Source organism: Copadichromis virginalis, linkage group LG10 (assembly GCF_057382275.1).
Source record: "Copadichromis virginalis isolate Kocher_CV1m ecotype Utaka linkage group LG10, C_Virginalis_male_GT1.1, whole genome shotgun sequence".
Taxonomy (NCBI): domain Eukaryota; kingdom Metazoa; phylum Chordata; class Actinopteri; order Cichliformes; family Cichlidae; genus Copadichromis; species Copadichromis virginalis.
Window position 1 is genome coordinate 22,572,389 of NC_140627.1, and position 70,071 is coordinate 22,642,459.

The 70,071-nt window shown below is 39.6% G+C and overlaps 5 protein-coding genes and 2 long non-coding RNA genes across 16 annotated transcripts in view; 3 read left to right on the forward strand and 4 right to left on the reverse strand.

Annotated features, from left to right (window-relative positions):
* The first annotated feature begins 6,718 nt into the window (after window positions 1-6,718).
* On the forward strand, window positions 6,719-25,090 carry LOC146700474 (uncharacterized). Of its 3 annotated transcripts, XR_014922573.1 has the most exons (4): window positions 6,719-6,811; window positions 11,848-11,920; window positions 16,273-16,421; window positions 16,562-25,090. It is a non-coding gene; the product is annotated as an uncharacterized LOC146700474 (long non-coding RNA). The 3 variants fall into 3 exon arrangements; XR_014922572.1 differs by having other exon boundaries at window positions 11,818-11,920; window positions 16,273-25,090; XR_014922571.1 differs by having other exon boundaries at window positions 16,273-25,090.
* ndfip1l (Nedd4 family interacting protein 1, like) lies at window positions 25,047-33,907 on the reverse strand. Of its 2 annotated transcripts, XM_085470696.1 has the most exons (8): window positions 33,715-33,907; window positions 31,732-31,819; window positions 31,164-31,294; window positions 29,120-29,179; window positions 28,491-28,578; window positions 28,261-28,385; window positions 27,922-27,988; window positions 25,047-26,186 (listed from the first exon to the last, which is right to left on the reverse strand). In XM_085470696.1, exons 1-8 carry the CDS (start codon window positions 33,742-33,744, stop codon window positions 26,083-26,085), a joined length of 693 nt encoding a protein of 230 aa, XP_085326822.1. In that variant the 5' UTR covers window positions 33,745-33,907; the 3' UTR covers window positions 25,047-26,082. The 2 variants fall into 2 exon arrangements, with proteins under 2 accessions (XP_085326822.1, XP_085326823.1); XM_085470697.1 differs by lacking the exon at window positions 29,120-29,179 and having other exon boundaries at window positions 33,715-33,906.
* Window positions 33,908-36,030: 2,123 nt separating this feature from the next.
* endou2 (endonuclease, polyU-specific 2) lies at window positions 36,031-38,598 on the reverse strand. The gene is made up of 6 exons (XM_085470708.1): window positions 38,412-38,598; window positions 37,890-37,995; window positions 37,654-37,775; window positions 37,200-37,312; window positions 36,521-36,674; window positions 36,031-36,285 (listed from the first exon to the last, which is right to left on the reverse strand). The coding sequence occupies exons 1-6, from the start codon at window positions 38,511-38,513 to the stop codon at window positions 36,031-36,033; spliced, it is 852 nt and encodes a 283-aa protein (XP_085326834.1). The 5' UTR covers window positions 38,514-38,598.
* On the forward strand, window positions 36,843-41,747 carry LOC146700477 (uncharacterized). Its single transcript, XR_014922574.1, has 3 exons — window positions 36,843-36,999; window positions 37,106-37,297; window positions 41,220-41,747. It is a non-coding gene; the product is annotated as an uncharacterized LOC146700477 (long non-coding RNA).
* A 1,281-nt stretch (window positions 41,748-43,028) lies between these two features.
* On the reverse strand, window positions 43,029-49,260 carry rnf14 (ring finger protein 14). Of its 4 annotated transcripts, none has more exons than XM_085470704.1 (9): window positions 49,028-49,260; window positions 48,247-48,405; window positions 47,438-47,499; window positions 47,157-47,310; window positions 46,234-46,619; window positions 45,909-46,137; window positions 45,123-45,295; window positions 44,464-44,594; window positions 43,029-44,351 (listed from the first exon to the last, which is right to left on the reverse strand). In XM_085470704.1, exons 2-9 carry the CDS (start codon window positions 48,395-48,397, stop codon window positions 44,288-44,290), a joined length of 1,350 nt encoding a protein of 449 aa, XP_085326830.1. In that variant the 5' UTR covers window positions 48,398-48,405; window positions 49,028-49,260; the 3' UTR covers window positions 43,029-44,287. The 4 variants fall into 4 exon arrangements, with proteins under 4 accessions (XP_085326830.1, XP_085326827.1, XP_085326829.1 ...); XM_085470701.1 differs by having other exon boundaries at window positions 47,438-47,568; XM_085470703.1 differs by lacking the exon at window positions 49,028-49,260 and adding an exon at window positions 48,665-48,958 and having other exon boundaries at window positions 47,438-47,568.
* A 2,613-nt stretch (window positions 49,261-51,873) lies between these two features.
* hspa4a (heat shock protein family A (Hsp70) member 4a) lies at window positions 51,874-64,441 on the reverse strand. 2 transcript variants are annotated; one of them, XM_085470699.1, is made up of 20 exons: window positions 64,372-64,432; window positions 64,106-64,261; window positions 61,997-62,054; window positions 61,740-61,880; window positions 60,783-60,905; window positions 59,424-59,523; window positions 58,975-59,108; window positions 58,436-58,680; window positions 58,197-58,273; window positions 57,805-57,956; window positions 57,414-57,520; window positions 56,702-56,835; window positions 56,417-56,598; window positions 55,883-55,966; window positions 54,729-54,887; window positions 54,107-54,232; window positions 53,849-53,956; window positions 53,607-53,726; window positions 53,319-53,480; window positions 51,874-52,877 (listed from the first exon to the last, which is right to left on the reverse strand). In XM_085470699.1, the coding sequence occupies exons 2-20, from the start codon at window positions 64,210-64,212 to the stop codon at window positions 52,665-52,667; spliced, it is 2,532 nt and encodes an 843-aa protein (XP_085326825.1). In that variant the 5' UTR covers window positions 64,213-64,261; window positions 64,372-64,432; the 3' UTR covers window positions 51,874-52,664. The 2 variants fall into 2 exon arrangements, with proteins under 2 accessions (XP_085326825.1, XP_085326826.1); XM_085470700.1 differs by lacking the exon at window positions 55,883-55,966 and having other exon boundaries at window positions 64,106-64,441.
* The window catches only part of zcchc10 (zinc finger, CCHC domain containing 10), a 10,682-nt gene continuing 4,166 nt past the window's right edge, over window positions 63,556-70,071 (forward strand). For 2 of the 3 annotated variants that reach the window (XM_085470707.1, XM_085470706.1), the window contains exon 1: window positions 63,556-64,024. Coding sequence is in view for 1 of the 3 variants with exons in the window: in XM_085470705.1 (XP_085326831.1) it covers window positions 66,399-66,439 (41 nt within the window). In the remaining 2 variants the exon portion in view is untranslated. Of the gene's footprint in view, window positions 64,025-66,355; window positions 66,440-70,071 lie in introns of those variants that run through there. The other variant, XM_085470705.1, reaches the window with a different exon arrangement.

Below are 70,071 nucleotides of genomic sequence, written 5' to 3' on the forward strand. Positions count from 1 at the left end.
AAGTTCTTCATGTCTTTTTTTTTTCTTCTTTTTTTTTGGTAACATATTGGTTGCCTTGTCACAACATCCGCAAACCTCTGTTGGGTGCCAATAAAGCCCCTCCTGAAAAACACCAAGCAGAGGTTAAAGTCTGAAAAGACCCAGCAGCTTGTTTTCAACTGTCAGGGAGGCAGGATTCCTCAATGACATGTTGTATCCCATCCTAACAGTAACATCCTCCCCACAGGGTAAATAAAAGCTCAAAGTTAGTCCGTGTGTGTGTGTGTATGATCAGTAAGAGATATATGATCTGCTATCCTCAAAGACAAGAGCCTCCAGTGATGTACATGTGTAGATTATGTGCTCATAAGAAAGAAAGACCATATGCACAAATGCAAGTGTGAGCATGGATATTTATGTGTGTGTGTGTGTGTTTGTGTGTGTGTCTGTGCATGTGTGTGTGTGTGTGTGCATGCACAGCAGATAGCCTCTGTGTTTATTTAGTTTGAGGTGACAGCAGGAAGGAAGGCAGGTTAACGAGCTGCCGGCTCCAGGCACCCAGGCACATGGTGATTACGCAACCTCAGTCAACTCCTCTTTCACAAACACACACACAAACACATGAGTACACACTTAAACATGCAGATAATGGGCTCACCTGGGTGAGGAAACAGATGCACTTACAAGTATGCAGGCACATTCAATGGCTCTTACACTAGCTCACTGGGATTTGGTCTTTGCACAATACTTGCATAACAAAGCAGAATAGGTAATGGTTCATTTGGTGTGAAGTGGATCGTCACTTTAAAAGCTTCTGACTCACGAAAGCAAAATGTTGAGAACAGCATTACTAAAGCGCGTCGTAGTGCTCTAGCAGTAAAAACAGAGCATTACATACCTTTGTGACCTTTTAGTCAGCTAATGCTAATCTCCAACTTCAGAAACAGCTTCACAACTACAACTAAATATAGTTGTATGATGCGTGTAAAAGACTCCCGGTTAAAGCATTGTGGCCAAAAAAATCTAGATTTTTTAACACCAGATGTGGCCATATTTGTTCCAGATAGTATATCTGAGAAGTTTCAGCTAATGCAATGCACATCAATATTTCTATGTGATATCAAACGATGGGATAACTTTTGCAAACAGAACACAGAAAACAACCAAACGAGCTGTATCCACACACAAACAAAAGCTCGACATGGAACTAATCCTGTGTTTCTTAGACTTTACGGTAGGTCCCAATGTCGGGGTTTAAAGGCCACTGCAGGTGGGCTGCAGACAAACGGGTGTTCCTGGCCTCTCAACCTATAGCAGTTGGGATCCAATTCCTCCTGATCCAGCACCCTGCGAGTCCCATGAGGCCTGGACTCCAAGAAACAATTTATAAATACATAACTTCCAGCACCAGACCCTTCCGAATACATTGCTTGAAACAGAAATGTAAATAGTTTCAGATTCTTATGATCGTGCTTTATGGGACCTGAGTCCAAGTATTGCTGACGTAGCACAAATGCAGCATCGGTACATGTACACTCGCAGCATTGCACACGTGCACAAGCTCAGTAACACGTCTACCAGGTGCAGCGTCTGCAATTGTATTCTGTGCTGTGCTGAAACATCCAACCTGTGATTTACAGAGCCCAAGGCACAACACAGAGAGGGGACAGGAAAAAGACAGAGGTGACAGTGGAAAGGAAAGACAGACAAAGTCATTTTTTAATAAACATAGATGGTTGATTTTTGTTTGTTTTTTTCTCTCTGTTTGTGTGCCTGTGTGTATGTGTGTGGTAGTGATGGTCATTCAAGCAGAAAAGACCCCCCATGTCACCCATTAACACATTCTCGCCTTTGACCCCAAACTCCACTGAATGGCTCTCAAATGGAAGCCAGACTTTTGGGAGTGTGTCCATGTTTGTGTGCATTTTCATGTGGTCACAATCAGTTGCATCCTTCTGCATGAGATGGTGAAGGGCAGAGTGACAGAATGAGTTTGCGAGCACAAAGAAAAAGCGAGTGCAGAAATTGGAGGAAGTTTACACAGCCGACTCTGCAGAGCTCCAGGAGCTGCTCTATTTATAAAGGCGGCAAATCCCCACTTACATATGTGTGCGTATTTTAATTTAAGTACTTTTCAGCAACTCTGCATGTGTGTGTGTGTGTGTGTGTCTATGTCAGTGCGTGCGTTAAAATTAATAAATACGTGCAATTGAAGGCTTCCTGTTATTTAGCGGTGAGGCCAGAGGAAGTTATTTTGTGGTACACTGATAATTTTGGTCAGAACACTGGGCTATAAATACTGTCAGCGCTATGCACTCTATCCTGCCTTCCTCTCCTCGCTCCATCTCTCCATCACTTCCCAAAATGAAAAACTGGTGTGCTGCAGGAAAACAAGAACAAAATAAGCATGCAGGGAGTTTGTTTTTAGATCTTTTACAACAGCTCTCCTTCCAGTCAGCTCTGATGTTAGGTTCATTGTAAGGAGAAGGCTTTGTGTGGCAACAAGCATGCCCCGAAGAAGTCCTGCTTTGATGTAAAATGTAAACCTATATTAGCTTGGATAAGCTGAGTGATGCGAAATTTGCAGTTTAAGACAAAGTACTAATAATGCACACAAGCACAGATTCTGGGGGGAAAAATCACATTTACATTAAAGATTTATTTTTGTCTTATTCTCAACAAAACCCAAGAAAATATCAATACCTGCAATTCATTGATCCTCTTGAGTTTTTATCAGCCAAAAGCTAGCTCTTCCCTGTATGCCCCAGACCTCCATTGTTGTCCAGAAAACTATAAAAAACCACATCAATGAGCTACACAGTTGCACCAGGTCTTTGGTTTTATTCATTGTGATCACTGTAAATTGTTGTGACTCAAACCCACATGCATCATTTTGGTGGCATAAACGCTCACGAGTGCAGAAAATGTTTATTGATCAGCACCTATAAATAGTTCCCCACAAATGATGTGACGTTTATAGCAATCTAGTGTGCGGAGCTGTTTGCTAAACGTTTTTTTTTTAAATCAGAATTGTGTATGTGTTACCTTTCCTCCTGTTTTTTCCTCTTTTTTGAGATTTTGTGTGTTGCTATAGTAGAGATTTAGTAGAAATGCCCTTCAGGTCATAGACATGGCAGAGAAATGAACGACAGAATAGTGCAATGTTGGCTGGTTTGGGTCAATTCTGACAAAAAGACAGATGCTGACTTTGTCCTTGAAGGGAAAACTTGAAACAAATATACAACTCAAAAGAACAAGTAGTGGCAAAAATACAAACTTTAAATAGGTAGTAATCAAGTATACATACTCGCATTGACATGGCACTAAAATGTGCATGTGGTCACTGCATGAAGCGTGTCAGGAAATTCCTTCAAGGTCATGTTAATATTCCAGATGCTTTTGGACATAAACAAGAGTCCAAACCGTGGAGCGGAAATTCAATTTGAACGCAGCTCTGCATGACGATGCAGAGATGTTTATCTCTCTGTGCCTATCTTCGTAGCTGGACGGCTGAGTGGCCGCTTAGTGTTTACCTATGATAAGGCTTCTCTGTTTGACTACCAGTTAAGCTGTAGTCAACAAGGGGGCCACAATGGGTAACATAGTTTCTAGAACAACCTAATTGTTAGTGAGCTGTGTTGGGCTGCTATATGACAGCTAGGAAAGACTCCAGTCTTCCCCTTCTCCTTTAAACCTGATTTGAATAATTGGGGGAAAATGGATGACAGTCAAAAGCCCCGTCCTATTTATGAGTGATTCAACCATCGATACTATTGATATCAAAACTGGTATTGATATCAGATCGATACTACCATGACAGGATCAATACTTTGTTTTAATCCTCTATTTTCAGTATTTTACCCACTGAACTGTGTTTTTGTTTTTTTTGGAAATGAGAAAATATGCTTCAAACATACACTTTGAAAAATGTCTGAAGTGTTTTGGGTCTATTTTTATTTATTTTTTTAATTCTATATGTTTATATATCCCAACCTTTTTTACGACACGGACCGTTTTAATGTCAGACAATATTTTCACGAACCAGCCTTTAAGGTGTCGCAGATAAATACAACAAAATAAAATGATACAACCAAGACAAAAACTATGTTATTTTGTAAATATAATAATAAAAGTGAATTCACTCTGTAATTGTGTATCTTTATTAGCAGCGTCCTCCTGAAATGCACCAACAACATTAAGAGTAACGTCCTTCCCTCTGCCCCTTAATGCTCTCTGATCGCTATGGTAACGCATAAAATAAGACCCAGGGAAACCCAGTTAACAATTAAAAAACCCTGAAAACCATAAATTTCAGACTTGAGCCTCAACTTTTGCGGCCCGGCACCAAACGACTTACCGACCGGTACCGGTCCATGGCCCAGGGGTTGGGAGCCGCTGTTCTAAAGTACATTTATACAACAGATGTTTACCCAAAAAGCTTTAGACATTTACCAAAATACATGAAAGGTTAAAAGGTGTGTTTTGTTGCGTTAGCTAATTATTGTGGAAAGTAAAAATCGCAATGATTTGTTGGTCATTAAAATGTATTCAGAAATAGCAAATTGATAACGATTTATCTCACAAATCATGACACACTGCTCTCCACTACAGAAGCTGCTTTCATAAGTTCTGGTATTGATATTGGCACTACTGTTGCTGTAGTTTGCTTCGTATCGGATCAATACCAAAATTTGCAGTGAACAAGCAGAAAATGTTAAAAATTAATTGTCTTTGCTGTTTGGTTAGCCCTACAATCATGGTTTATGGTCACCATATTACATCACATGCCCTCTGTGACATCGCCACAGCCACATCACTGTTAATAGTGGTGCTTGAGGGCGTGCAGTCTTCTCCTAAAAGATAGGTGTCACCACTCAGGAAAAACCTCTGCATCAGCGCTTGTGTAGAAATTGTATCAATCAAAAAATTTGAAACAGGAACCAAATAAATCATTTTGGGGTTTTCTTATCCTGAAAATCTTATCCTTTAATTTGTTTCCATGAACATGAATGTATAGATAAATTTTTTTGACTGTCCCACTAATACCCTTTAATGAAATACTCACTGAAAAGGTCAAACACACTTAAGAACGTTTAAGACAACATAAGAAAACGCAGCAAATATACACGAAACCCAACGGAAGTTGAATGAAGCTGACAAACAGACAAATAAAGCTCACAAAACACAACGGAAGTGATTTTGGGGAGACGATAATGTGACAGCACAGCTGCAGAAGTGACAGAAACTAAAACATGAAGACTGCAGTCAGACTTTGGTATTGTTTGGTATTAGTTTACCGCAGCTGTTCCGTCGTGTTTCTGTCTACCGTAAAACACTTCCGTTGGGTTTTATGTGCTTTTTTCTACTTGCTGGTGTTTTCTTAAGTTGCAGTGCATTTGACCTCTCAGGGCCACCGTACTTTAGTATTGACACAATCTGTTTTCCATTTTAGTTAACAGGTAAAACTCTTGGAAAAGTTTAATGAAGAAACGCATTGTTCTATTCCTAGTATCTGAAGCAGTAATTACAACATAGCAGACACTATATGAGGTCATGTCATGTTACCGTTGGGGAAAACTGCTTTGCTGACAACAGCCTGACTCACAGCCTGAACCTTTACTTGTTTTCTGACATAGGCCATTTTGTCTGCAAAGACATTTTGGAAATCGACTCCTTCTGTAGATGCTGAGAATTAGATATATGCAATCAGGAATCCAGTCCGCGGTTCACACTCAGCAGGGTCGACATGCAGCTTTTTACTGCCAACATTTATGTACAGGTTAGTCTGAATGGCCTCCCGTCATTAAAGACAAAACAAGCACAGTCTAGATTTTATAGCAGGGCCACTCAAATCAGCAATCAACAGGAAGCTGTAGCTCTCCACAAACTGCTCTAGAAATCCCAAGGATAATTCAAGAGAATAATTACACACTCCCAGAGCTGTGTTTGAAGCCATATAATGCAATGATTTGACCACATCGAACTGAAGATGAAATCGTCAAAACCATTTATTATCACGTGAATACATTAATGCTTCTGAAGTCCTGAAAAGGTCTTCTTCTCCTCCTTAGACATCAACAGACGTTAGTTGCAACTGACAAGTGTTCACTGTGCGTTGTCAGTATCATTGCTCTCAATCAACCCTGGTTTATCCGGGGACTTTATCCCCCAGCAGCATCGGATCTCTCTGTTTACCCATCCCATAATAACGCTCATTCAGCTGAGGACATCTTGATTAGGTCTGCTGAACGTCTGGTTCTCATTTAGCATGGAGGATGGGACGGAGAAAGAGAAGGAGGGTTAGTGAGCGAGAGGACACACAAAGTGAGGTGAATAAAAAAAAGAGAGGGCACTGTCTGGTTTAACAAACAGAAAGGAGACTGTCTTGTGTTAAGATTGTTAAAGTTTGATAAAGCTGGTGTGAGCTTGATTTTATGCAATTGACATGAGGCCAGAAATACACAGGGAATTCTTGTTTTCCAAATTACTGGTGAGTCTGGGAGATATGGTACAGAATATGTAGGCTATCGATTGCATTTATTAGATTACAAAAAAAGAAGCCTGACCCAGTTTGTTATCCTATTATGTAGCAAACTCTTGCTGATAATCTGTCCTGGGAAAGGTTGACACAGTACTTTCAGCAAACATCTGATAAATTCTGGTGTATTTGGGTTCACTTTGGGATATCCTTGAAAGACCTGCATGTCATCACTTCCTGTTATATCACTAAGCAAACTGGGCAGCTGGTGCACAGTATATGGCTACATATCAGATATTAGACTTACGGTTATTTTGCAGGATACCAGGGTGTGTGATTTTTTGGAAAATAACAGTAAGTATACTTCACCTACACTGAAATCTGTCAGGTAGTTTTAAAGGAAATTTAAAGCATGTTTCATGATTTTATCACAACACGTGTCTAGTAAATTCGACACTACAGCCAAGACACGACTTACCTCAGCGTTACAAAAAACAGGACCCAACACCATGTCGTATCTGTTTTTTCTTCATATTTAAATGTGAAAAGTGATGTCGTTGGTGTTGAGAGTTAATTTTCTTTCAGTTCACAATATTTTTTATTTTGTCAGCCACTATAACAAAAAAAGTGAGTCAAATTATGACTGAAACTAAATTTAGCAAAAACTAAATCATACAGCTAGATGGGTAAACAAATGAACAAATTACTGTTTTATACAGTTTCAGTTATTGTACTACCCCTAGTTAGCATCTACGTCCTGATAACCCTACGTCGCTAGCTAAAAAAGTGTAATCTCTGACTGGTTGGTATGAGGTTCCTGGCGTTGTTAGCTGAAATTGGTTGCAAGGATGTGCTAGTTTTGGCCACTAGCAGATTGTCTGTGGTTTGTGGTGAGGACAGAATTGTCTGCAAACACTTGCCAACTACTCACCAAGCAGTAGTGAAACTGTAAAAAGTGCAAAGCAAAACAGAAAAGGATACTATTCATCTTGAAATTAAAATCTATTAGTTGCAGCGGTAAGGCCTAATTTTTACTTTAAAAGTAGGCATTCTTTGTTTCTGGTTTCCATCTCAGTTTCACATTCGGGAGGTATTTGGCGTATATCACCATCCTAGTATTATTAAACAAGGGCAGGTTTGCTCTGGGTAAGAAGCTAAGAACATTGCATGCAACATGTCTGTGAATCCTAAGGTACCTGCTGACTCAAGAATATCCAGGTTTGTAGCCAAAGTGTGACCATAAATCACCCCAAACAAAGTTATTAGAGGGACTAGAAACCAACATTTGTACCCCATAAACCATAGACATGTAAGCAGTGTTGGGGAGTAACAGAATACATGTACTGTCGTTATGTATTTAAAATACAAAATATGAGTAACTATATTCCGTTACAGTTACCATTACCGTATTTAGAATACAGTTACTTTTTTGAAATAAAGGGTCTTTTCCTGTTTTATATGTTAAGCTGTCCCCTCTCTATTTTTGGTAACAAAACACGCATTAAGAGGCTCTAATGCACGTGTCTTAATCTCGCGGCCAATGTCAGCCCTACTTGCTACTACTTTTATATGATCTAACCAGGATGGGTTGCTTCTCTTTATGGGAAAGAATAGCTGCCTGTGCAAATACTAATCCTGTCTGAACAGGACTGAGAGAGTGCAAGAGAGAAAGGTTCTGTAACACTCCAGAGCATATCAACATTAATCAAGGGAATACTTTAAATATATCTCGTGCTTAACCATATAAGTGCAATTCAGCTTCATAGGAAAAGTAATAGATATGAAAATGTGTTACACAAACACAGTGAATCCAGTCATGGTGTTGCATCAGAAAATGCTGGTGTCACATTCACTTGTCCTGCTGTTTCCTCTCGACCTCAGCAAAACACACACGCTCACAAACCCTCCCACTCTGAAAACCAAACACATACAAATACATACTGTCGCGCACATATTCAACTGTTAAACCAGATGGAAACACACGGGGTAACATATATACACTCTTATAGCATGTGAGTGTTTATCCAAATGTGGAACGCACACATACCTGGAGCATGTTTATATGAAAGTATAGAGTTCGTGTAATAGATAAGGGATAGTAGAGTCAACAGTACTGTAGATAACCTGCTGATAGAGTGTTCCCTGGCTTCCGCTGCCCTTTGTTTACCTAATGGTCAAGTGGCTCTATGTGTGTGTGTGTGTGTGTGTGTGTGTGTGTGTGTGTGTGTGTGTGTGTGTGTGTGCGTTATGTGTTATGTGGGTGGATTCCAGCTTTCATTGTGCCACAAACAGACCATATATTTTTTTAAGTTAATGTTTTTCCATTAATATACTATAGGAGAAAACACTTTCTTTTGTAAATTACATTGACATATGACTGATTTATTTTGCCAAATGCAAATATCCTATCCAAGATTAATATCCTAGCTGACTATTTAGCAGCAGTAAGAAGTGCAGCAAAGTTTTGCATTGCATGTTAGTGTTACGGATGTGGTGGACGAGCAGGAGCTCATGCCTCACCTAATCTGACTGTGTGAAAACAGGAACAGCTTGAGCAGAGAGAGACAGAGTTGGAAAGACAGGCAGTTGTCATTTTTTCCCCTTTACAGTCTCCCATTGAACAAACAGCAGAGGAGGCATGCATCAGCAGAGGAAATTGGGAATGTGAAACATGCCAGATTAGAGAAGAAATCTGAGGGCCTGCAGACAAGCTCAATGGTTTCAACCATGGGAAAAAAACACGCACTCAGGCACAAACCCATACACACAAAACTCACACATGTGCACACGCACGCACGCACGCACACACACACACACACACACACATAACCGCAAAACCCATTCAGATTTTGAGCCACCTGCTGCATTCCTGAGCCAATAAGTCAGCTACTTAAGGAGCCAGCTTATAACCATCCCAGTCAGTCAAAGAGTCACGCATTAAACTAACTATCCATTCCCTCAGTTAACCAGCAAGACAACAGCTCATATTTACTCATTTAATAATCTGCAAACAAGTATTCACAAGAAGCTTGAAGCAAAGTTTAAAAAAAAAAAACTACAGAGCAACACAAACAACTTGGTTGCTGCCTGATTGTTTGATTTACAGGATACACAGAACTTCATTAGGTTTGATCAGACCCTCCCTGTGTTCGGTTAGTGTAGTTATAATACTGCAGATGTGAACTGAACATTGGTCAGTTTGTTAGGTGGCCAGCCAGCCACCCACACATCCAGCAAGTCAGCCAGCGAGCCAGCCTGCCAGGCCAAGAGCAGAGGAAGCAGTCATTATCGAGGAAGCTAGGGCGTCTTAAAGCCATTATAAGCCCCTCAGAGAGAGCCAGTCAGAGGCAACACAGCTGACTGGAGTGCTTCAAAGCAGGAAGGAGCCCAGCCACCATCACTACCACCACCTCCAGCTGTCTGCATGTTCAATGGGAAGTGAGGAGTTTATAGGGTAAGATGGGGTTATAGGGCAGGGAGGATGACAAAAGATACAAAATACTTAGTAGCAGCTAAATCTGATTAAAAACAGAGTTTTGAGAATAAGCATTTCAGATGTGCAGGTGGTGTGAACTGAGTTAAACATGCACTGGTGTCGTAAAGGAAAACTGCAAAACAAAAAGTCGGGCGGATATAAAACGAGGTGAGGTTCAATTTTCAGTCACAAGAGATTGCCTCCTTTTAATTTGGTTCATGTTAGTTAAGTTTCAGTGGTTTTGGTTTGTGCACGCTTAGCTTCTGTTGCTTTTGCTGCAGTGAGTCCCCCTGAGAAACACTTAGTATTTAGAAAAGCAAGTAAAATTTTGGGGTCAGGTTTACACCGATGATTGTAACAAAGTGGTTTCAGACCAAATTATTCTACAGAAACTGTTTTGTTTGTTTGCTAGTTTGCTTTGTGGGAACAGTGTTCTTTGATCGGAAATAGACACTGTCAGCCATGACATACCTATACCTAAATAATCTAAAAGTACTCTCCACTTAAAAACATTTAATTCCTGAAGAATCAGGTCTTATCCCTCTATTTTTAATCAGTTTATACCCAGAGGATAGCTACCAGCTTTATGCACTCATATATGTACAGCTAAGCCCTCAGGCACACAAGCCTAGAAACCAGTTGGCAACCCACTGGCAACTGCCACTCGCAAGGGAAAAATGTGTTTTCTCCAACCAGCTGGTGTAAGGTTGCTGCCTGTTGCTGGTTGAAATCAGTTGCACATACATTCTCCATCAAGAACCTCCTTGTGATCACCCATTGTTTGTATAAAAGATGCCAAGCTTTTTCGAAAACACATGCTAACTGCAACCAAGAAATAGTAAAACTTGAAAAAATACATACTGGAAATGGAGACCTTCTGCCTTCAAAGCGCCGGTACCTTACTGCTGACACCAACTGATTTAAAAAATTGAACTTTTAATTTGAAGGCACATGATCTCCGTTTCTGGTTTGCGCTGCTCTCTTCACAGTTTCGCTAACACTTAACAAATAGCGAGTGTGCAGAGGATTCAGTGTTATCCATACAAACTACAGGCAACTACAGCAATAGCAAGGAGTTTTTATAGTGCAGCACCATATACCACTTTGCAACCATTTCAACCAGCAACAGCAAGCAGCTTCCCATGAGTACTTGCCAACTGGTTGCAGAATACCTATTTTTCCCTAGTGACTGGTGGTTACCAGGGGCTTGCTGACTTTGTCTCTAGCCTTGCTCTCTAGCCAATCAACTTCACAGCCACTGCCAGTAGCCACTCATAACATCCCATCCACTCGTTATTCCCTGGCCTGTTGCTTTTTTGTTTGTTCGTTTGTTTGGCAATGGGATCCTGTAAACCCTTATCTGTGTACTGTAGAAGTAAAAGCTCAACTAGGAGCAAGCTATAGCTAATTAAATAGCTAATCGCTAAATTAGCAACGCTAATACTAACAGCAAAAAGGGTTGACTCAATCTCTGAAGGCAGGGTTGTTGTTGTGGGATAAGCAGAAGGAGAAGATGTGATGGGGATGAGTTAGAAGTTTAGAAAGTTGGCAGTTACAGATGGAGAAGTTTAGAAATTGTTTTCTATCTTCACCACCATACCTTCTACAAGATTTGAAAGGTACTTCTGTCGTATTATAAAATACATGAAAATTTCAAAATACCTTTGGGTATTTTTTAAAGAAATAAAAGAGAGGCTTACATTAAACCTCTTAAGTGCACTTAACTTTCCTGTTGTGTCTTTTTTTCCTTCCAAATAATCTAATAAGAATCTATCTCCTCTGTCTTTGTTTTGTTGCTTGTCTGATTAATCCATCTGTCCTTCTCACCCTCCTCCCATCTCCCCCTTACGTTTCCTGCATCACCCCTTCCTTTACACTTTACCAGCCGCTTCTCACCACCTCCTCTTCTCTCCAGCACCTGTAACCCCTGCGGAGGGGAAGTTCCGGAGAAGAGGAAACCCCCGGGGCAACCAGGCACCTCACAAATGGTTAGCAAATTACACCTTCATTACCTCTATTCTCCTCTTCCTCGCTTCCTCTGGTCATTGCTTCACAATGACTTGCTGTTCCTGTGACCCTTCACATCTGTCAGCAGCTGACCTGTCAGCTCATAAAAGTAGCACCTACTTAGGAAAAGTAAGGAAATAAACGTTACTATTTTTCATATAAACTGAAGCAAAACGGTAGGTGAAACATGCTCGTCTCTACTGTTAATACTACAAAATGTTAATGGAGTACACCTTTTTTCCCCAGGGGACAACATATTTTTTTGGTTTTAGTAGCTAAATTGTGGTACAATTACGTACACAGGTGCAAAGCCGTAAAAACACCAGGAGAAGTTGCTGCTTGGGGTCAATCACAATGAGATCTCGTCAGTTTATGTTATTAAAAACAGAAATGCATCTTTAAAACCATATCAGACACGTGAAATTCAATTTTTTTTTTGGACCATGTTTGATGTAGTTTCCTTTTAATCATTAAATGCAAAAAAATTTAATGAAAGCAGAATAATCTTTCCATCCATCTGATACAAAGGATTAAAGCTGAAATTGCTTTCATGTTGAAACTTATTTAGTTTTGTTTTTTAACGGCACAGCATCATGCCCAGTAATAAATACCGCACTCAGGGACACAAAGCTAATTCTGTTGAGTATTCTTACAGACGTTTTAAGTAATAAATCACAGTCGTTAATAAGTCAGGTTTGGTGACTATTTCAACAACAGTCTACAAATACAGAGATGAGCTCATAAAAAACAAAGATTATCTTTAAGTGCTTTGTTTTGGTTCACTCTTAGTCACACCAGCTCCATTCCCAGCAAGATCTTCACACGTTGTGTCTCTTGGACTGGAAAGTGAATTTGTCAAAACTTCTCAGGAGGTAAAATAATAAAAACCGTCTGATAGAAAGCTCAAGGGAACTATAAAGTGGAGCACTAATCATGAATGAATTACTTCCTCATGATTTATGACACGAGATCATCCTGAGAAGTGTGTTTTTTATTTAGGTGTTGCTTTTCAAATGGAGTTTCTAAATCATTGCACAAGTTATGAAGACAGACCCGGTGTGATGTAATCTTCTGCATAGCTGGGGGATTTTTAAAATAACAGCAAGCGTATATTGGTAAATCGCTGTGTTGAGGTTTAGTTCCTGGATTTGTGTCCTTGAGCAGCTGACTAAAATATCAGGTTAGCAAAACGTGTGTATGTATGTGTGTTCACTGATCAGATTTGCGTAGTTTGCGTCATCTTTGCCATGAGCACACTTGAAATAAATACAGGTCTGAGCTGTTCCTAACAGGTCTCTTAAAAGGAGTTAAATCAAACTGGGGCTGCATGTAGGTGTTACCCATTACTGTGCAGGCAATATGATCACTTTAGAGGAACCTTGCATAATTTAAATCACTTTCCAGGTGTTTTATTTTGAAAAATGTATGTCCTGTTTTTTTCACGGAGCTCTTCCTCTGACAATAAAATAAGCTTTTGGCTGCAAAATCATCTCAAAGGGGTTATTTCTTTTATCTGTCTGCTTCTTTATCCATACTTGTCATCATTTGGGTTTCTCATCTCTTTGTGTCCTGCTGATTTTAAGGAAGAAGGTTTAAATTTTTAACTTTTCTATTTTTTCCATTACTCTATGACTGAATGGCTACATGACATGCTGTTTATGTTCTGCAAACAAACTAATGAGATCCGCATTTCTCAGAGATTTTGGTCCATATTGACACGATAGCGTCATGCAGTTCTTGCAGATTTGTCAGCTGCACACTCATGAGCATGTCAGTTTTGACCAATCTGGTTAAAGCGAGACCACTGCACAGCTCAATAGCTGAGCTTGATGCACAAAATGACAATGAGTAACCCACCAAACGTCATTATGAAGACGATGTTGTGTCCCTTTTCTGACAGCAAAAAACATTTCACGATTAAGAGGTGGATGACTTTTTCCACCTCAACAGCAGTCCAGGGAAACCTTTTCTTTCAAGCTGGATGTTATTGGACGAGAGAGGCATACAACATCTATAGAATTACCGGATACGTGTTTTTTGTGGTGGTGGTGGTGGCGATGATTTTTTTTTAGATATAAAAATCAAGGTTATCTGTTAGATTCATAGGATAAGACGTAGGGTTAAAAAGAATACGGTGAGTTTTCGTGAAGGACATTCATCAGATGGCAGATTATCTTTAACAGCCGTACCACATCAAACTGCAGAGATTGCTGGAAAGTATGTGGTATTCCGTAAAGTCTTGTGTATATTTTATGTAGTGAGTAAACAAGGGGGGATTTGGGGCACAGCCAAAGCCAGTTAAACAGCAAACTGCGCCAGCAGTGGTTGCTACTAGCAACAAATCATTGAACTGAAACTAACTGCTGGTGGTAAAACAGTGGCTGAAAACTAGCCACGCCTACCACCTGAACAAAAAAAACCAGCAGCATCTCCTGGACAGTTTGCTGCTGCCGCGACATGTTCAGGTATGGGAAACTTATGTGATTAACACAGTTTGAGCATGCTGTGTTTTCCACATCAGCTCATTCCCATTCTTTATTAAAGCTGAATGTGGTTCACACTGAGAAAAATATTTATATATCACTGCAGACGTGGTTTTATGTTTGCACAGGTGAGCAAATGTATTCATTCTTGAAGCCTTATGCACCACAAATGTATTTAACCATGAATTCATACCAAAATTAATGTTTAGTTTCCCGACTGGAAAAAGTTCAGTGGGTTGTGACAAGTTTTGGCTGCACAGTATGCATTTATGAAACGCTGACCCACCATCAGAGCCAATGCATTTGTGAGGTACGGATCGCCTTCGTTACCTGTGTCAAAGCAGAATGAGATGTGCAGTTCTTATAAAAATGTGCAAATTGACAAAAGTGAAAATGCAGTATTGAAGAAGCTGTGGATCCAGCTGAGAGGCAGAGGGAGAGCCCACAGCAGTCCAGAAGTTCTACAGTCCTACTGCAGTGGAGTGACAATGAGAAAAGTGAGAGTATGAGTCATACACAAACCCCTCCCTCTCTCCTTCACCCCCCCTCCCGGCCCATCCTACCCCCACCCCTGCCCATGTAGCCGGGTTACGTCGATCCTGACTCATTCATTCACAGCCGAGTCTCAAGCCTGCCTTTGTTATACAGATGAAATTGTGCTACTTAAGAGACCATCCCAGCTCTCATTATAGTGCTGTGACATACTTTATCGCACTGGCTGCTGGAGCCCCATTCATAAAAATGCTCCAGTCTCTGAGTATGTGCCGAGGAAGGCTCATGCACACACACGCGCGCGCGCCCATGCACACATCTTCAATCCCACATTTGGATGCCTTGTACATCTGAATGAGTTGAGAATGATTGTTAGGGTTTGGCGTTTAATCCCTGCTGGGGCCACCCACACTCAGAGTGTGCAGCCATAGTTCTGTAACAGATTTGGGATGATGTCCTTTGAGGGTGCTCCAGCTATCTGCTATCATAGGTGGCTCTCAATTTATGAAGTTTCACCTCTAACTGGTTACATTCCCTTTATTTTTTATTTTTTGTCTCTCCTCCTCTTCCTCCTCACTCAGTGAAACAGCATCTACCTACATGTGGTTAGCTCATCTCCTTTTCTTCCTCTCCTTCTCTCTCTGGTTAGCTCATCTCATCTCTAGGCAGTCAGCGTTGCAGGCAGCTAATTATAGGCCACACTGTGGAGCGCAGGGCCGGATGTGACAGCATGCTGTGTATGTGTCTATACGTGTGCGCACTGTATGTCTCCTTATCTGTGTTAAATGCAGACATATATGTCGCTGCTGCTCTCTGTATGTCTTTCTGCATACGTGTGGAAGTTTTTCATGTGTTGTGTTGTTCTTGAACGTTTCACTTTATGAGGAACTGCTGGCGTTTTTGACACTCAAAGTGGATATTTTGCTGGTCCTCACTTCTGAAGGTTTGGGAATGTATTGTTGGCGGTACTCACATGAATAATAATACAAAAGTGTGTGTCTGTGTGTGTGCAAGTGTGTGGACGAGCCACCAGCAGGATATCCAATCCCCGCCTCTCCCACACTGTACTGCAGCTCTGACTCATACAAGGTGGAGGCTGAGACAGCCAGGGTCTGATGGCTGGCAATGAGCATGTGCACACACACAGGCACACATACATGCGTACAAACTCCTACATATGTAGCCTATATGGCAAAGTAAGCAGGTATGGATTTATAATCCCTTCTTTTGGGGGAAGGCTTTAGTCATGTGCAAGGGAACAGACTGTATTTTACTGAAATGTAGTCTCAAAATTTTTAGCATTTGTGTGTAGCTGATTTAGCTTCTTATAAGATTTTTCTGTTTGTCTGCATTTGTAGGAAATTACAGAAGACAAAGACCTGCTGTTTACAATGTTGCCCCCAGAGGCTACAGCTGGTTTTACACTTTACACGTACGCGTCCACGACAAACATCCATGGACCCAGGCAGTCGGGTCTCCAGCAGTTTGAGCTTCAAGTCCATTAAAAGTAAGTATTTTATTAGATAAACTGTTTCATCTGGGAAAATTTGGTGCAGCTACTTTTATCCAACATTAAACTGATTTTTTGGGATCTGTTTATGGTAGCAGTGGATTTACTATTAAAGTAATCTGATTCTGGTGATTTAGCTCACTGTGTTCCTCACATCTGAACTGTCAGCAGATTACCATGTGGTAAGTTATCACTTTTTTTTTTTTTAACTTTTTCCTCTTGATAGGGCTAGGTGACATGTGGAAGTTGTCACAGTGTAAAGTTCGATAACAAATACAGGTTTTTAGCCTTCAGCTGTGAAAGGGCGATGGGGTACTGTGGACACCCAAGTTTGTGAATATGATAACTCGAGAATGAGGCATTGTAGGATTTTCAAAATAATACCATAGGTGCATGTACAAAAAACCTTGGACGACGATCTCAGTGGCCTCGGCCTCGAGGTCAGAGGTCAAGTTTTCAATAATCTTGTGAATGCATAACTCAAGAATGAGGTGACGTAGGATTTTGAAACTGATACCATAGGTGCATCTACTTAAAATCTTGGACAAGCTCTAATCCCAGCGACCTCAAAGGTCAAGAAGTCACCTAAGAGTTTCACATTTATAGAGGTAGCATTGTTTCTAATCTTTATCTAGAACTGCTACATACACTTTAAATTGTGTGATGCATTGCTGTGTGTACAAATTCTGATTCACTGGTGCACTTTAGAAAAGCCGGCAGATATAAGAAGTTTCCAAGTCAGACAGAGTTCTCAGAAAACATACATGTATTTCTCAGTGAATTGAGCTGCATCCATTTGTGTCTTACGCACATAGGGTACGGCTAGACAGACAATAGTGACGGCTTCGCACGTAAAGGATGAGATCAGCAGTCGATATGTATCAGACGCCATGGGAACTCTCTCTCCTCCCTCTCTTCCTTATCACTCTTTCTTTCCTCTTCTCCTGCTCTGGTCTGCCTCACAGCTTCCTGTGTCACCCCTCCCCCCACCTCGTTAAAAGGAGAGCGAGAGAGAGACCTGTTCATTCATGCATTCAGTCAGTCAGCTGAGCAAGGAGTGAGGGAGGAGAGAAAGAGAGAGAGAGAAAATGAGAGCGGGGATAGAGGAGGAGAGGCGAGGAAGGCTTCCTCCCAGCGATGAATAGGTCACCTGTATTACATCACTGATGGGGGATGGAGCAGTGGAAAAGAAAAAAACTAAAGGTAGGACAAAAAAAGACCAGACCCCTCCTTTCCTGCTCTCTTTTCCTCATCCTCTTCATCTCTGTCTCCTCCTCCCTCTGCCCTTCTCTCTCTCGCGCTCTCTCTCTCCCTCGCCATCCCCAACCCCCTTCCCCCCCATCCTGACAGTATGAGTCACAGACAGACTAGTTCCCTTGATGCACTGCGGAAACGTAATATGACGTAGCCTCCACCTCTCCCTATCTCGCCACACACATCCCTCCATCGCTCTCATTCATTCGTCCGCCGCTCCCTCCCATTCATCCATCCTACCGTCAGAGCACAGCAAGCCTCCATTCACAAAAAGCCCTGCAAGCCGAGGAAGAGACGGCAGGTGGACTTACGACGCCAGGACACACAAACTGTCATGCAGTACGATGACATACATTTCATTAAAACACTGTAACAGTAGCAGATTTTTTTTTTTTAATTGAATAGTATAGATTCATATCACGTGATTCAGGGCATCTATTTGAAATTCATCGCCACAGAGAGCAGGCAAGAAAAAAAAAGTCTTGCCAGATGTAATGACTGTTTTTAGCTCAGATGTGAGCTCGTTTCACAATTACTTTTTAGAGCATGTTGTGGAAGATTTACTGTTGCCATGGTTACAGCATGTGCTGTCAAATATGAGTGAGACTGCCAAGAGCAGTGATTTGTTACAGTAATTAGGCTGTTGTCAGAAAGTGTGTTTGAGGTGTCCCATTGTGAAGGAAAAAAATTGACTTGCAGCGTAAAACTGTGGCTGAGGAGAGAAATTAGATGCTGTGTTAAGCACATTCTCCAGTTCAGCAACTACAATTTAAAAAATGGGAATAAAATATAACAGAAACTATATGGCACCTCACATCTTAAGGATAGATGTAGCAATCTACCGCCTTGTCGAGCATCCATATGTAGTTTGAGACGACAGGCGGAGCAGATACATACAGTAGTTTGAAGACAAAGAAGTCAGGTGACTTCACGCTCTCGTCTCTGACGTCACTGAATCGCTTCGTCTCTGCGGGTCTGATTTGGCCGCGTGTTATTAACCCACGGCATTCACAGGCACGACACAACGCAGACAACACAGCAAGTTCGCCCTTTGTGACGGAAAATTTAGAAACATCTGGAGAACGTAAACTGTCAGCAGTCTGTGGAAGAAACCAGGGTCGGTTATTCCACCAGAGGAGGAGATGTGATGACAATACATTATTGTTAACAACTGAAAGAAATCTGAATATGATACTTTTATGGACAAATGGCTGAGATTGGGTGGGTTAGACACATAGACAGCACTTTTTTAGTGTACTGGCCTTTTTTATATACAGGCACATTGTATTCATTACTGATTGAGTGACAGGAGAACAATGGTGCATTTCCTGTAAAACGTATAACCAATCAATATATAAGAGTCACAGTCACAGCAGCCATGAAAAATGCCTAGGTAGTGTTGAAACATGAGCTTCATTTTACCACTGTACTCATATCAATGTGGAAAAGAGGCAACATATTCTGGCTCCCACCTAAGATAACTTAAATGATAAAGAATTCTCAGTTAAGAGACTACTCTTAATCTTAATGTGTACTTTTAACCCAGAGAGACATTTCTCCAAAACTGAACAAGCTTTCAAACAAGCTGATGATTACTTGAGGGGGGGGAGTGGCATTTCAAGCGCGTTCGCATGGGCGTCCGAAGCAGAGCATATTTCCCCGAACATAATCAGAGGGTCATTTTATTCCATTACAGTATAAATGTTAAAATGGATGACGTCACTCAAGCAACAAACATGAGGAGTCAGCCGTCAAGAGACGAACGCTTCAGCGACTTTAGGAGGATTTTATGAATGAACGGGTAACATTTGGGTCTATCCTGCTGGCTGGCTGAGGAGCCGAGCGGAGAAAATCTCGACGTACAGTATGATTCACCACAACAAAGTGTTTGGGAGGGGGTGATGATGTCATCGGTGGCGGTGGTGGGGAGTCATCTGTGAGTCAGAGAGGAAAAAGAAGAGGAGGAGATGGAGGAGGAAGAGGATAAGGAAGAGAGGTGAGTAAAAAAAAAAAACACATGGAGAGGTGGGGTACCTGCTGTGCGTGACCCATGGTAACAAGCGATGCTGGCCTGTGGATGACTCACCTCAGCTTTATCAACCTTGCACGCTCACATCACGCAGGGATGCTCACGCCATCCGCCATGATACACATGGACGGAATAATAAATCATACACACTATCATAGCCTCCTTTGATGCATTCAAAGCATCCCCGTTTAACATAAATGCACCTCCCTCACACACACACACGCCACATAAAGTGCAGGGAGAGGAGGGGAGGGTCAGGATGACTCACACTTCAATGATAACACTCCTCCCCCCATGGCCCAGTCGCTCTCTCTCTCTCACACACACACACAGACATGAGGAAGACGAAGAAGAGGAAGAAGAAGGACATATCATTTGGATGCAACCCACATCCTCCCCACATCCTGGGAACCTCCCATCTGAAACTCAGACTGACAGCAGGAGGCTCCGGCTGAGTGCAGTTTGTCTAAGGTGATGGGGAATCTCTGGCAGGATATTGTGGCTTTAAATAAATGAGGATGTTAAAAGTTTGTAGCAGCGTGTCAGTTTGTTGTGATCAAATCAATGCAGGAGCCATCAACTTATCTTAATCGTGTTTTCTCCTGGTGTCTCGTCTGCTAAAGATAATATATCAAATTTACCCATTCCAGTTAACAGAAGAGAGCATATTTGTCCAGGTAGTGTAAAGCTGTTGGGCCTATCAGTGAGCTTTTCGTTGGCCTTCCAACCTCTAAGTGCACATCAGCGTTTGTATTTTTGTCTGCACTAAGTTAAATCTGCCTACTGTTTACCACTGCATTGTGTCATGCTGTTTTGCTGTGGACTGTGTGTGATTTATCGGTTTTGGTTTTATTTGTTTGCTATTTTGTTTTGTTTTTTTCATTCTGTGCCCACACTGCAAATGAATTTGCATTTGCGGCAATGTAATGAATCAGTCGGTTAATTAATTTATCCAATTTGTGTGGAAAAGCAATTCCATATGACCCAGGGGTACAATTTCCTCCCATGTTTTTGACAGTAACACAAATGTTCTCATTATTCATTGATTGTATCATTTAAACTGGTGTTTCCGATTTTAGTGGGGGAATTTATTATTTTACCTTTATGTGGTAGTAATAGATTTGCACTTTGGCAACAGCTGTTGCAGTTTTAGTAGAGTGGTTGAAAGTGCCCTGCTCTAGGGCCCAAAGGTAGGATGAGAGTAAAAAAAAACCTAAAACTTTAATGTCTTCAACTTTATTTTGGTATAATAAAGGAAAACTGTAGGAAGCATTGGGCTGGCTTTGTCCAAGGTGTTATACACTCACCAGCCACTTTTTTAAGTACGCCTGTTCAACTGCTTTTTAATGCAAACGCCTAATCGGCCAATCACATGACTGGAGCTCAGTGCACTTGTAGATCATGTAGACCTGGTCAAGACAACTGAAGGATTCACAGAGTCCAAAAAAGAGAAAGTATCCTATAAGCACCAGGTCCCAAAACAAAAATGGTTTGTTGATGCCACAGGTGAGGGTAGAACGACCAATCTTTGCAACCAGTGTTGACCAAAATCTCTGAGGAATGCTTCCGGCACCTTGTTGAATCTATAGGATGAAGAATTAAGGCCATTTAGAAAGAAAAACACGGTTCTACCTACTACTAGTAAAGTGTCCAGTTAGTGTAAATTGATTTGTTCAAGCTCCTCATCATGTAAATGAAAACTTTTTTTTTTAAAAAGAAGAAAAAAATCAACCTTACAGAAACCAGATAAGTAAAGCATGTCCTTTTGGAAAGATGGCTCACTCCCACACACTCTCTGTAAATCATAAAGACTCCTCTTATCTTTTGATAGCTAAAACATGCAAGCAGCACAGCCACTTGGCTAGCACACATAATTCCCATCCATTACTCCAAGAAATACTTCCGTCTCTGTAAATCGACGGCAGCTGACAAGACACAGACAGGTTTTGGCACAATAGAGTTATTTTATGAATGACATCTGGATAACAAGAACACCTGCACTGGGTGACCCTGCTGGAGCAGAGGAGGAATGACATTACAGAGTGTTTTGAGTAGACTGAGTCACAATGTGGACGATAGGGAAGTCTTGCTGTTTGTGTGCTTTTGGGGATTTGCAGCTAAAACACTGTCAACAGTTAAACTATCTGCACCTGGCAAAGGGAAGTTTGTTTATCCAAGGTCATTTGGTGACGTGGGGATTCAGCGGACCAGTGCTGAAGGTCTGGTTTATGACCTTTGCCCTTTTGTCCACCCCTCCCCCCTTCCTTTTTTCCTCCTTAGAAAGAAACACAATATCTTGAATTACTTAAGTACTATGTTTTGTAAAGCTGATACAGTTTAAAGTTCTCATTTTCAGCACAGAGCCACAGAACGTCTGTATTTTCAGAGCGCCAGCTGTTTCTATTTAACAATGTGTACACTGCAAAAGAAAAAAAATGACTTCAGGAAATAAGATTTCCAAAAAGAACCAGTGGTGCGTCAAGACAGAGGTAAACAGCAGGGTAAATCAGATTTCAGAGGGAAGATAAACTTTTGCTGAAAAATGTCGACACCATTTAGCAGTAGGTGGTACACTTGTGTCAAATTCAAAACTTGGTGTCATTAAATCTGAAATTGTTTAACAATTACTCCTCAAAAATGGCATGAGGCAAAGCGCCCCCCGAAGGCCGTTAACTAAACTTCCATGTTCTACTCCTGGTGGCATATATTATTTGCATGCTGTAAAATAAAAAATAAAAGAAGATAAAGTGATATTTTCCTTTTGAGAGCTGTGAAAAGGATCTGAATGGAGCCAGTGTTGAGTCAGCTGAGACCCACTGGAGGCCAGTCAATATCCAGCCGTTGGGTGGGGTCGGGTTGGGGGGCGGCCTGAGAGATAATGTGACACTGTGCGACATTTACGGTTTCCAGTAAAAGCCAACGTCTGTTTCAGTTGATGTGACAAGTCTTCCAGGTGGGGTGACCTTCACTTCCTGTTCAGTTGCAAGGGAAAACACTGCTGACATGTATAATTAGCCACCGCCAGTAAATCATCTTGTTTCTTGTGCACACATGTCTCGTATGCTAAATTTAGCACAGCTAAAAGTACACCTCGTGTCAGTAACTAAACTTTGTGGCAAGCACGGTTTTCCTCTCTATGTGGCTGGATAAAAAGGTGTGAACTCCACAATAATGACTGGATTAAAAAAAAGTATCCAATGTAATTTAGTTTCAATATTTGTATCCAATAACAGCACAGACTCGTGTAAAAAAAGACACTGTACAGTTCTGTGAAAACTAATTCCACCCATGACTCAGCAGCTTGTAGAACCACTTTTAGCAGCAACAACTTGAAATAACTGTTTTCTGTCTGACTTTATCAGTTTCTCACATTGTCTGTCAGTGTTATTTGCGGCGTTGGTTCAGTTCATTGAGGTTCTCTCTTAAGGTTAAGGTCTTGACTTTGACTGGGCTATTGCAACGCCTTGATTTTTTCTTTTTCAGTCCTTCTGTTGTAGATTTGTTACTGTGCTTTGGACATTTGTCCTGTTGCATGATTTAGCTGACAGACGGATGGCCTTACATTTGACTAGAAAACTTTGGTATACAAAGGAGTTCATGGTGGACTCAGTGACTGCAAGATGACCAGGCCATGTTGCTCCAAAACAAGCCAAAATCATCACCGCTCCTCCACCATGCTGACATGCTGTGTTTGGCTTTCACAAAATGTGGCATTCATGATCAAATGTCTACACGTTGGTCTTATCAGTCCAAAGCACATTGTTCCAGATGTTTTGTGGTTCACTCTGATACAACTTTGCACCTAAGCTGTGCTGCCATTTTTTGAGAGAAGAGGCTTTCACTGCCAGCCGTTCCAAACAGACTGTGCTTGTTTGGATGTTTTCTTAATTGTACTGTAATGAACTTTTTCATCTCTAACTAAATTACCAGTGTGCACCCAGTGTCACAGTACTAGTAAAACAATGTATTTCTGTCATCCACACACAGGTAAACAGTTTCCAATAAGGAGTGTGATCACATGTGCAGCACATATAGGTAAAACCATTCGAAAATTGAACATAAAAGTGCAATTCACCGGCTTGATAGCGACTATTCAGTAGCAGCCCACTTTAATTATATGAAATATGATATAGCATCCTTTGACTTTGTGGTATTAAACACGGTTCAGCACCACCTAGAGGAGACCATGATTTATTATTGAAGAAAAGAAAGGCTTTCTAGATGTTTACTCTAGTGACAAAGTCTGCAGACTTTGTCACCCACAGGATTAAATGAACTTCTGAATGTAATGTTGCAGTTTCTCATATGATCCTATTTTGTAGGGATTATTGTACAAGACTAATAGATTTTGATGTCGTTTGCATTCTTATAGTATTGCACATGATCGACTGGATGAAAGAAAGCATTTCGCAATAGTAATAACTAATTTTTCGATGATGTTTTTAGAATGTTAAATGGACATTTTCCTTGGATCTGGATGTTACTGATAAATGTTACAAATGGGTGTCTGCTTTTCTTCTGGCTTTTAGAGAATCAATCACAAAAACTACTGTTGTTTTTGAGTCCAGTTTGTGTCTAGTCACTATTTCCTAATTGGTGGATTGCATTCTGCCTTTGTGAGTGGTAGTATATATTACTGTGTGTGATTGTGTGAACATTGTTTTACTGTACCTAACAAAGGTAGCTTGGACTGAAACATATTTCATTAAAAATAATGGCAAAACAGTGTAAGGTCATAATCTATATACATGTACATTTTCTTTTGTAATATTTCTTTCCTCCTGGCCACGTGTCATTGATTCAGGTGTGCAGAACGTATTAACTGGAGTTTTTCCTTCCCACTGTCGCCAAGTGCTTGCTTAAAGGAGGTTGTTTGATCAAGCCCTCTCTGTATTACTTTAACTTACAGTATAAAGCACCTTGAAGTGACTGTTGTTGTGATTAGTTTTTATATTTTAAAAAAAATGTAATTATACAAGCATTGCATAGTTTGACCCTAATGCACATCCAGCATTTGCTGGATGTGCACACTGAATGCACCAGACAAGCAAAATAGTTCAAACTTCTGCTTTCTACATTGGTGCTCAGACTTGCTGATGATCACGTAATCAAGTGCATTTTATTACCAACGCCTGGCTGCTACTTTCCCTCTTAACTCCTACGGAAGCTTTAAGCGTGTGTGTAGTTTTTCACAGAACTGCACTGTCTTGTAAAAAGACTTCTCTAATTCCACACTGAAAACACAAAATGTCCTAAAATTTTTAAGTAGCTGGCTCAATACAGTGAAAACAAAGTGCAGCAGTGAACCAAAGAATAAATAAAAATCACTTCCACATTAATGAAAAAAAAAAAAGTTTATTTCATTGTTACATCAAAGAAAAACTCTCGTTAATGAATATATTTCTCACTCCTAAGAGTAGAATTTGAAAATCACATCTGGCAATACATTTTCTCTCTCTCTCTGGACACCAACTGGGTGCCAGTGACTAAGACAGGGCATTGGCGTCATTTATTTGAACCGAAGTGTCCAATTGCACATCTAAATCCAGTGTCAGACTAGCAACATGTCCTTAAGCGAAGCAGTGATCCCTCAAGTTTGGTCATCCCTGCATATAGGGGTGATCAGGCCGATATACGTATAAAGCAAATGGGGAAACAACATTCCTAATTATAGTGAGGACATGGAGTGTTTATAAATACATGAGGAAAAATGCTCTGAAGTAAGCCTGGCACCTGATCTTCTATGGATATACACAAATATTCTTCCATATTTTCAGCCTCGAACCCACAGAAAGCTAATAATTGTCCCTTTACAGCCCTATATTACCTGAACTGTGTACCATTTGACAAAGAGCAAAACGCATTGGTCAAAAAGGTTAAAAGCATTAAATTGGTACTTGAAATATATTATTTTACATTACACAAATCAACCCATAACCCCAGAATTATCCATTGACCCCTGGGATGAGAAACACCTTTATCTATACAAATGACTTCATTAGAAGTCAATTGTGCCCCACTCCCCCACCAAAAAGAGAAGAACAAAAAGCAAGACTGCCCCCTGGTGGTTAAAGAGGGACCCAAGCATGCTGCAGATACCAATAGATGGTAAAATTGTAAATAAGGCATCATTTATACATTTACTACACACTTCATAATTGTAAAATAGCACTTGACAGTTCACCACTAACAGCTGAAGGGTTTTACAGATTTCTCAGCAGTCAAAGATTTACACCAAGAGGGAACAACAGACGTGGTATTGTCCAAATCATGTTAGGCCGAGGGAGGAAAAACACATATTTTCTCCCTATCTGATTGAATAACGCTTAACAGTGTGTCTCACTGTAGAAACAAGAAACAAAAGAATGAAGGGGTTTAGTAGATGAAGAGGACCCGGGTGCGGGGCAGGGTGGCGAAAGTGTCCGCCATCTTGCGGATTCTGGCATAGTTGATGAATCCTCGGAGGAAGAGCAAGAGGCCTGAAGAGGGGAAGAAATAGGCATGAGACTAGTCCAATAAACAACAATGCTACATCTCCATGTGACGACTTTCACTGCCCCTAGGTGCGGCTGCTCTTACTAGTAAAACAAAGACAAAGGGGTTTTCTTTGTATTACTGTAGGATCTTTATCTTACAACATAAATTGCCTTTAGTGACTATTGCGGTTTGGTGCTATATAAATAAGTGAATTGAAGTGATAGCAAACCAATTCCAATGAAGCTCGGGATGATTTGCAAATCTCATAAACCTACATTTTATTCCCAAGAGAATAAAGAAAACATTTAAACAGAGATTTTATTGGTTCAGGAGAAATAGTGGCTAATTTGGGATTTATTGTCTCCAGTAATTTGGGACGAAGATAACAAAAGGCTGGAAAAGTAAGTGGTACAAAAAAGAAACAACAGGTGGAAGATTTTACAGCTAATTAGGCTAGCTGTTGACGGACCAGTAAAATATTGGCAGCCGCCATTGACACCCCTCAGCCTCCTAGCGCGCCTTGTTATGAACTTTTCACATTTACAAACAACAATATACCATCAGCCTTTTATAAAAACTAATTAATTAAAAATGATTGCATATTTAAACAGCATTTGAGCGAGGCAGAGTTCCTCACTTGTAAAGATGGGCAGAACGGTACATAATATCATCAAAAGATTTGCAGAGAAATCTCTGTGTGTAAGGGACGAGGTTGAAAATCACAACTGGATGTATGAGATCGTGCTGCTCTGGATTAAAAACAGGAATGAGCGAAATCACTACATAGACTCATAAACAATCACGAGAAATCGCCGTCTGTGAAAACAGTTCAGAGCCGTCCATAAATGAAGGATAAGGATCTATCATGCAAAGAAGGAGCCACATGTGAATGTGATCCACAAATATCTTCATCCAGCCAAAGCTCATTTATAATGGACTGAGGAAAAGTGGAAAACTGCTCTGCGGTCAGAGGAAATGAAATTTGAAATTCCTTTAGGAAATGTCTTCTGGACTAAAGAGGACAAAGATGATCCAGCTGCCATCAAATTCAAAATTTCCATTTATTTATATTTTTTAAATGGCCCCCAACTTTTGGTGGGGGGGAAGTGATGTATACATATCAGAGTAATAAATAAAACATCAGAATAATAAAAATTAAGGAAAAATAAAAAACTTTTACATTTTTGTGCCAACCTGCTTCTATATTTGCTTTACAATGAAAGATATCACATGATTCATATTCATAGTTTCCCTCTCTCTCATCCTGTGAACAACTTGTGAAGTTACGTACTTGTCATTTCATTTCTGTAATTTTTTTAAGAGGTAGTTTTATCAAATGTTATTTTTTTCCCTTACACTCTGAAACACCCCAGACCTTCCAGTTTTACTCCCATCTTTAATTTCACTGTTGTTATTGTTTTCTATGGTATCAAGGGAGTCTGATAAAAAGAAAACCTTATCCTTAAAAACACATTTTCTTTTTGTGTTGTTTGTCTTGCCTGCTAACAGTGTTTGTGTTTATTTACAGAGGGGTGAAAGAGACTTAAATGTAAATTCTTTGACTCTAACATGCCTATGCAATTTACCTATTTCTTTACTGAAAATAAATTGGTAAATATAGATAAAGTGTTATTTATTGAATTTGATATCTAAACTTCCACCTTTTATAGGTAATGGTAACTATCCTGTTCAAGACAAAGCGTGCAATTCATTTAAATTCAGAGGTTCACTACTTACCCAACACCAGGAACACCCACCACAGCCAGTACTGTCCATCGAAATAATTTGAGAAGTATGCGGAGAACTAAAAACCCAATGAAACAACACAAACACGGGTTAGAATAAATTTGGCCCAGCTTTCACTCAAATGAGTCCTTCATTTTAAAAGCGAATTAAGGAAGCAGCACAGTTCTCAAACGGATCTTTGAGGAAACAGTTTGGTGCCAACAAGCCAGCCACTACAGAGACGGCATTAAAATACCACAGTGGTGTTTGGGGCTTTTGATTTGCTTGTGCGTACACCAAACCACAATTTATGTGTTTGTATGTGTGCTGCGTAATGTCTGCGTCTCGTACTCTGACTATGAGGATCCATTTGACGAGGGAAAGGCCAAAGCCTGAGATGGCCCCGTAGCGTCCGGCAGCAGAGGTGGTCAGACAGAAAGACAGGAAGAAACCAATCCAGTTGAACAGGAATGCCACTGAAAGGGCGAGAGAGAAGGTGGAAAAAGTCAGTCATCTCTGCACAAATCCAAGGAAGAGAGGAGCTGATGAATACAGAACATGTTTACGATTGGGAAACTAACTGAAGAAAGTGAGCATGAAGATGCCGTCGTTTCCTATTCTCAGCTGATCTGCATCTTCAAAGTCATCTCTGGTAACAAAGTCTTCATCCTGTGATGGAGTGAGTAACAGAAGAGCACAAAAACAGTGAGGCGTTTAATCAGCGAGAAAATGTCATCACAGCAACACACGACAGCAGCAGAGCTTCCCGGGCTTTCATTTAATCATTTCAAATTTTGACAATTTAAATTCAAACACATCACACTGCTATATTTTAATTTCTACAGTTAGAATGTAGACAAAGCCAATTGTGATTGAGCCTGGGTGAGCATCTCTTGGTAGAAACCAAGTCATCCTAACAAACAGAATGAACAAAACATGAACAACCAACACACTAATGGAAACTTTCACAAGACAGCAAGCCGACTTAATTACTATCACCGTGACTTTACCTAAAAGTCTGGCATGTGTCCGATTCAATGCAGGCCACCAGCAGAACTAGGTCTTGCATAACTTTCAGCTAACACTCTAAAGTCTACATACACAAACACACAGGAAGGTCTGGGGTTGAGGGTTTTAATACAAACACACTCTAACTACACAACCAGGACCAAACGCACTCCTTCTCATCGTACACTCTTCTTCGAGTTACCTCCAGTGAACTGCGAATTACATCGTCAAAAGTCTCCAGGCGGTCCCTGTGCTGAGGCTGCTGCTGAGCGCAAGGCAATGTGTGGCAGAGAAACACAACAGCAGCAATCAAACAGGGCAGCCCCACATGCAGTAAGATGCAGTGCATCACAGTGACCACTAGAGGTCATACATGAGCCACCATTTCACGGCTAAAAACATGCTCTTAGTTTTCGCGTGTGTGTGTGTGCGCGTGTGTGTGTGTGAGAGAGAGAGAGGTGTGATATGAATTCCTTGTAATAAACCAGCACCTGACTGTTTAAACTACTGAATCTTTTTAAAACTCCCTTTATTGCCGTACTGTGGAGGATGAAGAGTGATCTCCCCTTTTTTTAAAACTATATAAGACACCCCATACATAATGTTAACGATAAGATCCTCTTAGCCACTTTATTAGGTGCATCTGTTCAATTCCTTATTCATTTAAATATTAGCCGATCACAGCAACTTTATGCATTGAGGCATGTAGACATGGTCAAAGACAACCTGCTGCCGTGCAAACATCAGCACCAGAATGATAAAGAAAGGTGATTTAAGTGACTCTGCATGACTGTTGGTGTCAGGGATAATTTAAGTATTTCAGAAAATGCTAACCTGAGAATGACCAGACTGCTTCGAGCTCATAGTAAGGCAAGAGTGACTCCACAGTTACTGTGTTACTGTAACCACTCATTACAGATGCAGGAGAGCAAGATATTGAACCTTGAAGCAGATGGGCTGCAGTAGCAGAAGATCACATAGTGTGTCACTGCTGTCAGATAAGAACAGGAAACCAAGGCTAGAGTTAACACAGGCTCACCAAAATTACACAACAGAAGACTGGCTGCCTGGTCTGATGAGTCTTGCTCTCTCCTGCAGTATTCAGACGGTAGGGTCAGAATTTGGTGTAAAAGGCATGAAAGAACAAATCCATCCTGCCTTGTATCAACAGTTTGTTTAAATGCCACAAAGTACTGTTGTTGACCGTTTCAATCCCTGTATATACTGCACTTCCATCCCTTTAAAACCTGACAGCTGCTTCTAGCTGAATAATGTGCTGTGTCATAAACCCCGAATCATCAAGTTTATTGAACATCATGATGAGTTCACTGTACTCAAAGGACCTCCAGAATCACCAGATCACAATCCAATAGAGAACCTTTTGAATGTGGTGAAACAAGCAAGAGATTCGTCTTGTGGATGTTGAGCTGACAAATCTATATGGACCAAATAAGGACCGAAGACTCTGATGAATGATTCCATGAGCTTGTTAAATCTATGCCACAAATTACTAAGACAGTCCTGGAGGCCAACGGGGGCCCAAGCCAGTAGTAAAAGAAAAAAAAAAAAAAGTGCACCTAATAAAGTGGCCAGTGAGTATATTATCACATCTTTTAGTCTGTCTTCCTAACATTTTTAAAGTTTACACTGCTACTACACATCTCCATCACTAAGTAAAAAGTGATGTAAGGCACTGGGACTGATATAACAGCAGTACAAACACCAACCAGAAACATCGATTTATGTGGCTAGCTCTAGCTATGTCACACGTTAGTTACTGGTACAAAAATATAATCCAAACTTTGCATCATTACAGACTGTCCTAAGCTTGTCACACAGTAGAAAGGCTGCACCTATATTTACTCTGGTTTTGAGTAAACAATACGAACAACCAAGTGCACAAAGAGGAGATCAGAAAAGGCTGTGAGCACTACACTGCGGCTAGCTGAGGGCACTGAGTGCAAAGATATCAGCAAATGTCCTTTGATATGAACAAGAAGAAATGTTTTTCTTCATTTTTGAATCTGCATTTGTTCAATCCGGTAACAAAGACGAGCAGAAAAGATACAGTCGCATACATGAAGAAGACTAAAAAAAAATTCCACAGCTGAGCGATAAGACTTCGTGCCTTGCAGACAACACAGGAAGTGTTCAAGCACAAGCATCAGTGTACGAGTGTATATGTGTGAGAGAGCGTATGTACTGAATGTGACCGCAGGCAGAAAAAAAAAAAGTGAGACACTCACTCTTCCGGGTACCAGGGGAACATTAGTCTCAGCCTTGGTTCTTTCTGCTTCATCATAGGAAGGCAGCGTAGTTGCTACATTGTATGACGGAGGCTTGGGGAAAATCCCATCTTCCTTGCAGTCAAAGAACGCTAGCGAAGAAATAAAGCACAGTTTCAAACACACGCACACACAAAACTGAAAAAAAAAAAGTATTATTTAATTCTAAACAGGTCCAATCCTTTTGTTGACAAAGACAAAACTAAAGCTAACACTGAACACGTGTTCTCAAACATTCACATAAACCTTTAAGGGGGTTAGTCTGCAAGTGGTGGCTAAATGGAAACAGTGAAAGAGGAAATTTCCTGTATTTTTTCCCATGTGTCTTCTGGAGGATTCTAATATATCCACACAGTTTGCCCAATAACACATCAATTCTTTCTCAGCTACATGTTGCATTTAGCTCACTACTTTTCCAACAAAATGTACACTGCAGTTATTAATACATGACTTTTACTCAGGCACTCCTGTGTGGACCAAAATGCCACCACTACAGATGACCTCAGCTCCAAGGAAACATCATTTTTACCAGAATTGTCCGCTGTGACGCTGCTGTACGGCGGAGGAGCATCAGCCGCTACCTCTGGGCTCTCTTCTGAGTCCTCCTCATTGGTAAGCTGTGAGAGGAAGATAAATTAAGTTCACAGTTAAAGCTGTGAGGCATATATGCGTAAACCCTCCATATGCATATTTGCCTATCAAGTGGCCAAAAATAACTTCACGCTCGCCTAAGGCAGATTATGAGCCAGGAAAAAGCCTGCTAGTTTTAATGTTGAAACCTTTCTAAAGAAGTGAAACAAGACAGTTTAAGACAACTAAAGGTGTGAAGTCTGCTGTCAAGATGCACAGACAAGTCCTAGGACTGATCAGTTCTGCCCTTCAAGTCAAATAGCTTTTTAACAGCAGATTAAATATTGCATATTAAAAAAAAAATCCCACAACTAGTCAACTAAATTAAATAAAATCTAAACATGTCATAAGAAACTATACAGATGTCACTTCTTCATTGTTTAAGATTTTACAATATTAAGTATTAAGCAGACTTTTGATATTATTGAGAAATTCAGCCCAAATGAACTTTTAAACGCACTGGCCCCCATACAGATTTTTTTTAACTTCCATATTTGTCCCAGTAACAAGAAAAGACAGATTTCTGTTAAGTCCCATAACAAAGGTTTGGATATAAAACTGAAGACCAGTCAAGTGCACAGGCATTCCCCCAGTGTCCTATTCTGAGCCAGGGAAGAAGCCTGCATGTTTGAAAGTTGTGGCACAACACTGGACATCCTGACCTACTTAAAAGGAACTTAAAACTCAGCATTGATATAATCATCAGAAAAACAGAACTGGGAAAAAGAAAGAAAAAAAAGATGTTGAGTGATGTGTTTCTTATTTCTCCTTTTTTTTTGTTATTAGCAAGGAAACTGTTAGCAGGTAAGTCTGTGAAACCAGACCAACACAGTTATGACTTAGAAACAGTGAGACTTTATTTGCTCCTATTTCCCCAAAATAAGAGTTTAAAACTAAGACTGATTGTTCAATTGCCATAACTCAGTTTCCAGGAACACTAGGACTGCAGGAGTATTAATCATACATTATGTAGCTTAGACATTAAAGTGTAACTGTTAATTTATTGTCATGTGCACATTTGCTAAAATTCTCTTTGGCGCAATCCCAGTCTTATTTTTGTTTTCTTTAACTTCACTACAGGCCTATGGTACTTTTGACAGTTTTCTTTTTACTGTAGATTATAATATTTATATTTTTATTCTTTACACTGGCAGCTGTAACACAGTAATTTCCTTTTTTGAGATGCTTAAAGTATCTATCTATATAAATATGACTATAAATATAGTTCCCTTTACTGTCAATAGATCTTGAGTATTTTTCCCCCATAGTGAGAAATTCATAGACTCAAATTAGCCTCTATGCACCTGATCATTAGTTATTATATCAAACACCAACATGAACATGCATCTAATACGGCCTGTGTGCTCTAATAACAACAGTAAACACACCCATTGGTGCAGCTCAGGTGATAGCCACAGTTTAAATGCTCTCATATTTTTCAAAAGGTGATCGAGATATTGTTCAACGGTTGACCTTATTTACCAAACAATACTCAGTAGCTGGCAAGCTTTCGCGGTAGACTGTAATTCAATATGAAAAAGACGCCCACATATTATCACAGAACAAAAGAAAAACCCGGTTCAAAATTCACGTAACGCGTAATTAAAACCTTTAGCGTCTCGTTAGCGCGTTAGCTTCCCGTTAACACACCTAACCCTTTATACGATTAAAATAAGAACCCCCACAATTTAATCGGCTTAAATCCATCGACGACATCCATCTTTATTCGACGGGAAATTGTTGTCTTGTTTTCAAACACGAAGCGACACGCCTGGGCGACTTTATCTTCGAAGTTAACAGTTCGATGCTAACAGCATTTAGACGACGGTACCTACGACTGAAGCTTTAACGTCTTTTAGCTTGACTTTAAGCCTTCTCTTACCTGCTGATATCTGGGGCTCGATTCGGCCATTCCCGCTTGAACGGCTATCAATCAACGACAGAAAGGTATGCCAGCAAGACACCCAACGAGTAAGAAATTATATAACAGTACAAACGGTAAACTCTGTCCTCGCCACAATGGAAAGACTCCTCGTTCGGCTGTGCCTGTATGCTGTGAAGTTAAACTAGCGACCGACAAAATACAAAAGGTTTCCTGTTAGCATTTCAAAATAAAATCCATTGTGATGCCTAATTCGCAATACTTTGGGTTTTTAATAGTAATTAAAAATATGTTGTCATTGCAGTTTTACAACTTTGTATTCGTTCGCGTATTTTCAATTAAGAAACATGTTCTATTTTAATGCTAGATTGCAATTATTTTATTATGTAATTAATCAGTTTCCGCTACGTTCTCACTTACTTGACGAAGTTCTTGTACGTCAACTGATTGACGTCATTGGCCACAACAAACCCTGTACGGCTCTTTCGTCTCCAAACCGACTCTTCAGGTTGTTTTGTTGCTTTAATTAATTTATTATTAACAATAATATAAAATTATGCACAAAAGGAATTACTAATGTAAAAAAAAGTGGTTTTATTTATATATGTTTATATATAAATATATGCGGTGGCCCCTTGAGACAAAGCACGTACACATTTTTTTTATTTTTTTATTTTTTTTTTTTACTATTTAATTTGTAAAAATGTGTATACACACACACACACACACACACACACACGTAGGAAAATATTTAGTATACACATCCAGAAATGCATACACTATTATATATTGTACATATATTTATTAGTTTCAGGTTGGCCATTCTTGTATTTTGCTCGTTTGTGTTGTTGTGTTTGCACATCTCTGTTGCTTGTGGGGCTCGCACACAAGAATTTCACTCGCATGTGCTGTGCCAGTGTGCCTGCACATGTGATGTGACAATAAAAGTGATTTGATTTGATTTGATTTGAAACTCCAAAACACATTTCTAGAGTTAACTGAACTTCCAAAACAGAGCTACCTAGATCACTTAAATTACACAATTGAAAGCATATGTGTATTGTTTGTGTATTTATACACAAGCACTCATATATATTCAAATAATTTAAAAAAAAAGTGTTCATTTACCTGTTACTACCACACACCAAATCCGGTCGTTGGTACTTGCTGGCTTGTGTAGCAACTAGGTAACAAAAGCTCAACACTGCGCCTAGCATCCTGGAGCACTTCTGTTGTCTTTTGTACGTGTTTTGGAGTTTTTACGTTTAATATTAGGCAAAGATAACACAAGTAAATACAAATTTTTTTAATTTTATAATTAAAAATTAAAAATTTAATTTATGAAATCATGATTTAGCAGCGATTAACCATATTTTCTGGAAAGTTCAGATCAATTTCACTAGCCAAACCCAGGCCTGATTAGTGCCAGACCTGTTGAATCAAGAAAACACTTCATTTGAACCTGTTTGACAAAGTAAAGTCTGAAAGATCTATAAAAGCAAACATCATGCCACCATCAAAATAAACTCAAGAACAGATGATAAACAAAATCACTGATATCTATCAGTCTGGAAAGGACTCAGAACAACATCTAAAGAACTGCAGACCTCACTTTCCTCATTTAAGGTCAGAGTTCATGATTCAACAATAAGAACTGGACAAAAATGGCCTCCATGGGACGATCTTCAAGACTGGCTGATGTGATCTGAAACGCATCAGCCAGTCCACCTCTGAATGACTCAAAAAAATCCCCCACACACATAAAAATCAATAAAAGAAAAGACAAAAGAATATTTTGCAGAGTCCTACTCAAAGTCCAGCCTTAAATCAGACTGAGATGCTTTGGCATGACCTCAAACAGGCCATTCGTGTTCAAAAACTCTCCAGTGTTGCTGCCAGTTATTAGGTCTAGGGAGCAATTCATTTTTTAATAGGGTCAAGTATGTTTATGTTTTTTTCTCTTAATAAATTAAATCATCACTTAAAAATTACATGTTTTTATTTACTCTGGTTATCTTTGTCTAGTATTAAAATGTATTTAATGACCTAAAACGTTAAGAAAGATTAAGAAAAAATGTAAAATAGAGATAAAGATAGATCAGTATCCGGCTTCAGACTTCAGAGACTCATCAGTTATTTCCCATCACGTAATCCGTAGCACACTCTCAAAACAGAAACAAAGGCAATGCAGTTAGCTCTTGGAAGGTTTTATTGTATCTTTATGTAAAATAAAAAGACAACAACAATACCTATGACACTTTGTACCCAAGCTTAAGTGATGGGGAAGTTGTATGTCAGATGTATTTTCTAGTCGAGTTACCGAGGGTTCAGGTACCTGAGGAGCACAGGGTAGGTGGTACCTATATGCTTCTGGTTGTAGTGGTGGCAAACAATCTCCATGTCGTACAAACTGAACTGGACTTTGACGCGTTCATTAGGCGAGGTGAGGAAACAGAGAGTGTAGAGGGCGAACTCGAACTCGGGACTGACTCCGATGAAGATGCTGCCCTTGGGCTTTATACCGTTCTTCCAGCTAAACTGTAGCGCCAGGATGTGTTTGTTCTCATCGGGCTGCGGTAGGGGCAAAATGAAAAAGCCGGTTAGGCAGGGAGAAATGAGTCAGATTGTTTGACAGATATTTGCTGACAGTGGAGAAAAGGCAGGAAAGAAATTACTGATAAATATACAGGGAAAAAGTAACCTGAATACATTTTTGAATATCTGTCTAAATAGTTAAAAGTAAAGTACCAGAGAAAAGAACTTCTTTGCCTGAGTTTAATTAAAGAAAGTCTTAAGAATAGTATACCTGGGGTGAATGTGCAGTGACACTGTAGCCTTTGTAATCAATATGGCCCAGCTTCTCTTGTAAGTATAGCTGGATCCAGTTGTGAAAACCAATAACAGTCCTCCCCCCTCTTGTCTCTCCAACAAACACGTGTTCAAAGCCCGAAGAGTCTGGCCTGAAGAGAGACAAAAAGGGCAATGTCAGAAGTTTACAGCCACTCATCATGGGCGTGAATGCCACAGTAGTTTTCCTTGACAATTGCAGATTCCAAGATTGCGAGTTTAAACGATCATACATATGTACAAGTTATTTGGATGTGTCTTTGCTTTGCTTTACCAGGATCTGGAAGAAGACCCACTCAGATGAGATGAAATTGGTTATAATGTTCAGGAACAACCCAGGAACCACCAAGGCTCCAGACTGCCATGAACTGGAAACTGCTGGACCAGCAGTGTTGCTGTCCACAGTGAAGCCAGTTTTACATCAACATGGACTGAGAGGTTACCGGCCAAAAAAGAAGCTGCTCCAAAATCGATGCCTTAAATTTGCAGCTGCCCACATGGACAAGCCAATCCTGAACACTTTTTTTTTTCTTCCATTTGACAGCACTGACGCTGAATGTATCTGCCACACAGAGCCAGTTTGTCAGCCTGTATTTACCATCGCGGTGCTGAATTCCACTGACGCAGATTCCACCCACCTGCTGGATCCTCTCCTCGCATAAAGCTCAAACCAGATCCTGTACAGCTGCTTCTTGAATTCTGTCTCATCCTCAGGCGAAAGATGCTTCTTGACCAGGTATTTATGGGCTATCTAAAAAATAGAAGAACTTATTACAAAATGCTTATAGCTCAGTTAGCAGGGTGGCTCGAGATGAAAGCGCTAGTTGGTCCGATCAGGACTTAAATATCTCAAATACCTTTAACCCACAGAGGATAAATCCTAATTATTTAGTGATCCCATGAGTTTATCTCTTCCACCATTAGTAGGTGAAACTGGAACAAACCTCCACAGACAAATAAGTGCTACTAACATCCGTTTTTTTTTTTTTGTTCCTGTCATAGAAAGCCATTGATAATATTTCTTCATCCTCTGTATTTAATAATGACACTAACCTACGATGGCGAACATAGTCAAATGCCCCTCATAGGTACCTTCATGGTGGGAGTCTGAACGATGGAGTCCAGGAACTTGTGGTTCTCTGCCACTTCCTCAGGAGTTACAATTTCTGGCTTACCGGTGTCACTCTCATAGTTATCCAGCAGGGAGATAAAGGCTGCAAAGATCAACAGAGGCACATTTCAGTGGCACATTACGTCATTAAACAATGTTTAGGGCTGCTCAGTCCTATAAACATGGATGATAACAATACAGTGCCTAGTGCACTTACCTAAAAAAGTCTCCTTTTTGAAAATGTTCTCATCGACAAAGGTAAACAGTGGATATCCCGCCCCGTCATTGTTGTCATTGATGTTCATGCTGTCTCCAGCTTTTCCCTGAAACAGGAAGAACAGTGCTTTTCATAAAATGCTCCTCATGTATGCTTCCAGTGATATCTTTTCCTTTACTCTTACTTGTGCCTCCAAAATGTAAGTATTACTACTACGTGGTAAAAAATACAAGTAGAAAGTTTGTCCAAATTAGGAAGACCTACAATAAAAATTTCCATAAATATCGACGGTTTCTATCACAAAGATCTAACCTTTACCTTTACAGTAGGTCTCTAAGTTTCCGGGCTTTGACTTTTTTACTGAGTAAAGCTCATTCAGAGCTAAAAACTTGAGCTCTATTTGCAGGAGAAGAACAGTGCCTGTTTTGAGGTGTAATGCAGACTGTCAGATATCGTCATAAGTTTGCAATATATACTATTATCTACAACAGGTGTCTGTGTGTGTCTGAGTGCGTGATGCACCTGAAGGGAGATCCTGTAGTCTTTTCCAGGCTTTAGTCTGTTGATATCATTGTCCCATAGCTCCTGCACCATGGCTGACAGCTCTCTGTCACTCTCAATCATGATATGACCGCTTGCAGATGTGCTGTGGATGCTCTCTCTTTCCAGTATGTGCTTCTGACAGGAGAGGAACAGTTACTGAAGCCTCTGCTTAACTCGAGCTTTAAGCTTCAGAGGTGAACAACACCATAAAACTATTTTTCACATATAAAAAGTGTAAAGCACAGGTACGCTAATGCATGTAGGCATACAATAATGTATTTCTGCTCTTTTTGAACTTGTTTAAGTGACCCATCAGATTAAATATAATACTCACTTATGTGTAAAAAGCTTTTCAGAAATATTTAACTTTGAGGTGATGTGTGTGCAAACAGAGGTTATAAATCAGTTTATACAAATGGTTTTGGCTATTTGAGTACAGCATTTTAGCCCAACCATTTACATGTTGTTGTTTTTTTAAATAAAGAATGTATTTATTATATAAATAATTAGATATAATAAATAGCCATTTCCCACTGAGGAAAATGTCAGCTTTATCATAAATAACTAGATATTTCAAGCTACTTAAATAAGCACTGTTAATCATTTCTGTGTCACTATAAGGTCCTTTTTATGGTTAGTGGTTTATTATCTTTTGTAACTGAGTTGATGTTCTTAACTTTAGTATTTTATTTTATTTATTTGTACATTTCAACGTTTTAGATAGATACATGAAAGCGATTCACAAGGCTGTCCTAAGTGACTCGGCACTGTAAAAACATAATAGCTTCAACTGCTTAATCTAGCTTAAACACTATTGCATTCAACAAACGTGGCTGACATAGATTCACACATTGCATCCCATCAGCCACCACATCAAAATCCACTGACCTTCTCCTCTGTCTGTCCTCCTGCTTTAATAAATCAAATCAATGATTTGAGGGTTAGTGAAGTATCTCAGTGCTGGTCAGGTGCTGCTCGTGCTGGTTGCCGTGCAGGTGTGTTTAGAGGCATAGTAATAGTCCAGCCATGTAGTCAATCAGTGTGTATGGAGAAAGGCAGGCATGGGCTGGGGGAGTGAACAGAGACCACGAGGCAGGGGATGGGACAGGACAGGAGAGAGGGGCCGTTTTAAAGGGTTATCCCCTGTCAGCAACTCTGACCAAAGGGATCACACTATGTTGTCGTCTCTTTTCAGTCTCACACTAAAACGTGGGGTCTTTGTTTCTTTAGAATTTCATTGTTTCTCTGTCTGTCACAGCATAACCTCTGAATTACAGGGTAAATATGGGTCATATTTCAGGTAATAAGATTTTGTTAATGGTTAAAGTTCACTTAAACATCTACATAGAACCAAGGTCTTGTACGAAACACGATTGGGGGTTTTTTTTGTTGGGTTTTTTTACAAGTCATTGACCTCACCATTTCAGATTAAAAGCTTGATTAAAGCATTTTAAAACAAGATTTTAAAGTCTTCAACAAATTAAATTTAAGCAGGAGCTAATACAACTTTTTACTTTTATAATAATTTTATTTATTTAAAAAAATCCCGAAAATATTTATATATAATGTGGCCTTCGTGGAATTAGAATAGAAGAGTTTTATTTTGTGTTATCTTTTTGTAATATACAATTTCTTGTAGCCGTCTGAGTGTTTTAATTTTCAGAAAAATACAATCCCAGGCTTCTTTCTTTTTTTTAACCTTGTTTCTACTACTGAAAAAATGTCTGGCAGAATTAAGTCTAAGAGATGAGCAAAATTATCTTATGTCTAAATCTCAAAATTGCCATTTTGAAAGTTTAAGTTGCTTCTAAAGAAGCTAAAATTTTAAGATCCCTAATTCAATTTTTTAAGTCATTAAGTTGAAACTATCTAACCAGATTCTTACTCTGGATGGCATTACCTTGGCTTCCAGTAACACTGTGAGGAACCTTGGAGTCATTTTTGACCAGGATATGTTCTTCAATGTACATATATAGGTATCAACTATCTTAATTGCCCCTTGGGGGTGAATAAAGTTTTCGTGGCTTGACTTTGACTTGACTTGATATTAAACAAATATGTAGGACTGTTTTCTTCCATTTGTGCAATATCTCTAAAATTAGAAATATCCTGTCTCAGAGTGATGCTGAAAAACTAGTTCATGCATTCATTACTTCCAGGCTGGACTACTGTAATTCATTATTATCAGGAAGTCCTAAAAACTCGCTGAAAAGCCTTCAGCTAATCCAAAATGCTGCAGCAAGAGTACCGACAGGGACTAGAAAGAGAGAGCAGATTTCTCCTGTATTGGCTTCCATTCATTGGCTCCTTGTTAAATCCAGAATTGAATTCAAAATCCTGCTCCTCACATACAAGGTCTTAAACAATCAGTCTCCATCTTATCTTAATGATCTTATAGTAGCATATCACCATTAGTGCACTTTGCTCTCGCACTGCAGGCTTACTTGTTGTTCCCAGAGTATTTAAAAGTAGAATGGGAGGCAGAGCCTTCAGTTTTCAGGCCCCTCTTCTATGGAACCAGCTTCTAGCTTGGATTGGGGAGACAGACACTATCTGTACTTTCAAGATTAGGCTTAAAACTTTCTTTTTTGCTAAAGCATATAGTTAGGGCTGGATCAGGTGACTCTGAATTCTTCCTTAGTTACACTGCAATAGGTTTAGGCTGCTGGGGGGTTTCCATGATGCACTGAGTGTTTCTTCTTCAGTCACCTTTCTCACTCACTATATGTTAATACACCTCTCTACATTGAATTATATTTGTTATTAATCTCTGTCTCTCTTCCACAGCATGTCTTTCATCCTGTCTTCCTTCTCTCACCCCAACCGGTCGCAGCAGATGGCCCCGCCCCTCCCTGAGCCTGGTTCTGCCGGAGGTTTCTTCCTGTTAAAAGGGAGTTTTTCCTTCCCACTGTCGCCAAAGTGCTTGCTCAGAGGGGGTCATATGATTGTTGGATTTTTCTCTGTACGCATTATTGTAGGGTCTACCTTACAGTTTAAAGCGCCTTGAGGGGACTGTTTGTTGTGATTTGGCGCTGTATGAATAAAATTGAATTGAAAGTTTAGTTTTAACCATTACTGAGCATTATTAGCAGCATAACCAACATTATTTTGTGTCTCCCATTTTTAGGTGTCTTTTATATGATAAGAGCATAGATATGTTTTCATAGCATCTGTTTTGTAGAAACTACAAATAGAAGATTTAGTTTAGCAAAATTTGATTTCACTTTGCTAATCATCTCCTAACCAAGCTAGCTTAACCCTTTTACAAGCTTAGCAACCAACCAAAGCTTGTTTAAATTGCTTATGTAACATTAGTAGTGAGATTTTTATTAATTTAATTCATATGCATGAATATGACAATTTATTAACTACTATCAGTGAATATTTATATTGTAACATTTTATGTCCTCTGACATTAAACATGACATCATCTGATCATTTTAAAAAACCTATATAAAATGATTATTTATTGTTAGTTTCTTTGGAGCCTTGGCACAAGTGTAAGAAAGTAAACTTTTTTTCTTTCAAGGAAAGTTATTTAATCAGTTCACTTTTTTTTTTTTTTTTATAAACACAATTCAGTACCAGTGTGACATGTTTCTATTCAGGTGTTCAATCTGTGGGCCTTTGCTAACGTGACCTTAGTTAATCTAGAGCAAGTGTGGGCAATACTTTCTTTCCAAAGAGCTGCTTTAACCTAACCACTTTATGGTAAGAGTGTAGACTTTTACCACTCATCTGAACCAGAAACCTGAATTGTGTAATGCACGTGCAAAATAAGTTTTTTCGGACCTCTGCAGAAACAAGAAAAATATATACCCTACATTTAAATATGACACTGCTGGTCATGTGAAATCTCACATTCATTTTGTTGTAACCATGTAAGAGAAAAAGATTCTGTTGAAATAATAGCGATGATTTTTTTAAAAAAAAAAACTGAAGCCAACGCAGTCAAAACAGGGGTCACACCAAGACTTTCAATAAAACTTACCACTGTGGAAACAGCCCTCAGCCCTGACCTCAGTAAGCAGTGGACGGATGAGCTTGTGCGCTCCGTATCTTATTTCAGGTCATACTGAATAAAACATCAAGTTCATTTTGTAAATTGTTTTCAGGAACCTAAAGAAGTCCAGCGGCTTTCAAGCACAAGACTGTCAGAAAGCAGGACTAAGTCAGTAGCCAACAAACATGCAGTTTCATGGGTACATCAGGTTTCAAAAGACAGAGACGGTGTCAAAAATTCACCCTGAGGCTTCAATATAGGACTTCACAAACCTGAGTAATGTCACAGTACTTTCGTCCATCTGTTATACTGTATATCCACTTTGCCCACAGTAATGATGGCTCATAACATGTGGGCAAAGTGATACACTGCAAGACAATCATGACATTTACATTATGTTTAGTGCATCAGGAAGTTTTCACTAAATTACTGACAACAGAGGCAAGCATTTCAAATATTAATAACCCGTTAAACTGTTTACACTGTGCTGTTTTCAGTATTACTCTTAAGGTCAGCGTTCAAACCTCAACCTACAGTTGTGTCTATTCATGTGCAGTTTTATGCTGGCACCAAGACATGAAATGAAACAGACAAAATGTTAAGTAAGAATTTTTACTTTGAGGAACAGTTAATTGCAATGCAAATCAACATGCTTTGCAGGACAGACCAAATCATTCAGTGCTAAAAAAGAACAGATTTGCTGCAGGGTTCAATTCAGAACAGAACTGCTTGCATTAGAAATTTGCCCTTTCACTCTAATGTAAATGAAGTAATACAATACAAACTAATTTTTGTATCTGTGGATATAATTAAACTATTTGGCCTCACTTTGACACTAATTAGTGGCAACATTAAGGAGTAGATCTATTCGATTATATCATTTCTCACACCAATCCCTGAATGAAATTAAAGCAACACATACCCTAATGAGCAATCGTTAAACCATTGATTCTCAAAAGTATCTAAGCCACTTTCCTCTATTAGTTCTGTACAGAAATATAATAAAACCAATACCAACCAATCCAATGAAATAAATTTTAACCTGCTTTGACTTTGTGCAATGACTCAGCTAAACTTGTTTATGAAAGACTACGGAGTAGGCTCTGTAAATAGCACCCTGTGTCTTTGGGAGGCATGGGGGTTTTCCCATAATGCCTAGAACTAAAACAAAGCACAACTTCCAGTTTTGAAATTATGTGTGAGTAACACATCTCTGGGTTTGTCTCCATTTCTTTAAAGCTTTATCTTAATTGTATTTGTTATATCACGAAATTAAAAAAAACAAAGGTTTTCATGCCATACCTTTGATAAATGAAAAATCTGATTAGATTGTTAATGTGACGTGAATAATGACAAAGTGGGACAAAGACGGTTCCAGTTTTCCTCTTAACACTGGAAAGGCAGAAAAAGCACCTGAAATTGAGCAAACTGAGCTTAACTAGTGGTTCCATTATTAGTTCCTAAACTTTATAAACCTGCAGGACAGGAAGTGCATGTCTACTTGAAAAGAGAAAATCTAGACATGTACAACCAATATAATGTTGACCTGTATAAGTCTGAAATTCAAACAGCATTTCCAATGATTTAGCCCAGTGACCCAGTCAGGTGCAGAAAACTGTGCTGCCAATCAATAACCACATATCTAAATACCCATTATTGATGTACAAACCAAAACAGCAATTTTAATGTTACCATGTTAACAAAGACATAATAGTGACATGGTAGGGTTATGGTGGCTGTAGTTGCACTGTTTGGCCAATGCAGGCATATTGAAGTCACAGATGAAGTGGTGGCTATGTGAGAGATAAAGTGCGTTCAAATTGAGCATACAGCAGTGAAGCACTGCACAGTGTCAGTCCTCCTCATCACTCCAGAAGGCATCATCATCTTCATCAGGATCCACACCGAGAAAAAGCCTGCAACAAGAAAGAAAAGATGCATTCACAAACAATACGTAATGTAAATATAATATCAATAAGCCTAACTTGGGGGAGGGGGTTAAAAAAAGAAGGAAAAAAAATCTCTTACTGGTTGTAACAAGGTGAATGTGGGTTGTTAAAGTGACTGTATGGGTTGACTTTGCTGAGGACGCCCAGGCACAGCCAACAGAAGTACTGCTTACAAGAGGTGCAGGTCATCTTGTTACAGCCATCAACTTTCTGAAGAGACACAGAAACGATACATTAGCTACAACTGGGATAATCTGGAAGCGAACGCAAGATTTTTCACAGACAGAACAGAAAAAAATAACGACATATGACGCCTCAGTCACTGGCCTAAAGATCACTAGGCAACCCCTTGGCAACCTGGTTAGACAGTGGTTTCCAGGTAATAAAAAAAGTTGCTCTGCGATTGCCTTGGCTGCTGGCAGATTGCCAGAGTCTCTCGTCAAGGATTTCATAGACTTCAATGAAAGCTCTTAACAACTACTCACCGGGCATTAACGGAAATAAACATGTGACAAACGCAGACAATGATTCCAGGAGTAAACATTTCCCCCTAGCAAACATGAGTTGCTAGGATGTCTCTAGGCCAGTACGTTTTAAGGAGCAATTTTTGACTGGTGGCTGCAGTTCATTTTGGAGACCGTCTGATGACAATAAACATTCAATTTTACAAAAATCTGAACCATGATGCTCAAGTCAAAGCCAGTTCTACTTCACTGTTAACAACAGGGAAAGTCCAACCTGTATATTGGTTCCACAGCGCGGGCAGCATTTGCAGTTCTCACTGAGCCAGTCTCTGCTAAAGGACTCCTCAACTGCTTTCTGGATTACCCTTTTCCCATAGCGTTGCTCCATGAACTTTTGCCCTGAAGCAGTAGCAGACAGGTACTCATCTCTCAGGTTACGCAGTTCCTCTGTAGGGAAAAAAACAAAACAAAAACACTGGTTTGAACATGAAGATGTGTTGATGGCATGTCTTTAACCCTTGTGTGGTGTTCGTATTTTTGTTACTCAGCCAGTGTTCATGGGTCTGGTGGACCCGCTAGAGTTTTGGCTTTCCAAATTAACACTATCAAACAATTTTATGTTAAATTACTCAACAGATGTTTACTTCATCCCAATTACAAGACATATGAACAGCAAACATGGTTAATTTTTTCCCTTTACCTTTGTTAGATCACATTTATGAATTAATGTGCTTCTCGTTTTTCTTTTATATAAAATGTTATAAATAAATCAGTTATAATCAAGTGGAGTGAGTGGAAAGACACAACACATTTACACGTGAAAAAATAATTAATTGTTTAATTTTTCTTTTGAAAAAAACTGAACACGGGTCTCACAGACCCGAACACCATACAAGGGTTAAACAAAGAAATCTTCACACCAATGTACAGAATCTGGTGGACAAAGACAACATTTTGATATTGGAGACTTTCTGGTTTCTACTACAAAATTTGTAGGTCGAGTTAACTGACCAATCAGATTTGCTTCTAAAGAAAACTATTAAAGTTTCAGTGGCATTACCTGCACGAATTTTACAGTGGGAGACACCGTGATACCCCAGCTTGCACAGTGTGCAAAAAGCATACTGGCATGCTGAGCAAATGCCCATGGTTGTGTCTGGCTCCATCATTACAGCGGTACCACAGGACTGACGGGGACAGTAGACCACATCAGCCATAAGGTCCAAACTGGACTGAAGGAGCAAACGGTCATATCTGGCAAACAGCTCCTCGTCCACGAGCTGTTTCACCTGAAACATAAAGGCAGACAGGAAAGGAAAGCAGGGTAGGCGCTGACGGTAGGGTGAGTTGGACTTTAATTGAACGGACTCATAAATCACAAATACCTGTGACGGTGTGGCTAAAGAGGTACATTTGGGCTCCGGGCAGTTAAGGCACTGAACATTGCCATCCCTTATTTGGATCTGGAAGTATTCAGTCATGCAGGCCTTGCAGTATACATGTTGGCACTCCTTAAAGCAGAGACAGTTTGAGCCCAGCTTCTCTACAAAGCAGATTCCACAGCAGAACACTCTGCTGTCGAACACCCTCTGCCGCTGCGCCTCGTCAAAGTCTAGGAGCTGAGGTAAAAGGTCGGCACGCGGGTCCATCAAAAGGACAGTCCTCGGGTCCAGCTGAGAAGACGATGAAATCTTCTGTTCAGACTTGGAATTCATCAATTCTTTTTTCTTTTCTTCTGCTTTTTCAGGATGGCCCCCAAACTGCACCATAGCTAGGACAAAAAAGCAAAAGACAAATTTGCACCATTTATAAACATAAAATGCAATCTGTACATATGAATTACAAACAGAAAAAAATGCCTGAGATGTGAACAATGTGTACAAGTGTGTGTACCAATGCACATGACAGGGAAACAATTAATAGCGTTCAACCTTCCATCTTTCCAGTTCAACTTTCAGGGGAAAAAAGTGGATACCACCAATGAGATGTTAGGTAGCCATCAGCAAAACAATGAGAAAACTGAGATCCTCACACCCAGGATGCCTACGTGTGCATCAAGTATTCTGCAACTGAGAAGCATCCAAAATGTTCATTTTAGGCTCAGTGCAGCTAAAGCACTGACAGTGTCCATGTTATGCTATTTTGGAATGTGGATAATTTCAACTAACGGCTAAGAAGACATGGCGAGGTTAAATAACATTAACAAATCTAATGTTTTGAGCCAGTTTGTCCCAGTGTGCATAGTGTGTGGTGTGAAGTATCTATGCTCTAATTTTCACTGCACGGTCGGGTTTTCTTCACTCATTACCTGCCTTACTTCCTCCCCTTATGATTTCAAGAGGTGACTGGATACCCAGAAAGCCCAGAGCCTCTTCTTTGAGGAACTGGATCCATGTGAAAAGAATCACACAACCCTGATTCTCCTCCCACAGCTCATCCAGTCGTCGGCATAGAGAGCTCATCTGAGGTGACATTGAGAAAGGTTTTGATATTTACGATGTACTGTTGACTCACAATTTGAATATCCCAACATGTCCAGTACTTCTTGTGGCACAATAAAGGATTATCTGAGTTGTTATGAGTCCGTACCTGTGCTCTGGTCATCCATTTACAGCTGAGAGTGAAGAGCGGTGGGGCTGTAGAGGGATAGTCTGCAGGAATCTCAAAGTTGACCACCAAAGGAGGTAGGAAGGAGACATTATATTCAGTTTTATTCTCTCCTGTGATAGACAGAAGAGACTTCATTACATTTCTTATTAGTGCATGATTAGGAGGGAATAACTGAATTAACCCTCTGCACCCCATATTAGCTGTGGATGGCCAAACTCGCATACGATATGAAAAGGTAATCATATTTATATAAGGAAAAGTTGAATTTTTAGGACACTTGAGTCCAACATGTTGTTGTTTAGCGAGCTTGTTGTCAGCTACATGGAGACCGGGAAGGATTGCATGTCTAACCTGCTGACACTAACTGTGACAATATCGGTAATAAATAAGTATGTTTATGCAAGTTTTCCTATGTTAAAGTCCTGACTTCAGCACAGATGAGGCTTGAGGTGAGGAGGGGGATGAGATGGAGGCAGGAAGGAGAGAGTAATGCTGTAGGATGTAAACATCTTAAATGGCCACATGCAGTTTGAAAAAGCTATCTCTAATCTTTGAATAAAACAAACTAATAATTACTTAAGCTTTAATCATGTTTATCACCATATACCCATTGCCATTTCTTTCAGGAATCTGGAAGATCTTAATAAAATTATATTAAGGTACAGAGGGTTAGGGTTAGCCCATCTTCTCCAACGCATCCTGAAAAGCGCTTTATTATTATGAAACCTGTCAGATTTTTCCCCACAGCTTGCTTTTCTTTCTTTGCAAAGCCTACCGGACAGCTGTACCTTTGACTACCACTTTGAAATCTGGAGGGAGCTCCAGACAGAGCTGGATCTCTCCCCCCTGTGCAGACTCTGCCCGATGAAATTCCTCTTCATCGTAGATACTTGCTAAAGCAAGCAGCTCATCCTCCTGGGCTTCCTTGTCCTCAGACATTTACATTCCTGCATTAACGGTGTGTGACAAACATTTATTATTAGAAATATCATGACAAATCCTGACAAACCGCTAGCACACGTTAATACTGACAGAAAGCTAAAAACAAAAGCAGCAACTTGCATTTTGTCCTCAGAAACATAACGTTTTCCTGCATTCACAGTTTGCAGCTTGGTTAACCGTGGTTTTCCCGGAACTCTTTTTATATAACAATGACTAATCACCTGAGAGCAAAGTACAGTTTCCTGTGATATAACGTCAGCTTACCGTAGCTAACGTCATGCTACAGTGTGGCCCAAAAGTTAGCAAGCTAGCTAGAAAAAGTTTACTTATCTATGTCAGACGTATTCCTAACTCCATCCTAATTTAACAGCAAGTAAATCTGAACCGTGAGTCAGCTTCAAACTAGAGGACAGCTCCGTAACTACCAAAGTAACTAGGGGAAACCCATCCAGGCTAGCTTGTTGTGCTAGCTCAAACAGTGGCTTCTTGGGGATCTCGGCCGTCCTCTAACTTTTCTTCTGTAGCAGCAACACAGCACTTTAGCTCGTCTACGCAACTAAGAACCCCTGCATAAGATCCCTAAGCCTCTAAGTACTAATTAACTATGGAAAAGTCAATGTTTCTTACCTTGTGCGGCCAAAGCACTAATGACTCCTGCCCTGACTTCTTTCTGTCATGGCGCGTCACCTTCAGGCTTGTGAGTGTATGACATCTTTACTTGCAATTTTGTTACGCTAAGAAGCAGCGACCTCATGGTATTTAAATAAATATTGTACCTCTGTAAGACTGTACGAATCTTAGTAAACATACACCACTTCATTAGGTACACCTGTTCATCAGAGGTGTGGACTCGAGTCACATGACTTGGACTCAAGTCAGACTCGAGTCATTAATTTTATGACTTTAGACTTGACTTGAAAAAATGTTCTAAGACTTGTGACTTGACTTGGACTTTTACACCAATGACTTGGGACTTGAATTGGACTTGAACCGGTTTACTTGAAAAGACTTGATATTTTACCCCAAATATAAAATTTAACATGCATATTATATAGAGATTGAAAATGTGACGTCATTCACGGGTAGAACCGCAAAGGATTCTGGGAACTCGTGGCAAGCGGTACTAGCGCACGCAGGCTTTCAATTGAAATCAGTCACACAGCCATAAAAAGAAACACAAAAATGTCAAGAAGCTGTTGTATTATTAACTGCAATAGCCGGTCGCATGACAGCCACGGGAAGCCGACGGGTAAAGAGATCGGTTGTTATCGGATTACGTCGTTGAAGAGAAATTGTTCGAGCCATGTTTCTGAAGTAACAAAGACAAGACGGATGGTCTGGATTGCAGCCATTCAAAGATCAAATATAACGTCCCAGAACACTCCAGCTCACAGGTTAGTCTGCTCCAAGCATTTACACGAAGGTCAGTGTCTTTTAGTACTTAATACGTCATTTTCATAACATAATTAGTGATATAGGTTACAAGCAAGTCTGGCGCTGAACAGAAATTGTCGCGCTATGCTCCTTTGTTTATTGTGCATAAATAGTGAATTGTCCTGACACAATATTGCGTTTCGCTTCTGTTATTATGGTACATTGACAAAAACATATACTTTTATTCACAGGATAAAACAGGTTTTTTGTATCACTAATTGCCCAGTACGATTACAGCATACAATATTATTGTCACTGCTACATTTCTGTGATGGGTACCAGAAATTATTTCCACTACTAATTAATTACCGTTGAGCTCAAAGGTCCTATTAATAAACGGTTAACGAATGTGTATTTATGACGACGATTTGTGAGACTGGTAAACTTATGATACGTACGATGGTCTTTCGTTCTACACGGTGCATTTCAAGGTCCTGCACCCATCCGTCGGTAAACTGTACCTGGGCTTGTTGCAGTGACCTGAAGTTACTAAACTTCACGAGTGTGTGCACTCACTCCAAGAACCGTATGATTATAAATATGCATATAAATATGCTAAGATGAGATAGCTGACTTCATCTAACTAGCAAATGTTTTCCAGGCTACGTTGGTGATTCAGTTTTTATTTAATATGTATGATATTTTTGTCATGCGATTTTAAAGCCGGTCCTACAACCGCATCCAAGAATAACATGCAGCTTATCTCAGAACTGTCGGTGAAAATTATTCTTGGAGCTAGGTTTAATTGAGCTGCATTTTAAAGAGGTGCAATTTCACAATTTGTGTATATTTTCTAAGTTCACTATTTTGTCATGTGTTGAGAAAAACACAGATTAAAAAATTACATGGTCTAATATTTACATTTAGCATAACTGCAACATTATTTTTTCGTTTTTTTTTTTTAAAGACTCGAAAGGACTTGAAATTCAAAGTTTCAGACTTGTGACTTGACTCGGACTTTTACACCAGTGACTTGAGACTCGACTCTGACTTGCCTGACATTACTTGAGACTTGACTTGAGACTTGAGGATAAAGACTTGAGACTTACTTGAGACTTGCAAAACAATGACTTGGTCCCACCTCTGCTGTTCATTTACTTGCTGATACTAATATCTAATCAACCAATCACATGGAAATGCAGTGCTTTTAGCCATATAGACATGATCAAGATGACCTGCTGAAGTTCAAACTGAGCATCATAATGGGGAAGAAAGGTGATTTAAAATATTCCCAGTACGAGTATTTCAGAAACTGTTGTTCTACTGGGATTTTCCTACAAAGCCATGTCTTGGGTTTATAGAGAAAGGTCTGAACAAGTAAAAAAATATCCAATGAACAGCAGTTCTCTGTAAGAAAATGCCTTGTTAACACTAGAGGTCAAAGGAGAATGTCAAGACAGCCTAAATTTGGTGTAAAAAATATGAAAGCATGGATCCATCCTGCCTCGTATTAATGTTTTAGCCCGCTGGTGGTATAATGGTGTAGTAAGCGCATGGCCCACTAGAGGACGCCAGGCCCTCCTCACAAAGCATGTTTTTGACTGTATCAGTGGACTGCTGGAGGTCACTTTGAAGGGCTCTGGCATTGCTCATCCTGTTCTTCCTTGCTCAACGGAGCGGATACCGGTCCTGTTGATTGGTTAAGAATGGCCTTCTGTTCTAGGATATACAGCAAACCTGGCAGTGACAACTGATGTGCCATCCTGGTAGAGTTGGACTACCTCGGCCACTTCTACGGGTCGGTCAAAAGCTAGCAGCGCTCTCCTACTTAATTGACCATATCAATATTCAAGAAGTTTAAATGGCTTGAGGTTATATTCTGCTTAAAAAGTGTTTAATTTTTTGGAGCAGTGTATTGTGCAAGGTTGCAGGATGTTTGTAGAGTGTTTGCAAAACTACATTTAAAATAAACCTTATTTTCTTTCTGAAAACTGGATGTAGGATATGCAATTACTACTGTGTTCAAGACCAAAAAAACAACTTTTTCAGCTATAAGTCATTTTATTTTTTTAAATTTTTGCTTCTTTTTGGTGACGTGGCAACAACAGCAGCACCCAAAAAGGTGATTTGTTGCACCAGCATTCACTTTTAAGTAAAAAACAAAACAAAACCCCTCCCAAAACAAAAAATTCAAGGCTACCAGAGAACAACAGACATACCAGTGCTTTTGAATGAGAAAAGCTCAACAAAGAAATACTGCATGACAGTAACTTGTTGTATATAGTTCAAACATACGATACAAGTAAACTCAACAAAAACTCCCTGCTTCCACTTAAACGAAATAACATTATAATCCGAAGTTACAATTGTTTGTGGTGGTGGTGGTGGGGGAACACAATTTTGTCATGTACAACTCTGAACAATCCGTGTTAACTACCAGTGCCTCTGTATGTATACTTACACTCAGACATACCGCAGTAGTTTACATTTTCAATAATCTCGTATGTATAATTCTCTCCTGAACAGCTATTTTGCTTACAAATTTTCCATATCTGACATTCATAGTTTACATTTGCTCTGGAAATGCTGAAGTCATCTTTAACAATACAGCCCACCAAAGCAGCACAGAGAGAAAGCAGTTTCCATCCCACGCTCACAACCTTTATGTCATTAAGTAGTCCGTTCAGTATTACTATTATGCAATATTTTTTGTAGTCAAACAAAATGAGAAATGGCATGCTGAGGCGGCTGGTTGATGCGTAGTGTTGATTAGAGATGCTGTCGTCTGTGTCTTTGAGAGAGGCTACTCGGTCATCAAGAACAATCTCAGAGGAAGGACAGAACTCTGTTTCAGGAGGAAACTAAAACTCAGGGGCTGCAGTGGAAGCAGTTAGTCAATGTCCATTTCAGGGAGATTTTTCTCTGGCGTTTTTGTCTGCTGTTCCGTGCCCGCGGGCGTCGTTTTGTCCGGGTTGCACGGTTGGCTCTCTGTTCCCTCCTGTCCGTTAACCGGCCCATTCTCCGTCTTCTCCTCATTAGGAGGCTCCACCTTGGGTTTGGGCTTGGGTTTAGACAACACTGGGTTGCAGGATGCATAAAGCTCCTAAAGAGTAAAAAGATACACATGCTTAGAACATGACATCACAGTTTTTAAACTTAAATTCTTCAGCTCATACCACAATGACAAATTACTTCAAACTGCTTGGCAGCTACTACAAGACTGTTGAGTGTCGTTTTTGGCGTTGGGTTTTTGTGAAATCTTCAGATGCTCTTAGGCCGTCAGTATAAGGAAAACAAAAGATAATGATGAATAATGATCTTAATCACCATTAAAGTAAAATAATAATAATAATTCATGTTTATTCTGTTAAGATTTTTTTAAGTTGATGTTACAAAAGTATACTGGATAAACTTTGCTAATATGTTCATATTTATATTACTGTCTACTAATTGTAGACAATGAGCCCTTAAAACCCTAAGGAAGCCCATAATGAAGCTCTCTTAAAGAGCATGCAAGTGGTGTGTGTGTGCTTTTAATGTCTACCTTAGTCTTGGCCTTGATTTCTGTAACTTTGACCACTGGGTCCACGGTGAGGTCTTGATTGTTCTGCTGGTTCATCTTGCTGTTCATCCAGACCATGGCATCATTTACCTGCTTGTCCACCCTGGTCACCTCCAGCTCATCCAGATGATCATAGAGCTCGTCCTGTTGGGGCACACAAAAGTAAATTTGACAAACGTCTGGGGATTCTTGAGCTTAGTCTGTGATATGTCTGACCTACAGCTGTTCTTAAAACTTTGTATAAAGAGTTCAACAACAAACCCTGGTTACCTTTGCCTTGTAAGCTTCAATTATCTTCATGTACATCTGGATTTGTCTCCCAAGCTCCTCAAACGCTTTCGGCCTCTCCTCAGCTTCCACGTATCTCTCGTGGATAGGCTGGCCAATTTTCTGTTAAAGCAACATCGTCAGTAAGGCCGCAAAGTTATTCCAAATATCTGTAGAGTGAACCATTTTATGTCTTTTTTTTCCTCCCATAAAACTGTCCAGTCATACAATGAGTGCGTAGTTACCTTGAGTTCAGCCAGTTTGTCGATATAAACTTGCTTCTGTTGGTCTTCTCCATCTTCATACAGCCAGTTCTCTGTGTCCTCCAGTTTTAATGAGAACAAATCGCGATCCTGCATGTGAAGCAGTGAGGAAGATTCATTGTTTAACATTAAACGCATGCATTTCATCTGAACTGAAGGTTTACACTTAGTTTAAATTGAACAGAATCCAAATGTTACAGAGACGATCAGTGTATGATGACGTGTCCAGTGTGTACTCACTGCTTCATTCACAAACTTCTCCAGGATGCCGTGGAGTTTGTCCCTCATGTCGTACACGTACTCCTCCACGTTGTTCTTTGCATCATTCCTCTCCTTTTCCAGCTTATCCTGCATGATCATCTTACCCTGGAGGAGTCACAGTAAAGTCTACATTAGTTGAACTACTTAGTTAAGTGTGCACCAAAAAAAAACAAAACAAACAAAAACAAAACAAAAACATACAAAAAAAACACCTGAGGATGAAGCAAGACAACATTTACAATTTCAGGTATATTCCTGATGTTACACATGTCAAAAGAAAAAGAAAAAAAGGTGATATTATGGTTTGATTAACTGATTAATTATCAAATGATCAAGAGTTGTCCATTTTTAGGGGCTGTTAATGATAAAAGCCAAATCAGCTCCTCCCTTTTTCACACTGTTGGCTGCTTAATATGTTCGTTTCTATCTTTTGCTGCTTAGACAAATACATGTAAACAGCTACACTATGGAGACACTTCTTTAAATGTTAATGGTAACTAGGACAGCTTAACCCAGGGCCAGTGAGCATCACTAGGCATTACTGCTTGAGACAACACTGTGCATGCACACCACACATTCCTTGTGATTTTTACAGCATTACCTCATTTTCCACAAACAAATTTAGTTCTTCTCCGGAAAGCTGCCAGTCCAAGCTGCTCTCTATGGGCAGCTCCAGTGTTTTCGTCTTTACTTTGGGCTTCTTGGCCTGAGGAGGCTGGTCGTTCTTCTTCTCCTGCTGCTTGGCATCCTCTGTCGTTGTCTGTAATAGCAGAGATGAAACACGTTTTTCCCCCACCAGACAAATCAGCAGTATTTGACTTCAGCCTTTTTGAGTACTTGAAAAGCTCCAACTTCAAACGTGCTTTTGTGTTTCACCAGTTTCACAATTGTACCATCTGTATAATTTTATTGTGCTTTTTGTGATAGGTAAATTCTGGCCTGTATTGACTGTAAGTTTCTATATTGTTAGTTTATAATTTCTTCATGAGCCTATGGCTTTTATTTGTTATGTCAAAAGCAAAATTCCACATGATAAAGTATGGATGCATTTTTCGTTGTAAGTGAGAGGAACAATTATAGTTTTAAGCTCTGGGAATGACGACACTTTTGGAAAGTGATGACACCTCAGACCTTCAGAGGGCCATTTGAGGTTTGCTTAAGACATGGTTTTAGAAGTTAGTCTTTACAAATAGAGAAATTTATGTGTGTTTTTATGTTAAACAGCATGCTTCAAAAAAATAAAAAATAAATGAATGTTTTAAATTTAAAAAAAAAGTCAGTGGCAAATCATGTTTCTTAAAATAATGAGGAAAATAAAATGTATTGGATGTATTGGTTACCTGGTGCTGGGCGATATGGTTAAAAATTACAATAATGGTCATATCTTGCCAGACATATATTTCACAATAGACACTGCTGGAGTAATACATATCAAATTTTACATTAGCTCTGCCAAATACTTTTTCCCCAGTGGCAGAAATAAGCTTCCATAAGTATCCATGTACATGTGTATCAGTCTATTTTGGGTTATTTTTGTGTTAAACACTGTAAATTGTGTCTATAGGGGAACAAGGTTTGTTGAGGAAAGTGAACTTCTTTTACATTTTAAAGTCTTCGGGTTGCTGTATGCGTAGTACTTATACAGAACAATCTAATTTTTCTTCTATATGAACGTATGTACCCATGTATGTACACATGTATGTATATATGCATGTATGGGCATTAGGGTTTCCTTATCGCCCAGCACAAGGTTACCTCCATTTCTTCTGTCTCTATTTTCTTGTCTCCGTTGTCTCCAGCCTGGAGTTTCTGATCCTCCTGGTCCACTTGCATTTTGCTCTGACACACGGTAACGAAAGAAAGAATATACATATAATTAAATTAAAACAACATGTGCTGCTCTGTTGCTGGTGTCATCTATTAAATCTGGGTTCAGCCCATTTTAAAATGGCAGTCCCCAGCAATTATTCAGATGTTCACGTCAAGGTTTTGGAAATGTTTGTGTCATGTGCACTCCTATTCAAGAGTTGCAATCAGTCTGTATGCAATAGTGTAGTCAGAAACCTTCATTGCTAAAGCTATTAAAGCCATCTAAAGCTTGTCAAGACAAGATGCCTAAATAATACAGTAATGGGGTGGGGCTGGAACTAGGTTACTGATTGAAAGGCTTTCTCAGGCGCAACACAAACAGAAAGCAAACATTTCTCCCGTCTCTTCCTTACTGATATACACATACCCTCTCCATGTCATTAGTGTCTAACAATCAGTGCAAAAGCACATAATACACACCTCCTCTTCCTTCACGATCTGGTCTGTTTCCATTGGCTCCTCTCCTTCAGCAGTTTTCACGACTTCAACCAACGAGGCGCTTGATACACTGAACACACCGTGAACGTTCACCCGAACTTTTACCTTGACCTTTGCGCTCTCCCCTGATGCCTGAGGAGCCACATTCTGGATCAGAAACTGGCCTGCGGAGTTAAAAGTTAGCACTGATGAAAATACCTGCGCATATATGAACAAATAAATAGAAACTCACAGAACTGCATCTAAATCTGAATGAAGTTGCTGTACCTATAGTGGCTTTAGGGTAAGGCAGCTCCTTGGGATTGTTGTAGTAGGCTTCAAGGCTGAATGGCTCTTTCCGATAGAAGGTCAGTACTTTAGAGAAAGGAGCTGCGTGGTTCTTTGGGAAAACCTCACAATCACTGCAAAAAACACAGAAAGAGCAGGTGATTGAGACAAATATACAGGGACAGGACATCAGAATGTAAACTCAATTTTCTGTTCATGTCATCGATGGTTTGAAACAAGCTGTGCTAGCTTACAGTTTTTATTCCAACAACGCAAGTGGTGAGAGAACTGACACGAAGCCTACCATTTGTCCTCTGAAGGTTTCCACCTACTCAACCACCCACCCACCTACCCACCAGCACACACCAATCTGTTATTTGGCAACAGTTTATAAAACACATCTGAAGTCTTTATCAAACTCAAAGATCATTTATGAGAGGGTTTTAGGGCTTGAAACAGGATTTGGATGTTATTTAGCAAAACGTGAATGAATCCAGAAAAGATTTTTGATACTGGATCTGCGTGGTACATGGGTGTGGGCAAGGTGTGGCAGAAAGTCGTGAAGGGAGTCAACAGTACGAGTTCTGGCTAAGCTTACCCTTCAATATAATAGGAGCAATGTAAACAGGAGGACAATACATTCAAGTATTAAACCAGCTGCATTAAAGGGATGTTTGTGCTACTTTCTGTTAGATTCAAGCCTAAAGAGTACCTGAGTCCTTCCTCTGCAGCTGAATTCCACTTTAGGGAGATGGAGTAAGGGACAACATCTGTAATTGAGAACTCTCTCACTTTGAAAGCTGGTGACAAGATGGCACACTGAGGGGAAAAAAACACAACAACAACAAAAACCAGAATTTTAAGGTTAAACTTTTGTGTTCTTCATTTTCAGGCCAAAAATAGTATTCAGTATTCAGTATCAGTATTTGTGAATCTTTTTTGTTTTGTTTTTTTAAACTGTCTCCAAATCTTTCACAGATCACAGCCTTCAGCGATCCTCTCATAGGTCTCCCTCCTGGTATAACACAGCTGTTACTGTGTGAGTCTGCTGCCTGAGTCACTGTGGGGATCAAAGTGTTTGCCATGTGACAGGCATGCTGTACCTGCAGAGCACAGCCCCTGGCCACGGCCTCGTCTGCATTTAGGGTGGTGCTCAGCTCTTTGCCGAAGAATTTGCTGATCCGCTCTTTGATGGCAGGGATTCTGGTGGCGCCACCCACGATCTCAACTGCATATATATCCTCCTTTTTCAGCTCTGGATACAAAAAACAAGCGACAATCACGAAACAAAGCAGGTTATTTAGGTTTACAAAGTAATACGTTTCATATTTGTTTCATTTTATTTTTAAAGTTGAAAAGTAATGATTAAAGGAAGGCTAACGTGCTGCTATTGTCCAGGGGGAAGGGCTACCACAGCAAAGCACATGACTGAATGTGTGAGCGTGCACGTGCCTACAGGGATAGTCCAGCTGCTATTACAGTCTCATGTACTCACTGGCTTGTTCCATGACGCTGCGCAGGGGACCCTCGACTTTGGCCAGCAGCCCCGAACACATCTCCTCAAACTGGCCTCTGGGGACACATGATCATAAATTATTAATAGGTGCAGCCAACATGCACACTATGGAAAACTCCATTAATTTAAGAAACAACACTATTCCCTTTTTAAAATACTTGTGGCTACATGCTATATGCTGATCTTATTCTCTTATTTAATTTAACTTTACTTCTTACCTGTTTAGTTTACTGGAAACATCAATATCATTCATGAAGCACTCAATGTTGAGAGGGAGGTCAGAGGAGTTGGCACTCATCAGCTTCTTGAGCTTCTCGCACTCCTGGTAGAGCCGCACAAGTGCACGGGGCTTGGACCTCACATCCAGCTTGTACTTAGTTCCAAACTCCTCGCAGAAGTGGTTGACAAGGATATCGTCAAAGTCCTTGCCACCAAGGTCTGAGTCAAACGCAGTGGCCAGGATCTAACAGTAGAGAAGGTAAATATATTAGTAGTAGGTAGAAGCAAGTTTAGGTTTTGCCTCTGACGATTTTTGATCCCTCCTTATTTTTCAACAGCATAACCCAGAACACCAACATCACTGATAGTCAGAAGTGTTCACCACTGACCGTAAATGCTGTATTTTTTTTTTACATTTATTTAATAGTCAGGCCTGTTTATTGACATCAGAATATCGTAAATATAAGATTTAAACAGAATCCACTTTAGTAAACTTGCTAACTCACATGAGCACTTTCAGTATTTATCCATCACTCACCTTGAGCTTTCCCTTATTGAAGGCACAAACTGACACCTGGTAACCAGAGTGGCCCAGGTCCACAAACACCACTATTCTGGGCTTCTCTTCTGGAGCTGGCAGGTCCTGCTTGTAGATTCCATATGCCAGAGTCACTGCAGCAATCAGACAGAAGCTTCAGGTTATTTTCTGCTCACCGCTGCATCCAGGAACTAATTAGTACTCCAAATTCCAGCTGCACTATGCTAAACTAAATCTGCTCGAACTAATGCAATTGTTACTGCAATGCTGCAAATGTATATAAATAAAATGTAGGGCAGGTTTAATGCTGTGCATCTATTTCACTGTATCTCATGGTTAAGTTATAAGCTAATGCAATAACCATTTTCAACGTGTTTCTGAGTAGTATGAGATTAAAGGCTCAACAACAACACAGCAGACTTAAAGATGATCTAGATGTTTCCATGAACCTGCAGTAGTCTCGTTCATCAGTCGTAAACAGTTGAGGCCAGCGATCTGAGCTGCGTCCATGACTGACCGTCTCTCTGCATCAGTAAAATAGCTTGGTACCTAAGAGGAAAACAAAAAAAAAACATTACATTACACTATTCCATATTTAGGATCAATCTGGGCCCCTCAAAGGAATAAATCACCCATCTCACAAGATTCATAACCTCCCTGGATAAAATTACCAAGTTAGTTACTCAGGGTGCCAAAACAAAACAGCTCCTTGTGGAAAAGATCACAGGCTAAATTTAGCTATTGGCAACAGTACTAATAACATGTCATCCATCTCCAGAGCTGATGTAAACCTTAAGTTTAGGCCCAGTGAAAGCAAGGGCCTCAAAGTGTGAGCTCTGTAACATTACGTAACAGATCCTTATTCTGTGCTAAAGAAACACACGCTTCCCACTCTTCAGCTTCGAGGTACAAGAGACGAAATAAAGCTTTCAGACAAGACGTGTGCTGAAGTGCTCAGGGCTCAAAATGTGACAAGAGCAGGTGGCAAAGCATTTCTACACCTTGCAGGCAGCTGTCAGCCTGCATATTTTACCTGAGCTGGTAGAAAATTCAACAGGATGACATTAATCGCTGGCTGTCAAATGACAGAATGTAAATCTAATGCAGTGTTCTATTCAGGTACAGTACACAAAGTCACTTTATGGCAACTTAAAGATTCATCATGCAACGTCACTTTCACCAAATAAACAAACAACTCCTAAGACATTTAAAGCTACCTCCATAAGATCTGTTGTTACAAACCTAAGCCTGAAAAACCATCTATTGAGACCAGGATAACCAGGTGGATTAATAAAAGACCTATCCAATCCTATTTAACACGTCTCATAGAGCTTAAGTAGGGTTGTGCCACATTATATCATCCAAAATCTGGAAGTTTTAACATGATACAAAAGTATTATACAGGAAATCATTGCTGTAGCAACGCCATGTGTTTAGGTCCTCTAGTGCAGACAACAATGAGACAAGCCCAGGAAAGTCTGACAGTAAAAGCACCGTGTCAGCCTCTAATGATGATTTAGTACCTAAAAAGGAGGCGACTTCAACACCCTCTGACACACCACAATACTTTGCGAAATATGCAAGAAAACTGGTCCTGCAAAAGGTACTTGAGGAAGAAGTCATCATCACCAAAGCTACGAAGGAGCTGGTAATGTGCAACCCAAATGTAAACACGTGAATCAACCAGGCGCGCTGGCTGCACTCAGTGTGACAGGACGAGCAATCGGTGGATGCAGTTTACATGATGGAAAAGGAGGGCTATAAGCAGCTGGTTAAAATCCCTGAGCCAGGATGCAACTAATGCTTACCGAGATGACGCAATCTACTACTGGTTTCTTGAGTGCACTTTCAGCAGTCTCCTTCAGTTTGGTCAGCAGCATGCCAGTTACTTGCTCAGTGCTGAATATCCTCTCTTCTTCCATGTACATCACCTAGAAATTGGTAATGAGGTAAAAGATTACTGTCAGGACAAATCATACAGCTGTCCAGTAGAGTAAGATGTTTGCTGCAGTGTACACAAGACATTTTATGTTAATATTTCCATTAATAAGAAAACTCATTAATTATTTAAATGGCTATCTCAGTTTCATTTAGGGTTTTTTTAAGATGACAAAAATATGCATATGTGATAAAATATGGAAAAGATGCAGATTGCAAAGCCTTGTGGTTTAACAGGCAAAACCAGGTTTATGTATTTTGATTTGATTTGATATTTCTTGTGCTCTTATTTATCCTGAGGACTGACATTAATCATCTCCACGGGGACTCTACAACATGCCGCTCTGTGCCTTTGCAGTGTGCCAAGCGAAGCATTGTCATTTATGCACTTGCAATAACTTTGGGTATTTCTGGAGTCTCACAGTCATCATCTGTTAGTGCCAGAAATGTGTACATTTTTCACATTTAGGCAGTCAGCAAAGCGTACGGTTCATATCACCAACACAATTATCATTTTGCCCATAGGATAATATTCCAAGAGACAAAATCCCTGCAGAAATAAGTACAACATACTGAAAGTGTTTTTAGGATTAAATGGGAAGATGAAGTAGGAATGCTATGAATCAGAGCAAAAAGTATTACATGACGCACTTCTTAGAGCACAGCATGTAGTGAGTGGAGGATGCAACATAGTCAGAAATAAGCTGTTGTATCTACTGTGCGGTCTCTCGGTTAATTTTCTTTTAATGGTCTTTTTTTTCTTTTGATTAATTATTTCCCATCAGCTAAGCTGAGGGCAGAAACCTGGTTAGAAAATACAGTCTTACTTTTATACCGGTGGCCCCAGAGGGCATCGGTGCCAGCTCGTACACCAAGTTAGACTTGGCCGACTGGATGTAAGGATCTGTGAACGCTCTGCCATGTAATCGCTTGAAGCTCTGCACTGTGTTCTTATAGTTGGTCACCACCTGAATAAAAAAAGAAAGACAAAACAGGAGGAAACAAAGCCAAGTATTAACCACTTTTTACATTTAATTGTAAATAATTCTCATAAATATGACCGTATCGGTGAATTAATTTTTACCTGGCTCTTTGCAGCAGCTCCTATCGAACGATTTCGGGGTCCAAACGATACAAAAGACCTGGACACACACGAGTCAAAATGTTAAGCTACATTAATGACACAACTAGCAGAGCTTCACATGATAGTTCAGTGACCAATCTACACTGGTCACAATTTTTAACTAGTTGATCTCAGCACTTTTCTAAATAATCCTTGTTGAAACCTGGACTGAGGCTCCAGACTGGCTTGTTTAAGTTTTGAGTTGTCTGTACTATATAAACACAGGCTGAAGTGGTGTGGTAAGTCCACTTAAATCACACAGGGCTTGCCTCTCATCACCATCTCTATCAAACACAGATGCTGATGACACAGAGTAAGCGTTGCTATGAACACACAAGTGGAGTGTGGTGATGTCAACAATACAAGTCTCTGAGGAGAGTCACTCAGCGGATGCTGATCTTCAATCAAGAACAGGACAGGAAGTTGTATGGTAAATAGACTGGCTGTTATAAAGTGCTTTTCTATTCTATTTGAGCACTCAAAGGACTTTTTACAGTGGTGTTTGTGATGTTTATGATGTAGTAGAGAGTAAGTTCACAAAAACAGTTCAATATTTGTCAAAAAATGTCCAATATTCATAATTTTTCAAAATTTAATGCAACATATTTATGTGAGCAACAGACAAAACGTTGTGCAAGTTACCAGGAAAGTATTTGTTTTCTTTTTACTCAGTAAGTATAAGCCTTTACAGAACAAAGTGTGTTACGAATATTCAACATGAAATTCTGTGTTTAAATTCTGAATGTGAATTTGTCGTATAATACATATATATATATATATATATATATATATATATATATATATATATATTTATATATATATATATATATATATATATATTTATATATACACACACCAAGAAACTGTTATGTATAATCTTTCTATTCACCAAATTATCTTATACGTGATCTACTTCTCTGACACATGTTTGCCTTGTAAATTTGAATAAAATTAAATAATTTTTAAAAAGTCCAGGTTGATTCACAATAAAGTATCTTCAGCAACTTAATGATGTATACATATTTCATATAACCATGACATAAAACCCATTTTATATATATTATATTAAATTTTTCTGACTTTCTGACTAGTAGGTGCACATCTAAGCATAAATTGGGCGTTAATGCTTATCTTTTTCTTTCCCTGTTTAATACAAACGTTATAAATAAATTACAATATAATAACTGGTCTTATTTCATTTTATTAATACTCTTTGGGAGGGAATTCTAAATTGTAATGATACATCTATAAATATACCAGTTAATCATTCAAAACCAGTGACAGTGTATAACATTCAATAACGCTTGTGTGCTTTATATTAACGTTGAACTCTTACAAAAGAGAAAATACTGTAAAGACTTTAAAAATTAGTCACGATGACTGAAATCTAACTAATGGAATTACAAAATGCGCCATGAACCCAAATAAGCAGAATTCAAACAATATTAAAAAACCTTTCTGATAACAATATGTTTTTCAATAATACTTTTGCATAATAATAAATACTATATAACCTTACACCGTTTAAAACATGAAAGGCTAAAAGACATAAAAATTTGCTAGAATATTCCAACAAGAGATTGGCCGCTGTCGTCATCGTACAGAGCATAACGCAAGGCGTACAATTTGCCACACGGGGCACACCGGTTGGTCGGAGTTTACGCCTTGAAGACAAGCACAACTACTTAAAAACGACAGGTGGCAAACACCGCCCGGTCGTGTTTTAACCGGCGAAGCCACACCAATTCTCCAAACTGTCATTACCGTTAATAAAACTATGAGCTCAGCTAACTTGCTTAGCTTCATAATCGGTCTTGGAAGGCGGTGTGAGCCTTATGAGTTAATTTCTAGATGGTTCCATGCTCACCATAGACAGGCTGAGAAATGTATCACTAACTTACACGGAAAAGCAGTTCAATTTCCCAGCAATGAGCACAAATGGTCGCTGAAAGCAGAGAAGTTGCGTTCACGTGTATTACAGTGACACAGGTGAGACAACACTTATAAATGAAAACCTGTCCTGTGTAGCTATCCTTCACAAACTATAATAAGATTTTACTTGGTACTTACGGTGTACATCTGTCGCTGTACTCATTGGCGATTGTCTCGATTCCTCCAGCTCGGGCTACAGCTACATAGCAGCTTTGAAAGCCCAAGTCAAATCCCACCACTGACATCTTGAGCGATATGTGTCTCCTAGGTTTATCTTTGTATACAGTATGATTTCTGTAAAGAAAATAAACCTGTAACTAGATTTTAAAACATAAAAAAGATGCTCCAGTCAAGTGAAGTTGTTAAGCTGCTCTGTCTTAAATACTTCTACTCATAATCCACACCGCTGATTGTTGCCGGTGTCTCTGATGTGTGTTGGCAGGCTGCAGCGGCAAGGTCTGCTTTACCGTCTCGCCCGCAGACATCGCGAGATTTACAGGGTTCTAGCGCTCTCTGGACTTTTCCATATCCACGTGAAAGACAGTTCTCCAACAGTCGAGGTGTAGGGAGAAAGCTCCATAAATTTCTTCTTATTTAATAATAAATAATAAAAAAAAAACTCCAAGTTTAAGGTTTACAGTAAGTGAAATCAACAAATGACTAGCTTGATGAATTCTGGAATCGAATCAGGGTGGGGAAACAAAAATAGACTGTGATGCAAAAAGTGATGAAGTCATTTTTGTCCCCTTTTGTTTTGTTTTTTGTTTTTTTGTTTTTTTTATTAGAAATAAAAAAAATGTAAATGACCCAGCTCAGAGCAAAGTCATGGGGAAAATAAGAAAATATAATAACATTAAACAAATTAATTATAAACAACTAAAGCATAGCAATTTTTAAAGTCGTTGTTACTGAAAAAGATTAGTTTTTAAATACGTTCTCCTTAGTAATTTTCATGATATAAAATTACCAATCATTATAAATAATTAGTATAAAATAGTAGCTGACATAACACTTTTTTGGTTTGGTTTGCAAAAACAAAATGTCATTTATTTAAGAATCTATGAAACAGAGAAGAGAGCTGATGACATGTAAACGCAGCTCTGACAAATCGTAAATGCAGGTGGGTGTGGTGACACTTGACTGCTGAAAGTGTGCACTGTGTTGGTGACAGATAACTGAATGCTTAACCTCAGTAACTGTTTCCACAGAAAGTGGAAATAAGAAGCTGGGGAGAAATATGATAAACAGAATGTTTATATGCCATTATATGCTGATTGTAAACGAAACATTATTATGTGAGGCACATTTTTTCCTTTAATGTAGTATAAATGAATCACATGTATCACAGTACTGCACTAAACTCTAATTCATTTATATTTTATTTGAAACATAGGAAATCAATGCACCAAGATATTGAAACATGTTCAAACCAAATGGAAATACAAGAAAAAACTGAGTTTGTGAGTTTGTACACATATTTGGATAATGCTTTTGCTGTATTGGCAGTGCGTTTGGTATCACTGTCATGCTTTCCAGACTGTATTGCACGGAGGATCAAACTCTGACTGTGCTTTTCTGCAGTCATAATTTATCAGTTTTAACAAGAACTCCAACACCATGAGATTTACATGATGGAGGGGATTCATATCTGCATTTTGTTTTACAGATTCTGCAGACACTCACAGTTGTACGTCTCTCCTGACCTCTTCTGCACAAACTGATGATGATTCGACTCACAAATTTCAAATTACACTGATTTTCAGACCACTTTTTTTTTTCTAATTTAGCATACCTCGGGCTGTTTCCCATTCTTAAGAATGGCTTCTTGACACTCACTCAGACCATTTCGTCAAACAGATGGATTAAGAGTCAGGTCTTTACTGGATTTTGTCCTGTTTCTTAAGGATGACTTTGAGATACTTCTCATCTGCCGAAGAGAGCTTTTTTGTAGTTGTCGATTACAATTTAACGACATACAATTTGAAATTGTGTCTTTAATTGTCTGATCTGTATTGCCACCATACTCATTTATCACTTAGATGGCTTTTGTATGTTTGAATGATTCATAGGTCAGAGTTAAGTGTTACATACACAGACTGGACTGAAACGGAGGGAAAATAACAGCGAATGTCCAAAGGAAAACTTTGACAGAATTCAGGAAGCCTGCAGAACCATTGCTCAAGAACACTTAGAATAATATCCTGTTCCTTATAAGCAAAATATCAAGAAAAATGAGGAGTTGCTCAAGACTTTTGCATAGTATTATTTAAAAAAACACACACAAAACGTCAGGGCTGCTGTGAATTAAATGTTAATGATTACAAATACATGCAGTAGACCTTCCTTACCCATAGGAGGCGATAACGGAGTTGATTGGGCCGGAAATACGCGCTTATTTAACGCCAACAAAGAAGAAAAAGTAACCTGCAACATGGCGACTCCCATGCATAGATTAATAGCCAGGAGGCAAGCGTGAGTATAATATTGTTAATTGACTGTAGCGCTGTGGGTTTTGTATATTCGTGAGTACTACAGGCTGTTGAACAGCAGCGACGTTCAGCTGCTCGAGCTCCGTGTCAGACTCAGGGGCCGGTGAACAGTGAACGCAGCTCCAGCGCGCCTCTCTGTGCTCCACATCATTATTAGCTTATTTATTCTTGTAGAGGGTGTCTGTTCAAGGCTGGTTGACGCCGTGAATGCCACTTTTGTCACACTATCTGTTTCAAGAACGACAAATAAAATGTCGGGTGTCTGTCACGTTTCTGCGCTCACTTGTTTATAAAAGTCAGGCGGATTTTTGCCGTATTTTAGTGTCTGTGAGGAAATGTTGAAAATATTTTTGCATTGAATTGTAACACAGGCAACACAGCAATGTCCCGCTGGTGCTCGTTTTTTTTATTTTATTTATTTATTTTTATTTATTTATTTTTTCCAGCCATTTATCACTGGTCTCAAGTTTGCACCTGAACTTATTCTGATACGTGAAAATGATTTCATCTCTTCTTGAGCAAGGAGAACTGCAGGGTGGTGCTCCTTTTCATTACTGTTTTTCTTTAATGAGCATTTGAATTCGTATAGGAATAAGAGGTCGGCCCATCTTCATATACGCTGCATATTTACTCACTGTAGAAAAAGCACCTTTAAAGCACTAATGAAGTTAAAACTTCCAACTTCTTCAGCAACTACAAAGCTGTACTTTTGTTTATTAACATTTACAGTTGTGGTCCAAAGGGGTCATGGTAATTTTGGGCTTTTAATGATTTATTTGATCTGTTCTTTCTCTAGGGTGGGATTACTGTACAGTGTACATCTTTAATGATGGTAAAAAAAAAAAATGGTAAATGGCCTGCATTTGTATAGCGCTTTTCTAGTCCCTAAGGACCCCAAAGCGCTTCACACTACATTCAGTCATTCACCCATTCACACACTGGCGATGGCAAGCTACATTGTAGCCACAGCTGTCCTGGGGCGCACTGACAGAGGCGAGGCTGCCGGACACAGGCGCCACCGGGCCCTCTGACCACCACCAGTAGGCAAACACGGGGTTAGTATCTTGCCCAAGGATATTTGGCATGCAGGCAGGAGGCAGCCTGGGATCGAACCACCGACCTTCTGATTAGTGGCTGACCTGCTCTGCCACCTGAGCTACAGCCACCCTGCATCCAGTGATGTTAAAAGAAGGCAAGAACAAGTTTCAATTTATTTTGGATTTTCTCTAATCCACATAGCATCAAAAGTGTATATATACAGGCTTAAATACTGCATACACCTCCACTAATATTTGGTTAAATGTCCTTTAGCAAGTTGCACCTCAACCAGACATTTGGCAGCCATCAATAAACTACTGTCAGATTTTTGGCTGGATATTTGAGCACTTTACTTGGCAGACTTGTAAGAGTTTATTTAAATTGGTTGGTTTCTTAGCGCTAACCTGGTTTTTAATTTTCAATAGGGTTGTGGTCAGGGCCTTGGGAAGGTCTTTCCAGAAGTTTGCCCCCCCCCCCCCCCCCCCATTTTAAAAAGAAAAACAAACAAAAAAAAACAGCTTTGATGTTTGCTCAGGATCATTGTCCACTTGGAACATCTAATTGTGTCCAACTTCCAAATGTTTAGTTCTTGATTTGAGGGGAAGTTGAAGAATTTGGAAGTAGTCCTCCTCTTTCATTATTCCATCCCCTTTGTGCAATGTACAGCTAGCACTTGCACCAAAACAGCCAGAGAGCAGGATGCTACCACCACCATGCTTATTCTTAGGTTTAAAAGCCTCACCTTCACTCCTCCAAACATACATCTTGTGGTTGTGGCCAAATAGCACCAATTTTTTGTCTCGTTAGACCATAAAACCTTTCTCAAGAAGGCATTTCACTTGTCCATGTGGGATGCAGCATATTTCAGTTGAGTTTGAAAGTGTTGATTTTGGAGCAGGGGCTTCTCGCTTGATCAGCCCTTGACCCTCTCAGTCTATGTCAATGTAAAACTAGCTTCACTGTGGACAGTGATGCTGATGTTCCAACAGTTTCCAGTTCATCATCGGGATCAAGCACTGGCGGTTCCGCAGTTGTTCCTGGGTGACACATTTGAATAAAATTCCTCCAATACAACTTCCCAGTTTGTGTAAAACTGGAATTCTCCTTTTTACTGTAGATCTTCAGTAAGTTCCTTGGGCTTTAACAGTTCAATCTAGTGAGTGCTGTAAGCCAAATCCTTTTTATGCTGGCAAAGAGAAACTACCACTTGCAGTCAGTCATGATCACTAATGAGAAGTTAATAGGCCTTGGCCTTTCATGTTAAAAGACACTGTGAAACCTTCAATGCCACTTTTTAAAATATTTAAGTAGGGATAGGTATCGTTTAGATTTTATCCAATACCGGTGCCAAATCGGTACTTTTGAAACGGTGCCTGTGCTTAAACGGTGCTCGAACCGGTGATTAAAGAATGGAGAACACAAACTAGGGCTGCTCGATTATGGCAAAAATGATAATCACGATTATTTTCACTGAAATTGAGATCACGATTATTTGACGATATTTATTTCGTCCGCCAGAGCTTATATTATTTTTTTTACATGCTGTAGTGCCATTTGTGGGAGCATTTCAAGTTGCTATACATCAATACAACTGTTATAGCCCATATTTTAATAATATGCATGCATTAAGTCCATAGTAACTACATTAATTGCAAAAAAGTGCAATAAACTACAAAAAAATTGAAAATCGTTTTTGTTTTTACATATATTTCTACTTGGAGAAATTTAAGAGGTTTATCCCTCAAAACTTTAAATACAAAAAAGTTGCAAAAAATAGTTTACAACAACAGGAAATTTATTTTGAGTGTCTTCATAGTTTTATTTTTGGAGATACAGCAATTTTTATATACTGCAGGAAAAACAAAAAACAATCCTATGATGCAAATTTGCAAAGAATGTGCATGTGCATCAAAATAAACTATTTCCAGCAGTGCAATTCGAGTTCTAAGGCCTACAAGTAAAAAACTACATTTTCCGCAAAAACGTCACTTGCGATAGTTCGCGTTGACGTCTTGTTCAATGTGGGAAGTTCATGATCGGATCGGCAAAGCGTGTTTCTGGAATATTATGTTTTTGTTCCTGCAAGCTCTTTTTATGCTATTTTTGCAAAGCTATATGTGGAAGGAAACCGTGACCGAGGACAAGCTGATGGCATAAGAAGTACGTACAACTCCTCTGGTTTCATATGGAAAAAAATTTATTGTGCTAGCTTAGCGTTCAGGTTCTACAGGGATTTAAAAATAGTTACACAAAACGAGCATGCTGCTCTGACCGGCTTTAAAGGGTTAAGAATAACAATGTATTGAATAATGACTTTAAAAAATAATATAAAATAGTGTGCAAATACTGATAACAGTGCAAATGTTTGCAATATAAGAAATAAATGAAAAATGTGAACTTGGCAGTGTTGCTCTGTGGTGCAGTTGCGACACCATAGCAAAGTTTACACACTGTGTCTACTTGATCCACGTCTGACTCCGCGAAGCCATAATGTTTCCACACCACTTAAGTTTTTTTTTTTTACCTCTCTTTTCAACCAACGGCAGTCCACTCCTCTCCAAATAACTTCTGCTTAGC

Excerpts from the sequence above, each read along its gene's own strand:
- ndfip1l (XM_085470696.1), bottom strand. The coding sequence starts at position 33,744 with ATGGCCGAATCGAGCCCCAGATATCAGCAG. Across the intron at positions 31,295-31,731 it reads CGTCACAGCGGACAATTCTG|CGTTCTTTGACTGCAAGGAA; the intron begins GTAAAAATGATG and ends TTTCTTCGCTAG. Across the intron at positions 28,579-29,119 it reads TAATTCGCAGTTCACTGGAG|GATGAAGACTTTGTTACCAG; the intron begins GTAACTCGAAGA and ends ACTCCATCACAG.
- rnf14 (XM_085470701.1), bottom strand. The coding sequence starts at position 48,397 with ATGTCTGAGGACAAGGAAGCCCAGGAGGATGAGCTGCTTGCTTTAGCA. Across the intron at positions 46,620-47,156 it reads AAGGGGAGGAAGTAAGGCAG|CTATGGTGCAGTTTGGGGGC; the intron begins GTAATGAGTGAA and ends TTTTTGTCCTAG. Across the intron at positions 44,352-44,463 it reads CATTCACCTTGTTACAACCA|GCTTTTTCTCGGTGTGGATC; the intron begins GTAAGAGATTTT and ends TTCTTGTTGCAG.
- endou2 (XM_085470708.1), bottom strand. The coding sequence starts at position 38,513 with ATGATTGAGAGTGACAGAGAGCTGTCAGCCATGGTGCAGGAGCTATGG. Across the intron at positions 37,996-38,411 it reads ACTACAGGATCTCCCTTCAG|GGAAAAGCTGGAGACAGCAT; the intron begins GTGCATCACGCA and ends TTCCTGTTTCAG. Across the intron at positions 36,286-36,520 it reads TCACTGCACATTCACCCCAG|CCCGATGAGAACAAACACAT; the intron begins GTATACTATTCT and ends CCCCTACCGCAG.
- hspa4a (XM_085470699.1), bottom strand. The coding sequence starts at position 64,212 with ATGTCAGTGGTGGGATTTGACTTGGGCTTTCAAAGCTGCTATGTAGCT. Across the intron at positions 62,055-64,105 it reads TACAGCGACAGATGTACACC|GTCTTTTGTATCGTTTGGAC; the intron begins GTAAGTACCAAG and ends GTGTGTGTCCAG. Across the intron at positions 57,521-57,804 it reads CCAGGGGCTGTGCTCTGCAG|TGTGCCATCTTGTCACCAGC; the intron begins GTACAGCATGCC and ends TTTTCCCCTCAG.